Source organism: Artibeus jamaicensis, unplaced genomic scaffold (genome assembly GCF_021234435.1).
Source record: "Artibeus jamaicensis isolate MK-2021 breed Jamaican fruit bat unplaced genomic scaffold, CSHL_Jam_final contig_477, whole genome shotgun sequence".
Lineage (NCBI taxonomy): Eukaryota > Metazoa > Chordata > Mammalia > Chiroptera > Phyllostomidae > Artibeus > Artibeus jamaicensis.
In genome coordinates this window covers 9,146,317-9,218,405 of record NW_026521854.1, presented here as the reverse complement: position 1 = coordinate 9,218,405, position 72,089 = coordinate 9,146,317, and the positions used below count along the sequence as shown (strand labels likewise).

The 72,089-nt window shown below is 39.2% G+C and overlaps 2 protein-coding genes and 2 pseudogenes across 2 annotated transcripts; all 4 read left to right on the top strand.

The window, feature by feature from the left end:
• Positions 1-21,771: 21,771 nt before the first annotated feature.
• Positions 21,772-22,734, top strand: LOC119061803 (olfactory receptor 7A10-like). The gene has a single exon (XM_037162485.2). The coding sequence runs from the start codon at positions 21,787-21,789 to the stop codon at positions 22,732-22,734; it is 948 nt and encodes a 315-aa protein (XP_037018380.2). The 5' UTR covers positions 21,772-21,786.
• A 3,642-nt stretch (positions 22,735-26,376) lies between these two features.
• Positions 26,377-27,201, top strand: LOC119061762 (olfactory receptor 7A5-like; annotated as a pseudogene).
• Positions 27,202-43,202: 16,001 nt separating this feature from the next.
• On the top strand, positions 43,203-44,132 carry LOC119061794 (olfactory receptor 7A10-like). The gene has a single exon (XM_037162472.2). The coding sequence runs from the start codon at positions 43,203-43,205 to the stop codon at positions 44,130-44,132; it is 930 nt and encodes a 309-aa protein (XP_037018367.2).
• A 5,181-nt stretch (positions 44,133-49,313) lies between these two features.
• Positions 49,314-52,180, top strand: LOC119061753 (olfactory receptor 7A10-like; annotated as a pseudogene).
• The last annotated feature ends 19,909 nt before the right edge of the window (positions 52,181-72,089 follow it).

The window sequence follows — 72,089 nt, the reverse complement described above, 5'->3', positions numbered from 1 at the left end:
AATATCCATACTACCCAAAGCAATTTATAGATTCAATGCAATACCAATTAAAATACCAATGACATACTTCATAGACAGAAAACAAGCACTTCAAAAATTTATATGGAACCATAAACGACCGCGAATAGCAGCTGCAATTTTGAGAAAGAAGAACAAAGCAGGAGGGGTCACAATACCTGATACCAAACTGTATTACAAGGCCACTGTAATCAAAACAGCCTGGTACTGGCATAAAAACAGGCACATAGACCAATGGAACAGAACAGAGAGCCCAGAAATCAACCCTACTCTCTATAGTCAATTAGTATTCAACAAAGGAGGCAGCAACATAAAATGAACTAAAAATAGCCTCTTCAACAAATGGTTTTGGGAGAACTGGACAGCTACATGCAAAAAAATTAAACTTGAGAACCAACTTACACTATACACCAAAATAAATTCAAGGTGGATAAAAGACTTAAATATAAGCCATGACACCATTAAAGTCCTAGAGGAGAACATTGGCAGGAAAATCTCAGATATTTCACGCAGCAACATTTTTACTGCTGTGTCCCCTAGAGCAAGGGACATAAAGGAAAGAATAAACAGATGGGATCTCATCAAAATAAAAAGCTTCTGCATGGCTAAAGAAAACAGTATTAAAATAAAGAGTACCAAATGTATGGGAAAACGTATTTGCCAATGATACCTCAGACAAGGATTTAATCTCCAAAATATACAAAGAACTTACATGACTGCACTCTAAGAAGAAAAGCAACCCAATTAAAAAGTGAGCAAAGGACTTGAACAGACATTTCTCCAAGGAGGACATACAGAAGATCCAGGGACACATGAAAAGATGCTCAATATTGCTAGCTATCAGAGAGATGCAAATTAAAACCACAATGAGATACCACTTTACATTGGTCAGAATGGCCATCAGAAACAAAGCAACAAACAGTAAGTGTTGGAGAGGTTGTGGAGAAAAGGGGACCCTAATCCACTGTTGGTGGGACTGCAGACTGGTACAACCACTATGGAAAACAGTAAGAAAATTTTTTCAGAAAACTAAAAATGGAACTGCCTTCTGACATAGCAATTCCACTCCTAGGATTATATCCTAAGAACCATGAGACACCAATCCAAAAGAACCTATGCACCCCAATGTTCATAGCAGCACAATTTATAATAGCCAAGAATTGGAAGCAACCTAGGTCTCAATCAGCAAATGAATGGATCAAAAAATCATGGTACTTATACACAATGGAATTCTATGCAGCAGAAAGAAAGAAGGAGGTCCTACCCTTTGAAAGAGCATGGATGGAACTGAAAAGTATTATGCTGAGTGAAACAAGCCAGGCATTGAAAGACAAATACCATATGATCTCACCTTTGACAGGAAAATAAACAACAGTACAAACAAGGAAGCAAAATATAACCAAAGACACTGAAATAGAGAACAAGGGGACAGTGACCAGAGGGGAGAGGGGAGGGAATTTCAGGGGGAAAAGAGAAAAAAATTACAGGAACTAGTATGAAGGACACATGGACAACAACTAAGGAGGGTGGAAATGGAAGGGAGGTGGGTAGCACTGGGGGGGGGTGGGCTGAGATGGGAGTAAAAGACAGAAAACTGTACTTGACCAACAATTAAATTTTTTAAAATTAGGAGAGGCTTGGGAATTTCCAGGACAACTTTAAATGTTCCAACACCTGAATCACAGGAGTACGAAAAAAAGAAGTGAAAGAGCAAGAAATTGAAAAGTTATTTTAAAATGTAATGAAAGAGAACTTCCCCAATCTGGCAAAGGAAATAGACTTCCAGGAAGTCCAGGAAGCTCAGAGTCTCCAAAAATTGGGACCCAAGGAAGCACACACCAAAGCACATCGTAATTACATTACCCAGGTTTAAGGAGAAGGAGAGAGTCTCAAAAGCCACAAAAGAAATGAGACAGTTACTGACAGAGAAGTTCCCATAAGACTGTCAGCTGATTTCTCAAAAGAAACCTTGTAGGCAAGAAACCCTGCTGGAAAGAAGTATTCAAAGTAATTAAGGCAAGGGCATACATCCAAGGTTACTGTACCCAGCAAAGCTATCACTTACAATGGAAGAACAGATAAAACACTTCCCAGATAAGGTCAAGTTCAAAAAGTTCATCATCACCCAGCCCATATTATATAAAATGTTAAAGGAACTTATCTAAGAAAAAGAAGAAGATAAAAAATATGAACAGTAAAATGACAACAAACTCATAACTATCAACAACCAAACCTAAACCAACAGGAACAGCCCTGGCTGGTGTAGCTCAGTGGATTGAGTGCAGGCCTGCAAACCAAACAACAGTGGTTCGATTTCCATTCAGAGAACATGCCTGGGTTGCAGGCCAGTTCCCAGCGGGAGACTCAGGAGAAGCAACTATGCATTGATATTTCTCTCCCTCTCTCCTTTTCTTCCCTTCTAAAGATAAATAAAATCTTTTTTTTAAAGCAGAAACAAAAAGAAAAATGAACTAAGCAAATGACTAGAATAGGAACAGATTTATACAAATAGAGATCACACAGAGGGTTATCAGTGGGGAAGTTGTAGGGGGTGAGAATTGAAGAAAAGGTATAGAGAATAAGAAGCATAAATGTTAGGTACAAAATAGATGAGGGCAGAGGTTAACAATAGTATTGAAAATGGAGAAGCCAAAGGACTTATAAGTATGACCCACTGACATGAACCAAAATGGGGGAATGTTGGTGGGAGGTAGTACAGGACTGAGGGGAAGAAAAGGGAGAAAAATGGGACAAATATAATAGCACAATCAACAATATATATTTTTCAAAAAGAATCAATTCTACCTTCTCCACAAACTACCACACCCTGGGCTCCTGCAGTCACCCAGCTGAAAGTCCAGCCAGCCAGCAGCTCAGCCAGCATCTATGTAAGCTCAGGGTACTTAGGCTTCCTGATCTCCTGGTCTCACTCTACCAGCATCCAGGTCAGCTGTGGATCTGGGGTTCCTGGCTGTGGTAATGAACAGGGATCTGGCAGGCAGAGGGGACATCTAGAGCCAAAAGGAGTCTTCCCAACATCTGAATGACTGCCTGGCCTCCTACCAGGAGTGGGGGAGAAGCCTGAAGGCTGATAATCAGTAACAGAAGAGAAAAGTTCAGAAACACCTAGAAGAGAAGGGATCACAGAACAGAGACTGAAGACATAATTTCAAGACAATTGAGGACATGAGGGCTCAGATCTTTGCAAATTCTGTGGACAATGTCTGCATCACTCTGAAGATTGATAATGCCCGCCTTGCTGCTGAAGACTTCAGAGTTGAGCACAAGATGGAGCTGGACTGTGAAGAGAGATGTCACTGGGCCCAGAAAGTTCATTATGCCTGTTTTATGTGTTTACTAGAATTTCTATTTATTTTAATTCAAATTCTCTAAAAGTAGAATGACAGTTTATTATGCTTTCTACTATAAATTAATATACAGACATTTTATCTTTTGTCTGTTTTTTCACTCTCATAAAGTTTCCCCCAAATTTGAATAAAAAATGTTTGGAAATTTCATTTATTTCTTGGGGCTATATGGATTACCTAAGAATAATTTCTTCTCATCATGTCTCAAGAATTTTCCTTCATGTTACTGATAGAATATTCATGAGATGTATTACCCACATGAAATAAACTCCACTTTTAAATAGGTGTGTTCACATGATGTTTTCACAGGGAAATGTGAAATACAGTTTCCACTTTGGTCTGTCCTTGTAGTCTACTTTACTTCCTTGACTACTCTTACTGATAACATGGGCTTTCACATTCTGCTGATTTTTCAATGGACTCCTGCTTTTATTCCCTCATTCAATTTCTTGTCCTCAATACCTAGCATTGTCCCTGGCAAACACATTATCAAATTCAAAGCTCCAGGCAGAGTCTGCATGGAAAGACAAATTTGTTCAATACACTGGCCTATGTGAGCTTTAGTCAAAATTGACCTTAGAGTTTGGAATGCATTACTTATCTGAACACTCTACAGAATATATTTTGCATGCTATGATCTATTCCTGATGCATAGATGATGGAGTCTATGTACAAGAACCTGTTTTCATTGAGGTAAAGAATGGTTAGTGTATTTTAAAATGTATCACCAAATTATTTTCATTTGTTCTTCAAAATTATAGTGCTGTGTACAAATATGATTCCTCTATGGATCTAAACAAAATATCTCCACTTTTCTAAATTTTGTCCTAATTGCAAAACAGACAGTAAATGAACTATATTAATATCATTCATTCATCTCTCCTCATGTGCTGGAATCTCTTCCATCTCCCTGACCAGAGTATGATGCACAAGAAAGCTTAAATTCAACCAAGCCCTGTGATTCAGCATCACCAGTTTTATGCTAAACATGTGAATCCTTCTAACCTATCTTCCGTGCTTGGAAGGGAACTTTAAATAGAATCGCTTGTTAATCCAGTTATCTAAAATAAACTTCAATAGGCTTCTGGTCAAGATGGTGGAGTAGGTAAATGCTGTACTCCCTTTCTCCCACAACCACATCAGAAGTACAACAAGCTACACATAACAACTGTCATTTGGAACCACCAAAAACTAAGCTAAATGGAAGTCTCACAACTATAGAATTAAAGAAGAAATGACAGCAAGAGTGTTAGGAGAGGGAGAGACATGGAACCTGCTGGTCGCACACCCCTGTGTGGCATATATAAATCAGGAAGGTAATGGCTGAGGAATGAGGGGTCCTAGCCGCACCATTCCCCCCATCCCAGGGTTCCAGTGTCAGGGAGAGAAATTTCCATAACTTCTAGTTGTACAAAAAAGCAGGGATTGAGACTGAGGAAGATGAAAACTTCTGGAGTCTCTGGCAGTTACTCTTAAAGGACTCATGCATGGACTTACTCCGACTCACTCTCTTTGAGCTCTAGCACCATGTCAGCAACTTGAAAGGCACCAGAGACATACAGGGAGGAACTGAAACATTTGGCATCAGGGTGAGAGATGGAGGGGCAGCTTTTCCCCGGAAGGGTGTGCTACTATCAGAGGTACTTGTTCCTTTGATGAGCCCTCGCTGCAGAAAGCTTCCATGTGGGTGCCATATCTGAGACTCTTTCACTTGGCTCACTCTTTGCCCTACCCTGGTAATTGCCTCAAATGGTACCCCACCAAACATTCAGGTCCTCTCAAGATGTTTCCATTGGTTTTCCATACAAAAGTCTTGCCTTAGCCCTGGCTGGTGTAGCTCAGTGGATTGAGCACAGGCCTGCGAACCAGAGGATCACGGTTCAATTCCCAGTCAGGGCACATGCCTGGGTTGCAAGTGAGTTTCCTGCAGGCCAGTTCCCAGCAGGGGATGCACTAGAGGCAACCATACATTGATGTTTCTCTCCCTCTCTCCTTCCCCTCTAAAGATAAATAAATAAATAAATATTTTTTTAAAAAAAGTATTGCCTTGTCTCATGCTTCAGATTTTCCTAAGTTATCTCAAATAAGCTGCATCTGGTCTTAGTGAGCCCAGTACCACTTGCTAAGTGGCCCCAGGCCAAGCACTAGAAGTGGCCGACCTTGGTTCACAGCTTGGCCTCATATAAGCATCTCTAAGCCCAATACAAGTGGCAGCCATCTGCAGATAGCTTGTGCCGGATGACCCTGGGAAGCACACAGAGGGCAGCCAACCTTGGCCTGTACCTCCTGGGAGGCCCCAGAGTGAGCACACCCAGTGGACAGCTTCAAACCACATATAAGGAGATGTACATCCAGCCAAGGTGGAGGTGTAGGTAGACACATTGTGCCTCCTTGCACAACCAAAATAAGGACAACAACAATTTAAAAATAAAAAACAACCAATACTGACATAAAATTGAAATGTTTGGAAGTCTGACAACCAAGGAGTTAAAGTAGACACATTCATCCAAACCAGTAGGAGTGGAGACAGGCAGCCAGGGCAAGATGTGTGGAGGCAAAGTGCCAGCTGGTGGATCCAGCAAGGTGGCGGATTGTGGAGGGGTGAGGTGCACAAGGCAGCTGGTGGACTGGGCAGTGCCACATTTGTGCACAGATAAACCAGGCAAAAGTGGAGAGTGACACAGACTGAGCAACCCAGGGTCCCAGCCTGAGGAAATAAAGCCTCAAAACACCAATTGAAAATACCCAGCAGGGGTTGAGGTACTGGGAGAGACTCCCAGTCTCACAGAAGAGCTCAATGGAGAGACCCACAGGGTCCTAGAACATATGCAAACCCACCCACATAGCAATCAGTGCCATAAGGGCCCAATTTGCTTGGAGGAAGCAGCAGAAGAGACTGGGATCCAGCAAAGAGCAGAACAAGCACCATTGTTTTCTATCAGACCCCAGTGACTGGGTTGTCCTACCCTGGTGAACACCTAAGGCTCTACCCCTCACTGTGTTACAAGCATGTAAAGACCAAAAAAATGGCCCAAATTAAAGAACAGATCAAAGCTCCAGAACAAATACAACTAAGCAATGAAAAGGTAGCCAACCTATCAGATGCACTGTAGGGGACCAGTTTGTTTTGGTCTAGCAAATGTCACTCAGCTCTGTATGAAAAACCTACAGAAGTGAAGTGGTGGGCAAGAGCCAGACCTTCAAACAGAGTTTTCCCATGGGAATCAGGCCTAGAAAATGCATACAGATTGTTACGACTTGCTCTTGCTAAAACTTCATCACTCTGGTCTAAAATGACAAATGTGTATTGTCTATCTTCAGGGTAATATCCAAAGCCTGTATAAACTTTCCCAAAGACAGAGCTAATCAGCTCATCTCCATTACCCTCTGCATGTTATTTTCATTTCCTTGATTGTACCTAACATGTAGACAATAATCTTCTATGTATTAGATAACAAATCTTTCTCTGATGTAAGACTTGAGGAAAACAATAAAGCCTGTCAAGGCAAGAGCTGGCATGCCTTCCTCTTGAAGGAGTGGCAGAAGCATCCATAAGCACTCTCCCCTTGAGAGAGTAGCCATGCTGTTCCCTTTTTTGCCTCTGCATTTATTCTGGTCATCAGCCACAATGGGCAGACTTTTCTGGCCAAAGTCCATCACAATGCACAATTCAAAACACTGGTGATCAGGATGATCACAGAATTGGTTGAATATGGTTGCAAATTAGAGGAAAAAATGAAGGCTACACTAAGTGAAATGAAGGAAAATGTACAGGGAACCAACAGTGATGGGAAGGAAACTGGGACTCAAATCAATGGAGTGGACCAGAAGGAAGAAAAAGCATTCAAACAAAGAAGAGTGAAGAAACAAGAATTCAAAAAATGAGGACAGGCTTAGGAACCCACAGGACATCTTTAAATGTTCCAACATCTGAATTAGAGGGGTACCAGAAGAATGGGAAGAGTACCAAGCAGAAAATATATTTGAACAAATAATAAAGAAAAGCTTCCCCATTCTGGCAAAGAAAATAGACTTCCAGAAAGTCCAGGAAGCTCAGAGAGTCCCAAAGAAGATGGACCAAGGAGGAACACACCAAAGAACATCATGATTACATTACCCAAGATAAAAATGAAAGAGAGAATACTAGAAGCAGCAAGAGAAAATAAGACGGTCACCTACAAAGGAGCTCCCATGAGACTGTCAGATGATTTCTCAAAAGAGACCTTACAGGCAAGAAGGGGCTGGAAAGAAGTATTCCAAGTCATGAAAGGCAAGGACCTACATCCAACATTGCTCTACCCAGCAAAGCTTTCATTTAGAATGGAAGGGGAGATAAACTGCTACTCAGATAAGGTCAAGTTAAAGGAGTTCATAATCGCCCAGCCCTTATTCTATGAAATATTAAAGAAACATCTAGGAAAAAGAACATAAAAAACATGTACAGTAAAATGACAGCAAACTTACAATTATTAACAATCACACCTAGATCTGCCTTTTGACCCAGTAATTCCACAGCAAGGATTATATCCTAGGAACTGTAAAACACCAATTCAAAAGAACCTATGCACCCCAGTGTTCATAGCAGCACGATTTACAGTAGCCAAGTATTGGAAGCAACCTAGGTGCCCATCAGTAAATGAATGGATCCACAAATTATAGTACATTTACACAATGGAATTCTGTGCAGCAGGAAGAAAGAAGGAGCTCCTACCCTTTGCAACATCATGGATGAAACTGGAAAGCATCATGCTAAGTAAAATAAGCCAGGTGGAGAAAGACAAATACCATATGCTCTCACCTTTACCAGGAACCTAAATAACAAAACAAATAATGAAAATGTAACCAAAGATGCTGAAATAGAGAACCGACTGACCAGATGAAACATGGGAGGAAATTTTAGGTGAAAAGGAAAAGGGTCCACGGAAACAAGTATAAAGGATGCATGAACAAAAATTAGAGGAAGGGGGTGGAAATGGGAGAGAGGTGGGAAGGGGTGGGGGTTGGCTGGGATGGGAGTAAAAGACAGAAAACTGTACTTGAACAACAATTAAATTAAAAAACAACATCACCTAAAACAAAAACAAACTAAGCAAACAACTAGAACAGGAATAGAATCACAGAAATGGAGATCAAATGGAGGTTTAGCAACAGGGGAGTGGGAGGAGGAGAGAGGGGGAAAAGATACAGAGAATAAGTAGCATAGATGGTAGGTAGAAAATAGAGAGTGGGGGGGGGGGTAAGAATAGTATGGGAAATGTAGAAGCCAAAGAACTTTTAAGTATGACACATGTGGGTGGGAGAGGGTGTGCAGGGTGGAGGGGAGTGAAGGGGGAAAATGGGAAAACTGTAATAGCATAATCAATAAAACATATTTTAAAAAATAAATAAAAACACTTAAAAGGACCACCATCCCAACCACCTCCACACGGGGCACAGTTAAGGGGCAAATGTAGCAAGTACCAGAGCCGTGCTGAAGTAAGTCCTGCTCTGTGGAGTGGGCCCCTGCACAGCTGACCCTCCATGGTGATTGGAGTTTGGTACTCAGTGGTAACACCCAGTTGCTACAGCTGATTTGCCTCAGTAAATCACTCCTGTAGATGTACTAACAGCAATCACGGCTCAGCTATAAGTGGAGGGTGTATGCAGCCCACACGGTGGGCACACTTTGAGTACCCATCCTGAGTGATATGGGAAGCTATGCCCCTGGACCCCTCAAGACACCTACTATATTAGGCCACTCTGCTAAGCCTGGGAGATGTAGCAGCTCTATCAAATATGTAATAACAAACACAAGGAGGCTGCCAATATGAGGAGACAAGAAATGTGGCCCAGAAGAGAGAACAGAAACAAAACTCCAGAAAAAGGGCTAAACAAAATGGGGACAAGCAATCTACCAGGTGCACAGTTCAAACCAGTAGTTACAAAGATGCTCAGTGAACTTAATGAGGATGCCAGCAGCATTAAAAAAAAAAAAGACCCAGTCATAAATGAAGAATACAGTAATTAAAATAGTGGTTTACAGGAAATGAACAGTGGAGTGGCTGCAGCCGAGAATCAAATCAGCAATTTGAAATATAAGGAAAAAATACACCAAATCAGAACAGCGAGAAGAAAAAAGATTCTAAAAAAATGAGAACAGGTTAAGGAGCCTCTAGGACAAGTTCAAGCATACAAACATTTTCATCATGGGAGTGTTGTAAGAAGAAGAGAGAGCACAAGAAAGTGAAGACTTATTTGAAAAAAATAATGAAGAAAATTTGTAGGAACTAGATGTTGTAGGAACTAGATGTAAAAGTCCAGGATATGTTTCCATTAATTTGAGACAGAGTGAGAGAGAAAGAGAGAGAGGCAGGGAGACAGAGAGATGGAGAGAAAGAGAGAGAGAAACAGTCCTGTGAGAGAAAGATTGATCTGTCTCTATGTGCACAACTGAACCAAGAATCAAATTCCACACACCTGACTCTAACGCAGCCACCACAGCACTACAAGGCCACTGTAATCAAAACAGCCTGGTACTGACATAAAAACAGGCAAATAAACCAATGGAACAGAACAGAGAGCCCAGAAATCAACCCAACTCTCTACAGTCAATTAATATTTGACAAAGGGGACAGTAACATAAAATGGACTAAAAATAGCCTCTTTAGTAAATGGTGTTGGCAGAACTGGACAGCAATGTGCAAAAAAAAAAAATGAAACTTGAGTACCAACTTACATCATACACCAAATTAAATTCAAAGTGGATAAAAAAAACTTAAATATAAGCCATGAAACCATTACAATCCTAGAGGAGAACATTGGCAAGAAAATCTCAGGTATTTCACACAGCAACATTTTTACTGATATGTAAAAATCATGTCAGTAAAATATCGCCTAGAGCAAGGGACATAAAGGAAAAAATAAACAAATGGAATCTCATCAAAATAAAAAGCTTCTGCATGGCTAAAGAAAATAGTATTAAAATGAAAAGACAACCAACTGTATGGGAAAACATAATTGCCAACAATACCTCAGACAAGGGTTTAATCTCCAAAATACACAAAGAACTTACACAACTCCACTCTGAGAAGACAAGCAACCCAATTAAAAAATGGGAAAAGGACTTGAACAGACACTTCTCCAAGGAGGACATACAGAGGATCCAGAGACACATGAAAAGATACTCAATATCACTAGCTATTAGAGAGATGCAAATTAAAACCACAATGAGATACCACCTTACACCAGTCAGAATGGCTATCATAAAGCAACAAACAACAAATGTTAGAGAGGCTGTGGGGAAAAGGGGACCCTGGTTCACTGTTGGTGGTAATGCAGACTGGTACAACCATTATGGAAAACAGTATGGAATTTTCTCAGAAAAATAAAAATGGACCTGCCTTATGACCCAGCAATTCCATTGCTGGGACTATATCCTAAGAACCCTAAAACATCAATGTCAAAGAACCTATGCACCACAATGTTCATAGCAGCACAATTTACAATAGCCAAGAGCTGGAAGCAACCTAGGTGCCCATCAGTAAATGAATAGATCAAAAAATTATGGTACATATACACAATGGAATTCTATGCAGCAGAAAGAAAGAAGGAGCTCCTACCCTTTGCAACAGCATGGATGGAATTGGAAAGCATTATGCCTAGTGAAATAAAGCCAGACTGTGAAAGAAAAATACCATATGCACTCACCTTTAACAGGAAGCTAAACAACAAAACAAACAAGCAAGCAAAATAAATACAAGGATACTGAAATCGAAAACACGAGTACAGCAACCGAAGGGGATAGGGGAGGGAATTTCAGGAGGAAAAGGGGAAGGATTTACAGGAACTAGTATAAAGGACACATGGACAACAACTAAGGGGGGTGGAAATGGGAGGGAGATGGGGGGGTACGGGGCGGTGGGCTGAGATGGGGTAAAAGACAGAATACTATAATTGAAAAATAATTAAATAAAAAAGAATTATTTCTTCTCAAATGACATTCATTACTATAGTAATTTGTTCTTATTTTTTAAATAGTCATAAATATATTGTCATATGGAAAATTTTTTCACTTGGTTACTCACAGCATTTTATATACTTTCATTCCAGGAAAATCTGAAACCTTAGTTTTTACCATGTGTCCCTCATTCTGTGTACATCAGTATCTTAGCAGCTTTTCTTGAGGATGTAGACTTGATCATTGTTCCCTGTAAGTCTCATCCTGTTGACAGTGATGCTATAGGATAGGAAGACCTGGGCACTGGCCTTGGGCGCTTCTACTATTTGCTCAGACTCTGTTTAAGGTTGTGCCTGGACAGCCTCTTGTGGTCCTTATTATATTAGCAACAACCATCGTGAAACTATGAAAATATAAGGATGTTCTTCTCAGGTCCTGGATGGTAGACAGCAACCTGAGGGCCAAAGAAGGTCTTGAAATGGGGTTGGGGAGGTGAGGGGGGAGAGAGAGAGAGAGAGAGAGAGAGATTGAGTTTGGTGGGGAGGCTTGTGTGCTTCTCTAGCAGCCTTATCACACAGCTGGCTGTAGGGTTATTTGAGATAGATATCTTTGAAACAGATGCCTCATACATTAAAAGTGTAATGTCAGGCATTTACATTAGTCTCATCCTAATGGGCTTAATAACCAATTTTCCAGTTTTATTGTCTTATTAATCTCAGTGTTCAGAATACCTGCTATAGCACCTACCAAAAAATAATTTTTAAGTATATGTCTCCCAATAAGTTCTATGTGGATATGAGGCAGGATAGACTTAGGAAAAATTCATTAGGGAATGAAGACTTTGGAACAGACATCCTCTCACCAGATCCCACCCCCATTCAGTCATGAGCCAAAAGAAAACAGTTTATGGCAGGAAAACCTCTCTGGTGGGTGTGGAAGTCAACAACAAGGGCTGGCTACTCCAGATGATTCCAAAATGGAGGGAAAATGGACTGGAGACCCATCCCAAAGCTCATTATACCATCATTATAATGAAAATTGATACCAGAAGTAGAAGGGGGAGGGGAACAAAGGCCATGATCCTTCCAGAAGGACCATGTTTGAACAAGAGCCCCTCCAAATCAAAAGGCAGAGTCAGAATTTGGTGTCCTAAAGCTTGGAGAAACCCCTCCCCCCACATCGGACATGCATAAAATCCCAAGAACTAACTGGTGGGAAAACGCTCTCTCCTGCCAACTCTTATTCACTCAGATACGTACTTTTCTTTCCCAGGGGTACCCATGCCTGGACCTCTTTCTTTCTATCTACCTCAATAAAACCTACTTTACTGTCACCCTAGTGTGTTCTTGAAATATTTCCCGGGCAAGTCAAGGACCTGGAGGTCACCTAATATACAGAAGTTCACAGATGGAGCTTAGGCAGGGCTAGCCCAGGTGCAGAGATGGTCTGGTAACAGATACATAGGTGAGAGAAGCAGAGTCAAAGGGACAATGAGGTACATGTGACATTCTGAGCTAAAGGTGAGGTAAGGCACCTGGAGTGACAGAGGGGAGAAAAGTCATTAACAGGACAGTAAGATGAGCAGATGTTCAGTTATTAGAGTTTGTCCTGTCCTATACTTTGATCATAAAGAGTTAACTCCACTGATAACTTTTATTATGGGCAAGGCACCAAGTTAAAATTTTGTTTATATTGTAGTGGTGCTTTTTTAATGTTTTATTGCTTATGTTTTTACAGTTATTCCAATTTTTTCCTTTACCTCCCTCTACCCAACCCACCCCAGCTTGCATAGTCAATCCCCATACTATTGTCCACGTCCACAAGTCCTTCATATTTATTCTTTGACTAATCCCTCCACCTTCTTTCAACCGGTCCTTACCTCCCCTGTCCCACTTACTGCTGTCAGTCTATCACATGATTCTATACCTCTGGTTCTATTTTTCTCATTAGTTTATTTTGTTCATGACATTCCTCTTATAAATGAGATCATATGATATTTGTCTTTCAGCAATTGGCTTATTTCACTTAGCATAATACTCTCTAGTTCCATCCCTGATGTCACAAAATAGGAACTCCAGCTTCTTCCTCTTCCTCTTCCTCTTCCTCTTCCTCCTCCTCCTCCTCCTCCTCCTCCTCCTCCTCCTCCTCCTCCTCCTCCTCCTCCTTCTCCTTCTCCTTCTTCTCCTTCTTCTTCTCCTTCTTCTTCTTCTTCTTCTTCTTCTTCTTCTTCTTCTTCTTCTTCTTCTTCTTCTTCTTCTTCTTCTTCTTCTTCTTCTTCTTTTATGTTGCCCAGTATTTCATTGTGTAAATGTACCACAGTTTTTAATCCACTCATCTGCTGAGGGGCACTTAGGCTGCTTCCAGCACTTGGCTATTATAAACAGCGCTGCTATGAACATAGGGGTGCCTAAATTTTCTGAATTGGGATCTCAGGATTCTTAGGATATATTCCAGAAATAGAACCACTGGATCAAAAGGCAGTGCCATTTTTAGTGTTTTGAGGAAATTCCATACTGTTTTCCACAGTGGTTGCACCAGTCTGCATTCCCACCAACAGTTTACCAGGGCTCCCTTTCCTCCACAACCTCGCCAATACTTCTTTGTTGATTTGGTTATGATAGCCATCATGACTGGTGTAAAGTGGTATTTTATTGTGATTTTAATGTGCCTGTCTCCGATGGCTAGGGGTGCTGAGCATCCCTTCATATGTCTCTGAGCACTCTGTATGTACTCCTTGAAGAAGTGACTGATCAGGTCCTTTGCCAATGTTCTAGTTGGGTTGTTTGTCTTCCTGGAGTGGAGTGGTGTGAGTTCTTTATATATATTAGGAATCAAACCTATGTCTGAGATATCATTGGCAAATATATTTACCCATACAGTTGGTTCACTTTTCATTTTGCAGAAGTTTTCTTTTTTATTTTTTAAATATATTTTTAAATATATTTTATTGATTATGCTATTATACTTCTCCCATTTTCCCTTCTTCATCCCCCTCCACCCGGCACACCCCCTCCCACCCACATTGCCCCCTTTAGTTCATGTGCATATGTCATAAGTTCTTTAGCTTTGACATTTTCCATACTATTCCTGCCCTCCCTCTGTCCATTTTCTACTGACCATCTATGCTATTTATTCTATTTACCTTTTCTCCCTCTCTCCTCCTCCTGCTCCCCTGTTGCTAACACTCCATGTGATCTCCATATCTGTGGTTCTGTTTCTGTTCTAGTTGTTTTCTTAGTTTTGTTTTAGTTTAGGTGTGGTTGTTAGTAACTATGAATTTGCTGTCTTTTTATTGTTCATTTTTTATCTTCTTTTTCTTAAATAAATCCCTTTAACATTTCATATAATTAATAAGGGCTTATTGATAATGAACTCCTTGAACTTGACCTTATCTGAGAAGCACTTTATCTGCCCTTCCATTCTAAATAAAAGCTTTGCTGGACAAAGCAATCTTTGATGTAGGTCTTCTTCGGATTTCATGACTTAGAATACTTGTTTTCAGCCCCTTCTTGCCTGCAAGGTGTTTTTTGAGAAATCAGCTGACAGTCTGATGGGAATTCCTTTGTAGGTGACTGTACCCTTATCTCTTGCTGCTTCTAGAATTCTCTCCTTCATTTTAATCTTGAATAATGTAATTATGATGTGCTGTGGTGTATTCTTCCTTGGGATCAACTTCTTTGGGACACTCTGAGCTTCCTTAACTTCCTGGAAATCTATTTCCTTTGCCAGATTAGGGAAGTTCTTTATTATGTGTCCAGATAAATTTTCCACTTGTTGCTCTTCCTCTTCACCTTCTGGTACCCCAATAATTTGGATGTTGGAAAGTTTAAAGATGTCCTGGAGGTTCCTAAGCCTCTCCTCATTTTTTGAATTCTTGTTTCTTCATTCTTCTCTGTTTGGTTGTTTCTTTTTTCCTTCTGGTCTACTCCATTGATTTGAGTGCCAGTTTTCTTCCCATCACAGTTGGTTTTCTGCGCATTTTTTTTTCATTTCACTTAGCATAGCCTTCATTTGTTCATCTAATTTGCAACCAAAATCAACCAATTCTGTGAACATCCTGATCATGAGTGCTTTGAACTGTGCATCTGATAGGTTGGCTATCTATTGGTCATTTAAAAGTATTGGCTCTGTGGCTTTGATCTATTCTTCCATTTGAGCCTTTTTTTTTTTTTTTTGGTCTGGTCATGCCTGTTATGTAGTGAGGGGTGGAGTCTTATGTGTTCACCAGGGCAGGGCAACCCAGTTGCTGGGTTGTGACACTGTATGTGGGGAAGGTGTCAGAGAGGGAACAATGGTGCTTGTTTCACTCTCCCTCAGATTTCAGTCCCTTCTGACACTTTCCACAAGCAAATTGGGCTCTCTGGTTCTGGTTCCTGGGTGTGTGGGCTTGTGTACATTCTAGGACCCTCTGGGTCTCTCCCTAGAAATTTCCTGTGAGGCTGGGAGTCTCTCCTGGCACATCAACTCCCACAAGTGTTTTCAATCGGTGCTTTTAGGCTTTATTTCCTGTTGCTGGGTCCCTGGGTTGCTCAGTCTGTCTCGTTGCCCATTTTTTCCTAGTTTAACTGGTCATGAATGTGTGACCACGGTCAGCCAGCTAGCTGCCTCGTGCACCTCACTGGGTGTGCTCATTGCCACCTTGCACCCGAGGTGTGACTGCTGTCACCTGTGCACCTGGGTCCACCAGCCATCGCTTTTCCTGACTCAATCTCTCTCGCCTGGCCACTGACTCTGCTCCTACTCAGTAGCCTCCTACATTTACCAATTTTTTTCTTTCTGGGTCTGCCTCTGGGGATGTCAGATGCTGACCCCCATTTTCCTTAACCATCCTGTTTGATACTTCCAGGGATCTGCTGTCCCTGGCTATCTCCTTCAGTTGTTGATCTAACTTTTGTTCTTGGTCTGACTTATTCCCCTTAGCTTTATACCCACTAAGTCCATCCATGTTGTCACAATAGCAAGATCACATACTTTGGGAGACTAAGTAATATTCTATAGTATATATTTTCACGTCTTTTTACGCATCTGTCATATCATTGGAACATTAATCCATTTCCACGAAAAGTAATTGTTAATAGGTATGTAGTCATTGCCATTTAATTAATTGTTTTCAAGTTGTTTATTCAGGGCACATACCAAAAGCATCAAACGAATGCATCAAAAAGTGGGAAACCAGATCAGTATTTCTCTCTCTGTCTCACCACCCCTTCCTTTTGTTCTCTTTCTCTTTCCATCTTCCTCTTTACATCTAAATTAATAAATAAATTTTTAAATAAATATTTTAATTGGAACTTTGACTTTTGGCCTTTGTCCCTGAACCACATGAGCTTCAGAACCTGTTCCAAATTCTCCACAAACTACCAGACCCTGGGCTTCCTCAGTTGCACATCCACTACCAGCCAGGCCAGCCAGAAGCTCAACCAGCATCTCTTCAGGCTCTGGGGACTCAGGTTCCCAGATCTCCATCTCCCACACCACCAGTGTGTGGGTCAGCTATGAATCTGGAGGTCCTGGCTGCAGGGATGACTGGGAGTCTGGCAGGCATAGAGGGCATCCAGAGCCAGAAAGTAACTATGCAATGTCTGTATGACCATCTGCCCTTCTACCTGGAGACAGTGAGAAGCTTGGAGACTGGTAAGTGGAATCAGAAAAGAAAATTCCAGAAACACCTAGAGAAAAAGAGACCCCAATACAGAGACTGGGGACATCATTTTAAGACCACCAAGGGACCTGACAGCTCAGGTCTTTGCAGCTTCTGTGGACAGTGTTCATATCATTCTGCAGGTTGACAATGCCCATCTTGCTGCTGGAGACTTCAGAGTTAAGTACAAGATGGAGCACGTCCTGCACCAGTCTGTGGAGAGGAACATCAATGGGCTCAGAAATGTTAATGTGCCTCTTTTACTTATTTACTAGAATTTCCACTTATTTGAATTCAACTTCTCTAAAAATAGAAGTACTTCAGTTTATCATGCTTTTTGCTCTAATATACTTGACTTTTTCTCTTTGTCCATTATCTCACTTTCACAAAGTTTTTCCCAAGTTTCAGTAAAAAATATTTGGAAATTCCCATTTATTTCCCAGGGTCATATGGACTTCCTAAGAATAATTTCTTCTCAAATGGTGCATAGGATCTCAAGAAGTTTCTTTTGTGTTAATGAAAGAATATTCATGAGTTGTATTACCCACATGAAATAAATGCCACTTGGTAACTAGATCAGTTCCTGTGATGTTTCTGCAGGGAAATGTAAAGTACAGTTTCCACTTTGGTCTGTCCTTCTAGTCTACTTCACTCCTCTAACTATTCTTCCTGACAACGTGGGTTTTCACATTCTGCAGATTGTTTTTTTCTGGTCAAATAGATTTTTAATGATTTCCTTTTTTATTGTTGTTCAAGTACAGTTGTCTCCATTTGCACCCCCATCACTTTCTCCCAGCCCATCTACCCCCACCTCCCACCTCCAATTCTTCTCCGCTTTGGCTTTGTCATGGGTTGCTTATGTCATGGGTTCATTGATGACCTTCCCTTTTATATTTCCCCATTATCCTCCTCCCATCTCCTCTCTGGTTACTGTCAGTTTGTTCTTTTATTTTTGAAATTATTTTATTGTTGTTCAAGTACTGTTGTCTTCATTTACCCCTCACCACTTCCTCCACAACCCAGCTATCCCCACTTTCTTTCCTGTTTCCACCCTCCTCGGTTTTGTCCATGTGTCCTTTATAGTTGTCCCTGAAAACAACTATAAAGGACCTGTTCAGGACTTGCATCTGAACAGTAATCCTGGGTGACTCATATGTAACTTGAAGTTGGAGAAGTGCTTCTCTAGACAATTCTTTGTCAAGGTGCACTCCTCACTTAGTTCATAACTTTGAGCAAATCACTAAAGCCCTTCCAGCCCCATTTCTGCAAAAGGAAATGCAGTTCATGGTAGTAATAACTAATAAATGGACTTTTCAAAAATTATATCAGAAAAGTCTATAAGGTACTAAGTTCAGATTATATAGCATAAAGTAATCAAAGGGTATCTTTCAAAATTAACACGTATTTTATAATGAAACACTAAATGACAGCTCATAATCTATGATATTATTTAAAATTTTGTATTTATTTTGACAAATGCATAAGGAAATCAGGCCCTATGGTAGCCAGAATTGCATATCAAAGTAACACAGTGTTCCCCTCATTGAATAGGGGGTAGCAAAACTCTGGAGATATCAGGGCTGTATTGCTACCACAAATAAGTTTTTGTGTACCAAAGGAACTACCTGGTTCTGATGGGTTTCATAGTCTGACTTTTGAGAAAATGTTCACTCAGTGTTAGAACAAATTACTAGGAGGTGAGACCTCTGGGAAGCAGATGAGACCCAAGACAAGGAGTTATAAAATCTAAATCCTCCTGGCTTCTACCATGGTCTTTTGGGATCTGAGAATCATTAGGAAAAATTCTCTTCCTGTTAATTACAGAGGCCCTTGGGGAAATCATGTACTTAGATGTAGGAATAACCCGAGGGAAATGTGTCTGATGAGCCAATATACAGAGAGTTGTGAATGTCTCCCTATGCAGTACCTGACCTTGTACAATGATGGTGGACAGGACATGGTTGTTGCTGTTGATTCCTAAGTCTTGCTCAAGATCTAATGCTTCACTCCTTCCTACTGTCTTGTGTGGGACAGAGCTTCAGTCTCCATCATCAGCCCTACAGGGAACAATTCTCACTTACACATGGAAACCTTCCTTTCAGAAAACCCATCTAGGAAAGACTGACGGCCTGGTAGGTACATCAGGAAAGGGTCAGAGAGAATGGAACCTGAGAATTTTTACTGAGTCACTAGGACTTTAATCATCCCAGTCCTGAGACCAGATATCTCTGTTTGTATTCTTGGTTAAGGAACTAATTTATACTTAATTTACTTAATATGTTAACAAGAATTTGTCTGTTTGAATCTGCTCTCCAGGGCCAAGTAATGGGCCTGGGAGTCCAGTCAGAAAATGCTGTACAATGAATGAGATGCATAAAATGGCTACAGGAAAATGAAAACACTTGTGACTGAATTTCCTGTTCAGGGAGAATGAAATAGAACATTGGGAGTGGAGAACAGTGCAGTGAATTGAGACCATTTGTACTAAAATTCCAAGATGGGGTGTATTTCAGCATGTTTTGTATTCATTGAAAGATCCAGCCTGTAGAACTAGACAGCACCTTGCAGTAGCAGTTAAGGAGGCAGACTTTGCAGTATCTTCATGCTGCATATTCACATGAGAAAATATTTAATAAGTCTAAATGGAATCCTAAGTAGTTCTGCTTCATTACTGGTGAGGCTCATATATTTTAGGATTTTGTGTCCTTTTATGTCTCTATTGAAACAGTTAGTAGAAATTCCTATTCCATACTCAGCCTTTCCATGCAGTGCACATTTTTCTATGCATTGAGTGAAAGATTCTGTCGTGCTCTTAAGGACTCACCATAAATTGAGGACTCACCCTATTGTAGCCAAAGTAGCATGCTGACAAACAATAGTTTTGAAAATTCAGGAATGAAAAAATTAACGCCACACATTGTACCTTAAATCTTAATGACACCAAGACATCCTAGTTCACGTTTATATTTATGCCATGATAAATATAAACTGTTCCAGCTAACAAGGTGTATATCTCCAAATATTCTTAAACTTCTGTTCTATTTCCTGTGGATTTTCAGAGTAAAATGCCTACCCAAGGAAGCTAACAAATGCAGACACTTAAACTCAGCCCCTCCATCACATGTCACTGGATGACTGACTCTATTAGACTACTGAGACTACTGGGAAGCACTCCCACACCAGTCGTTCTCAGTGAGCACAGATACGGATGCACAGTTCTAGATGTCAGAGCCTGGCATGAGTCTTTCTGGCTAATCTCAAAGTGTCTGCAAGGCTGGGTCCATCCTTGAGGCTCAGGGAGAACCTAAGAAAGACAGGGGAGAACTGTCTTCTCCTTAATTCTAGTTTGGGTTCTGGCCACCTGCATTCCTTGGCCCACCTCCCTCCTTCATCAAAGCCAGCAGTGTCACATTTTCTCCTGGTCTCCCTCTATGCATCTATGGGGGCACTGTGCTGACTTTGTCCCCCTGGATGATCCTACTCATCTTCTACCTTCAAGTAGAAGGTAGAAGGCAAGTCAGCTGATTGCAGCCCTGTTCCTTCTCCTACCCTCATCCTCCAGTTGATATAAAAAACATCATATTCAAACATACTGCGGATTAGGACGTGAACATCTTACAGAAGTCAGAATTCTGCCTGCTACAAATTCTTTTCAAGAATACTATGATTACATGTCACTCAAGGGCTGTTATATAAAGAATACAAAGATTTAATCATACCCTCTGGAATGACTGAATACACTCTTCTGCCAAAACTCTACACAAAGATGATGTTTGAATCACAGGAACTGAAACAACTTATAATTGAATCTAACAAAGAACCAAAGCCTTTCCTCCCAGAAAGCAGTCCACCTGCAGAATCAACACCACCTGAGCACTTGTCAGATACACAACTTCTCTGAGCCTGAAAAGTCTCCTGAGTCAGATTCTGAATTTGGATTAAAATTTTGAGTATACTATATGCATTTGAAACTGAAGAAGTGCTTGTCTAATCTAGATTTTGTAACCTTTTACAATTTACATTTGGGGATGGATTATAAATACAGGGGTATTTATTTGTGTGAACATGAATTGTAGAGGTTTAGTGGTATCCCTTCAGGCATTGCTAGGTGTAAAGTCATTTCCAGTTGAGACCCACTGACTGCAAGAAACCAGAAAAAATCATAACCAAGGACTATTATATACTCTGATATCACCTTTGATCAAATTTCTAAACCCTTTCAGCTCCTCCCTAAGACCTTGGTATCAGCCATCCCCACTGTCAGGTACACACTTGCTCATACAACATTGATCTCCTTCCCTTTATCTCTTGAGTTGAGCATGCAAATGTCACTTGTTGGTAGGTGTTCCCTAAGAAACCATGAGAAATAGAACAGCCTGGATACTTTCCCTTTAGACCTGCTTTTGTTTTCTTCATAGGATTTGTCACCATGTGTAATGTTATATTTATTTCCATTTTTTTGCTCCTATATTCTTTCCCCAATATTGGCTTGAAGAAACTTGTGTTCTTCAGCACCATCTACTCATAGCTTTGACAGTGCAGAAAACACAGTCAACACTCAATTTGTATTCCTGAAAAACTTAAATAATTTCTCCTTAATACTCTAATTAGGCTAACACCTTAGAAAAAAACAGATTGGGACAAAAATTTATGCTCTGGTAAACACAAAAAAATTATAGAGGGAAAGAGATGTATCCCAAAATACTGAAATTAATATTTTAACTACAACATATAAACTGTAGCATTAAAGCTATGTGACTAATACTGCTTTTTGTGAAAATACTCTTGTTCTTTTTCTCTTTCTTGAAAGTCAGCTCTACCTCATGGCAGCAGGGAACCTTACAAGGGTGTCAGAATTTCTTCTCCTGGGACTATCAGAGGAACCAGAACTGCAGCCCGTCCTATTTGGGCTGTTCCTCTCCATGTACCTGACCACTGTGTTGGGAAACCTGCTCATCATCCTGGCGGTTAGCTCAGACTCCCACCTCCACACACCCATGTACTTTTTTCTCTCCAACCTCTCCTTGGTAGACATCTGTTTCACCTCCACCAGCATCCCAAAGATGCTGGTGAACATCCAGACACAGAGCAAAGCCATCACCTATGCAGGATGCATCACTCAGGTGTGTTTTTTCATACTTTTTGGAACATTGGATGATATCCTCCTGACTGTGATGGCCTATGACCGCTTTGTGGCCATCTGCCACCCCTTGCACTATATGGTCATCATGAACCCCCGGCTCTGTGGACTGCTGCTTCTTGTGTCCTGGATCATAAGTGCCCTGAATTCCCTGTTACAATGCTTGATGGTGTTGAGGCTGTCTTTCTGCCCAAGTTTGGAAATCCCCCACTTTTTCTGTGAACTCAATCAGGTAACCCAACTTGCCTGTTCTGACACATTTTTTAATAACATTGTGATATATTTTGTAACTCTGCTACTAGGTGTTGGTCCCCTTTCTGGGATCCTTTACTCTTACTCTAAGATTGTGTCCTCCATACAGGCAATCCCATCAGCTCAGGGGAAGTATAAAGCATTTTCCACCTGTGTGTCTCATCTCTCAGTTGTCTCCTTATTTTATGGTACAAGCTTAGGAGTGTATCTCAGCTCTGCTGTTACCCACAATTCACAGTCAAGTGCAATCGCCTCAGTATTGTACACTGTGGTCACACCCATGCTGAACCCCTTCATCTACAGTCTCAGGAACAAGGACATAAAGAGAGCTCTCAATAGATTTTTTGTGGTGTCAGGTACACAAGGGACAATCACCTGAGGCCAAAAAATTATACATACCTTCTTTGCCCTAAGATTCAAAACCAGGAACTCTGATTCTTTATTTAAGCATTTTTATTTAATTATTGTTCAAGTACAGTTTTGTCTTTTGCTCCCATCCCAACCCACCCCTAAGTGCTCCCCACCTCCCTTCAATTTCCACCCCCCTTAGATTTGTTCATATGTCCTTCATACTTGTTCCTATAAATCCTTCCCCCTTTTCCCTGAAATTCTCTCCTGTCTCCCCTCTGGTCCCTGTCAGACTGTTCTGTGTTTCATTGTCTTTGTTTATATTTTGCTTGCTTGTTTGTTTTGTTGTTTAGCTTCCTGTTAAAGATGAAATCATATGGTATTTGTCTTTCACAGCCTGGCTTATTTCACTCAGCATAATACTTTCCAGTTCCATCTAAGCTGTTACAAAAGGTAGTAGCTGCTTCTTAATTTCTGCTGCATAGAATTCCACTGTGTAAATGTACCATAGGTTTCGCTCCATTCATTTACTGATGGGGACCTAGGTTGTTTCCAAAGCTTGGCTATTGTAAATTGTGCTGCTATGAACATTGGCGTGCATAGGTTCTTTTGGATTGCTGTTTCAGGGTTCTTAGGATATAATCCTAGCAGTGGAATTTCTGGGTAAAAAGGCATATTCATTTTTAGTTTTCTTAGAAAAATCCATACCGTTTTCCATAATGGTTGTACCAGTCTGCAATCCCACCAGCAGTGAACTAGTGTTCCCCTTTCCCCACAACCTCTCCAACATGTGTTGTTTGTTGCTTTGTTTATAATGGCCATTCTGACCAGTGTAAAGTGGTATCTCATTGTGATTTTAATTTGCATCTCTCTGATAGCCAGTAATATTGAACATCTTTTCATGTGTCTCTGGATCCTCTGTATGTCCTCCTTGGAGAAGTGTCTGTTCAAGTCCTTTGCCCATTTTTTAATTGGGTTGCTTCTCTTCTTAGACTGGAGTTGCGTGAGTTCTTTTTATATTTTGGATATTAAACCCTTGTCAGAGGTATCATTGGCAAATATGTTTTCCCATACAGTTGGTTCTCTTTTCATTTTAATACTATATTTTTTAGCCATGTGAAAGCTTTTAATTTGATGAGATACCATTTGTTTATTCTTTCCTTTATGTCCCTTGCTCTAGGGGACATATCAGTAAAAATGATGCTGTGTGAAATATTGGAGATTTTCCTGCCTATGCTCTCCTTAGGACTTTAATGGTGTCACGGCTTATATTTAAGTCTTTTATCCACCTTGAATTTATTTTGTGTATAGTGTCAGTTGGTCCTCGGGTTTCACTTTTTTGCATGTAGCTGTCCAGTTCTCTCAACAACATTTGTTGAAGAGGCTATTTTTACTCCACTTTATGTTACTGCCCCCTTTGTTGAATATTAGTTGCCCATAGAGACATGGGTTTATTTCTGGGCTCTGTTCTGTTCCATTGGTCTATGTGCCTGTTTTTATGCCAGTACCAGGCTGTTTTGATTACAATGTTCTTGTAATACAGTTTGGTATCAGGTATTGTGATCCCCCCTACTTTGTTCTTCTTTCTCAAAATGGCAGCTGTTATTTGAGGTAGTTTATGGTTCCATATAAATTTTTGAAGTCTTTGTTCTATGTCTGTGAAGTATGTCATTAGTACTTTAATAGGTATTGCATTAAATCTGTGAATTGCTTTGGGTAGTATAGACATTTTGATGATGTTAATTCTTCCGATCCATGAACACAGTATATGTTTCCATTTGTTTGTATCTTCCTTGATTTCTTTCTTCAGTGTTGTGTAGTTTTTTGTATACAGGTCTTTTACCTCCTTGGTCAGGTTTATTCCCATATATATTTTTGTTTTTACCATATCAAATAGGATTCTTTTCTTGATTTCTGCTTCTGCTGCAAAAACATTGATTCTTATACAGATTTTGGATTTTGAACTTGCTCATTTCATTTCTGTCCTGGAATTTCCTTTGTTTCAACTTCTCTATACAATTTAAGCCACCATTTTATTAAGCTTTCTACTTTTTCTATTATATACACAGATTTTCCTTCATCCTTTTTTTTTAAATCAAGAAGATTTTTCCAACCTTGATCAGATATTTTTGGAAGTGTTTCTCTACTTCTGTGGCAACATTGATGTCTTTAGAATAATTTCTTCTCAAAGGACATACAGGGCCAGGAGAAGTAAGGCTTGCTTGAGTGTGCTTGGTACAGTACATGAATGCCTCATATGAGATGGACAGCAATTTCAACATTTCACTTAAAATGTCATATGGTGTGTTTCACTGTGATATTGTTATGATAAAGAATCACATGCTTATTACTTTGTAATAAAAAGGAGCTTTATTAGTGCCAGACCCTATATAGTATTGTAAGTAATTTCTTCTTTTTTTGTAGACACATGAGTAAAGGGTTTTCTAAAAGGGAATTTTATAACATGTTGATTCTTGTATAAAATTCACAAAAATTTTATGTATATTCCTGTGTGTAATTCCAAATAAATTTTGATCCCTGGATATATCCACGAATATATCTGTTGTCTAACTTAGTCCATTGGATCTTATTCAAATTGCTTCTAATTAAATATAAAAATGTATATCTTTCAAGTTCCAAAACAAAATAAAAACATTAAGTTAAAAATAGAGTTCCAAGAGAACTCCATGTTTGGGCACAATACAAGTGCTTATGCAGCAGCCATGACATGCATCTGGCACTGTGATTACAAAAAAGATCAGGAACAGGACAAGGCTGTTCACCTTCACCACTTCTATTCAGCATAGTATTGCAGATCCTAGCCACAACAATCAGACAAGAAAAAGAAATAAAAGACATCCAAATTGGAAAGGAAGAATCAAAACTGTAATTCTTTGCAGAATACATGATAGTGTACATAGAAAACCCTGTAAACTCCACCAATAAACTTTTTGACCTAATAAGTGAATGTGGAAAAAACGCAGAATACAAAGCCAATATTTAGAAATCAAAGGCATTTTTGTACACAAACAATAAAATATCAGAAACAAAAATCAGAAAAAAAATCTCACTTGATATAACAACAAGAAAACTAAAGTACCTAAAAATAAATCTTTCCAAAATAAAAGACCTATACTCAAAAAACTACACAACTCTGAAGAAAGAAATTAAGGAAGATACAAACAAATGTAAGCATGTACCGTGCTCATGGATTGGAAGAACTAACATCATCAAAATCTCCCTACTACCCAAAGTAATTTATAGATTTAAGGCAATCCCTATCGAAATACCAATGACATATTTCACAGATATAGAACAAACATTTTAAAAAATTATATAGAACCATAAACAACCCCATATAGCTGCAGCAATTTGAGAAAGAAAACAAAGTAAGAGGGATCACAATACCTGATATCAAAATGTATTACAAGGCCACTGTAATCCAAACAGCCTGATACTGGCACAAGAATAGACACATAGAAAAGTGGAACAGAATAGGGAGCAATGAAATAAACCCTAGTCTCTGTGGTCAATTAATACTTGACAAAGCAGACAGAAGCATAAAATGGAGTAAAAATAGCCTCTTCAACAAATGGTGTTGGCAGAATTTCTTCTCCTGGGACTATCAGAGGCACCAGAACTGCAGCCCATCCTCTTTGGGCTCTTCCTTTCCATGTACCTGATCACTGTCTTGGGAAACCTGCTCATCATCCTGGCTGTCAGCTCAGACTCCCATCTCCACACACCCATGTATTTCTTTCTCTCTAACCTGTCCTTGGTAGGCATCTGTATCACCTCCACCACAATCCAAAAGATGCTGGTGAACATCCAGACATGGAGCAAAGCCATCTCCTATGCAGGATGCATCACTCAGATATGTTTTTTACTATTCCTTGGTGTGTTGGACAGTTTCCTCCTTACTGTGATGGCCTATGACTGATTTGTGGCCATTTGTCACCCCCTGCAGAGCACAGTGATCATGAACCCCCAACTCTGTGGACTGCTGGTCCTGGTGTCTTAGGTAACAAATTCCCTGTATTCCTTGCTGCAAAGCTTAACGGTATTACAACTATCCTTCCATGCAGACTTGGAAATTCCCCACTATTTCTGTGAACTCAATTAGATGAGCCAACTTGCCAGTTCTGACCCCTTTCTTAATGACATGGTGATGTATTTTTCAGTTCCCTACCTGCTGGTGGTCCCCTGACTGGGATCCTTTACTCTTACTCTAAGATGAGACCTCCATATCTCATCAGCTCAGGGGAAGTATAAAGCATTTTCCATCTGTGCATCTCACCTCTCAGTTGTCTCCTCATTTTATGGTACAAGCCTAGGAGTGTATCTCAGCTCTGCTGGTACCCACACCTCAGAGCCCAGTGCAACAGCCTCAGTGACGTACACTGTGCTCACACCCATGCTGAACCCCTTCATCTACAGTCTCAGGAACAGTGGCATAAAGGAGGCTCTGAGAATATTAGTTGGGGTAGCAGCTTTATAAGGACCATTTGTCCTAGGGCTGAATAAATTCGCATGATTGCAGGGCTCAATGCCTCAGAGCCAGATGTTGCTGTTCTCTGATCAGGTTAGGAAAGTAGAAAGTACTCTCTTTCTATTTCCTAAAGTGAATGTTTCTGTGATTTCTATTTTTCTATAATATTTAAGTGGGTCATTATATTAACTTGTCAACTTTGTCATGTACAGCAGCTTATTCTTTGTCATTTTTCTCCTCTCCCAAATTGATTCCCAGGCTTGGATGAAATATTTGGATACTGCCATCCATCTCATGGAGACTGCATGAATTTCTTAGGACCAATTTCTTTTGAAATGAAATATATCGCACTGAATAATTTCTCTTTGTTTCACTGAAAGAAAAATCTTGAGTGGTACTACTCCTATGGAATTACACTGCACTTGGTAATGAAAGCCATTTATATCATCTCACAGGAAAGGAATCTAGAAAATCACAGTGTAACACTTCTTGTACATCATTTCTTCATATCTCACTACCATAACATAGTTTGACATAATATGTGCTTAGAGGCAAAGACAAACTTTAGTGTAAAGAAGCAAAATTTTAATTCATACATTTATTACTAGGTAAACTCTTTTTATGGTGTATGTTTACTTATCAATGAATATAAGGTTGGTGTCCCTGTGTAAAGGAATTTATGCTTGGTCTGAAGCATTGCTTTGTCTAATTAATTGTTTCCTTTGAATTATCTTTTGGCCTCCACTTGAAAACTTCCATTGCTGCTTAAAATTATGATTCCCTCTCTTGTTCTAAATGAAGCATCTCCCACTACTCTAAATATTGTGGTAACCACTGGAGAGGTAGGGAAAGAACTACATCAATCTCATGCGGTATATATATTATATATGTGATCAATAGATATGTCATATATGTACACAAATGGCCATACAGTGACTCACAAGAGAGCTTGAATTTCCATCAGTTCTGTGACTCAGAGTCATATGTGTTACCCAAACATATATGTACTTCCAACCTCTCCTGCTTACCTACAAGGGAATCTGATGGAGTCACTTTTCAATGCAGTTTTCTGAAATAAACTTCAGGAGGAATGATTATAAATGCCATCTTCAAATACTGGAACAAAGACTTGCAATGACAAGTGGCTGATTATGATATTTTCCTTCAGTTCTGTTCACTCTGATTATTGTTATCAGTTAGCTGTTGCTGCATAGTGTCATCCTAGAAGAGAATGATTTAATATAATGTACTTATTATCAGTGAGATTATGTGGTGGGAATTTGATCTGAGTTCTGACTGTCTCCTCACGTTCTGTAGTCAGCTGTCAGTCTCTCTATTGTGTCTCTAAGACTCATCCATGATGCTGTGTGTGGCTGTAGTGCTCTTCTCTGCTGAACCAAGTCATGTCAGTTTATTCCCTTTATACATGCAAGTGAGTCATTATGAGGAAAATGAATTTACTCAGTTATACCTGATATATAACCAACTCTCCTAGAAACAGAGTCAGCAACAACATTTTCCTTTCTACCCACTCCTGTCTGTGTCCCACAGGGAAACCACTTCTGCAGACATTGGAGTAACAACAAAACTACATAATGGGAAGATAAAGGGAGCTGTCCATACTGCCTCTGCTGCAGTATGATTAGCCTGTAGAACCTTTTTTTAAAAAATTGTAGTAATTTAATTAATTAATTTATTTGTTTGTTTGTTTGTTTTTAGAGAGAGGAGAGGGAAGCAGAAAGAGTGGGAGAGAAACATTAATGTGTGAGTGCCACTCATGTGTCTTCTACTGGGGACCTGGCCTGTAACTCAGTCATGTGCCCTGACTAGGAATCAAACCGGCAACCCTTTGCTTCACAGACCAGTGCTCAATCCACTGAGCTACACCAGCCAGGGTGTAATTTTATTTTTTAAAAAGATTTTATTTCTTTCTATCTAGATAGAAGGGAAAGAACAGACAGAGGGAGAGAGACACCAATGTGTGGTTATCTCTTGTGCACCACCCACAGGGACCTAGCCCCCCACCCAGGCATGAGCCTCGACTGAAAAATTGAACCCACAACCCTTTGGTTCTCAGGCCTGTGCTTAATCCACTGAGATACAACAGTAGGGGCTCAGTCTGTACAACCTTGGACTCTGCAGGGCATAACATTTCCTTCAGAGACTGAGTCTGTCTGGCTGACCATTGTTTCACTCCTTCCAGCTCTCTGGTGTAGACACAGCTTTACTCACCATAGTCAACCATCCAGGAGGAAGTTGGACTTGCAGACAGAGAACCTCCTCTCAGTGTTTTTGTCCAGGTGAGTATGAGAACCCAGCAGACATGACAGAGAAAAATCAGAGAGACCAAAAGCCTAGAATGTTTATCTGAGGCCACCTGAGAGCCATTTCGATATAGTCCAGAGTACAGGGATCCTGGGGGGCTGTTTGCCGGTTTGATTCGTGAATCAGTGTAGTTATTTATGAAGCAAACAAGCAAAGTAGACACTGACTTCAGTGACACAAGAGTCAGTGTCGCAGATTGAATAATACTGGAAGTGCAAGTAAAAGCAGAAATGAGAGGCATCAGTGCCTCCAATAGAAGTAGAGCATTAGCCAAAGTCTTACCAGTTAACCAGCAGAGAGACCTAGGGTGCTGCTGCGGAGGGATACAAAGGGATGTGAGAGCGTTTCTTTTTATTTTTAAAAGGTGGCATATTTGTTTCCATAACAATGAAGAAGATTCAGAGCAAGAAATGCTTTAAATTACAGCCTTGCCATGGTATTTCATGAAGCAAACATCTCACAGTATCTCCTCTCACTGTGGGTCTCACATTAAGAAGTGGTTTTACTATGTAAAGTGGAGAACGCTAATGGGCTTCACTTTGCAGTGGTTTTGTTACTTGTGAGGATATATGTGCATTTGCTATTTATTTCCTTTTTTGATCATAGATTGTTTGAGAGACCTTTGTTTCTGTGTGGTGAGGTTGAAGTGTTCTTGTTCCTGTCTCTGATCACATTCATGCAAAAAAACAATTGAAGATTTTCTTTTTTTCTCACAAAATGACTGTTGGTCATTCAGTCCTTTCAAGTATGTATAGCTATATGGTGGGAATGTATGAGACTTTATAAATTCTGTGTGGTCAGTTCCATGAGGAATTATCAGGAATCTTTCATCATGATGACCAAGATAATTGCTGGTACAGATGTGGAGAAAAGGGAGTACTTGTGCACCGTGGGTAGAAATGTAATTGAAATAAAGCTACTCTGTGATCCAGAATGTCACTTCCATGTATAAATTCTAAAGAAATGAATCACTGTCACAAAAATATGTTCGTGCCCTCTCAATGTTCATTGCGGCATTATTCACAATAGCCAAGACATGGAAGAACCTAAGGTGCCACCAATGGATGAATAAAGAAAACATGGCCCTGGCTGATGTGGTCAGTGGATTGAGTACCTGCCTGCGAACCTAGAGGTTGCTGGTTTGATTCCCAATCAGGGGAAGTGCCTGGGTTGTGGGCCAGGTCCTCAGTTGGGGAGGTGAAAGAGTATATATCTCTTGCACATTGATGCTTCTCTTCCTGTCTTTCTCTCTCCTTTCTTCTCTCTCTTAAAGTAAATAAATAAAATATTTTTAAAAGAAAATATTACATATAATACATAGGATAAAATATTATTCAGCTTTTAAAAATTGAGAAAATCATGTCACTTGCAACCACAGGGATGGACTTTTAAGGCATTATAATAAATGAAATAATGGGCTGGGTTGGGAGTAAAAGACAGAAAACTGTACATGAACAACAATTAAAATAAAATTTAAATAAATAAATATAAGAAAATAAATTAAATAAGACAGAGAAAGACAAAATTTGGTGTGATCTGTTACAAGTGGGATCAATAAAGCCAAATTCATAGAAACAAAGAGTGCATATGCGGTTGCCAGAAAGAGGGGGGTAAGGAAGATGTGGAAATATTGGTCAAAGGGTAAAGACTGGTATATGATGCATAAGATCACGGGAATCTAAAGACCAAGGTGACTTTAGTTAGTAATACTGGATTATACACCTAAAAATTGCTAAGAAAGTACATCTTAAATGTTTTAGCCACAAAGAGGGTAATTATATCATGTGCTGGATGTGTTAACTAATCACACTGTGGTAAAAATGTTACAACATATGTGTAATGCATCATCATGGTGTGCAATTTAAAGTTACACAAAGTTATATAACAATTCTTTCTCAGTAAAGCAGGAAAATGTTTATTTAACATCTCAAAGCAATGGGTGAGGCTGTACAGTCCACAAAAGAGAATGATGGAGTGAATCTCTCAGAAATATGAATTAATTCTACTTGGGCAAACAACACAGAAGGCTTTCACACTATTTTTGGACAACAAACACTTACAATTTTTACACTACAGCCTTGAAACAAGGAAGAAGCAAAAAGTTGGTGGAATAATTTAATCCCTGAAGAAATATCAGCTTGGCACAAATTCCCAGGTGTGAAACACAGAACTTAGTAAAACAGCTTGAAGAGTCTACAAAGTCTTACTGTGGCCATGTGAAGCAGTGTGAGAGGGTCAGAGGTCATACCACTGAGTTCAGCAGAGCACAGATCCGTGGCCACTCTACTCCTTGTGAGGGGCCCCATGAGCAGATCTACCTTCAAGATCACAGCTCTCTCTCATCCAGGGGGAGGGCAGTGCTGGACTCCCTTCCTGTCCCTACAGATTTCCTGTATCACAGTGAGCTTAGTAAATGCAGAACTGGGACATAGTCACATTGCTGCCATAAATTGAGCACCTGCTCTGTGCCATATTTAGCTCTAAAATATGACTAACTTCTCAGGCCATCTCCATAACATAGCTGGAAGTTCTCTATTTGTGTGGATAAGGAACCAAATGCCCGAAAGTATCATTTTCTGTCATTGGGAGAAATACTGAATAGGCATGTGTGAGCTTGAAGCTGAGCTACTGAGTCCAACATAGGACAGCCTAAGGCCAGACCTGAGGTGTGTGTAGGGGAGAAGGTTCTTGTTGAAGGAGGTGAAAAACTACTTACTCCAGAATCTAACACTGGACATCAGCCTTGGTACTCAGAGTGGTCACAGACTGGGACCTGCAGTATCAGTATTAAGTAGGAGCTGGTTACAAGTGCAGAATCTCTGGGTCACCATAGACCTGCCCATCAAAATCTACATCTGAACAAGATCCCAAATTCATATACCCATTGATTCTGGAGAGGTTCTGGTCTTGAATAGTATTTCTCATCTCTGCACTATTGACATGTCTGCTGGGTACCTCTTTGTGGTAAGACATACAGAAGCAGCCCTACCCTCAATCCATTAGGTACTACTGGTAGCTACATAGTCCTCCAGACTTTGTTAGGTGTTCTGTAGAGGCAAAATCACCCCTGGTTGTGGTTGCCAACCATGTGACTAAAGCAAGAGAACTGGAAACATGTTTTTTTCCCTTAAATATTTTATTTATTTATTTTTAGAGAGGGAGAAAGGAAGGAAAAAGAGAGGGAGAGAAACACCAGTGTGTGGCTGCCTCTCATGTGCCTGGCACCAGGACCCTATCCACACCCCAGGCATGTGCCGTGACCGGAAATCAAACTAGTGACCCCTTGGTTCACAGGCTCATGCTCAATCCACTGAATCACACCAGCCAGTCCTTGAACTGGAAACATCTTAATGGGTTCCCATCAAAGTTCACTCTTTACTCAGTTCATATTGAGCAGGTTGCTGCACCCTGTAAGTCCCATTTCTGCAAACGTAATGTGAAGTTCATAGTGGTATTATTTTAAAGAATGGAGTTTGGTAGAACTGAAATAAGACAATTTATATAAGAATCTAAGTTCAAAACATAGTGCATAGAGGGGAGAAGATGGCGACAGGGTAGGATGGTGAGAATTCTATTTCCCTGTACACATGGGAAAAAATCCTGGCCAATCTATGGAGGAACAGAGCAAACAGGCAATAGTTCCCCAGCATATATGAAAATGAGAGACCAGAAATTGTAGCGGACACTAAAAAATCAGACACTAAGGAGATGGCTGGAGGACAGTAGGCTCTCAGGGACTGAAGCAAAGACAAGAGCGGCTGCAGTCTCAGCCTGTGACCAGCACCCAGTGGGTCTACTGCTGACTTTTTGGGAGCCCCGGGCCTGTGGAAGGGTCCTTGGAAGAGAGGCGGGTCATCAGCTCCCTCCCTCCCCGGTCAAGCAAGGTTGGGCAACACCACCAGGAGAGACCTTTTTGCTTGAGATCGCAGAGAGGGTGATAAGGACAAAGGGCCATGACCAACCACGGAGTCTGTGGTCACCAGTTTGGGACAATTGAGAGGCACAGTGTTGGGCTCTGACTCTGATAGTCGCCAGTCTAGCTGGGGAATTGGGCTGTGCTGAGAGGCAGGCTTTCTTAAGGAGAGATTTTGTGGAAAGTAAACTGAAGGATTCTCCTGCAACAGCCGCTTGGCCTGCTCCCCACCCAGTGTGCAGCAATCCCAAAGTAGGGCAGAAGGCCTAGAGTTCCTCCACAGAACTGGGAAGGGTCTGTGCCCAAACCTGCAGGACCCAAGCAGCCTGACAGGTGCACTTGCACCCACACCCCAGCCCAGGGCGATGACCCCAGGAAAAAGAGTGCTCTGAAGAGGACCTAGATCCCCTTCATGGGGTGGTGGGGAGAGGCACCAGGTTAGCTCTTGGAAGAGCGCTCACAGAAAGAACTCACCAAACGCCTCTCAGCCTGCTACAGCCAGCAAGACCAGAAAAACCATTTTGGCCAGTTTGAAACCAACAAGAGATTATTATTTTTTAAGTAATCTTTTATCTTTTTAATTTTATTATTGTTTTATCTTTCAATACTTTTTTCCTCTCTTTTCTTTTCAGTTTTATTCCTTCTTCCTTTCTTTCCAAACTTAACCACTTTTTCCTCCCTTCTCCTGCCTTTTTTTTTCTTTTACCCACAGTGACACAAACCACTTGGAACTGTGAAAAGACCAGAGTTGAACCCAAAGAGGGGGCATCCCTACAGTAGAGACAGAGAGACAAATTTCACTTTGCTATAACAGAGAAGGCACAATTTCCTGCATACTTGTGTATTATTATTTTTTCATTATTCTCACATCTTTTATATTTTAATAGAATCTTTGTATTCCTCATCTTTCTGCATAGGCTTCTTTGCCTTGGCTGGTTATATTGTATCAATTGACAGGTTTCTCCTGTTCTCTCTTCCACAGTGTATTGCTAATTTTCCATACTTCACATCACTTGTGTTCTTTTAGCATACTACCCAAAGTTCTATACCCCCTATTTATGTTACCCAGATCACATAGAGTCTGTCATATGACTGTTGCTCTAATATTATTGTAAATAATAGTTGTACTATACAACTATAAATACTTCACAACACACCTCCTGGAACTTAACCCACTTCACAGTTTCCTGAACTCTATTACTGTAGTGGTTAACTCTATTTCCTCACAAACTACACCTATTTACTATCCTTTACTCTCACTTTACCTCCGAATCTCACAACCTCACTGCTGTCTAGATCCAACTCACAGGGCTTCCCTCAATAAGACTCTTATCTTCTATCCATTCATTCTTAAAAGTGGCTAGTGGGGTTGATTATTATAGTTAACACTATACATAGCCTAAAGATCTCCTATCTCTTCTCTACAAGCTATGACTGTAAATATCATAAAATACTCTCCTGCTGTAATAAACCATTTTCCCTCCCCCTCCAACTGATCACAAAAAAAAGTACGTGGAAGCGGTGAACACCAGAATACCCACTGGAAAAGGAAACCCAACAACAAAGGAACCACCAACAGATAACAACAGAAGAAGGTGAAGGAGGGAGTATAAACCACACAAACCTCAATCCAAGACCTATCTGGAAATAATAATAAATAGTGGAGAAACCTGCCCAGTACAAACACCTGAACAAGAGCAAAAGAGAATCCTCAAAACCTTGTACTCATGGAAGAACTAACTTCAACACAACCTGCCCTCACCAGTAAATTAAATTAAAACAAGTTGTGAACAGAGTGACCATCAGTTAACCAGCTGGTGGGAAGGACCCACAAAAGAAACAACCAAGACCCAAAGACAAACACAGAACTAACTTAAACGACAGCCCGAGACAAGTGAGCTTGGCAGATCAAGGAGACTACACCACAAAATCTCACAAGTATTATACCACAGAAGTTCACATCATGAACCCAGGAAGCCAGAACAAATCAATTTAAGAAGCTGAATCTAACATGTGAACTCTCACAAACAATGTAAAGACAAAGAAACAATCCCCAAACAAAAGGAAAGAAGAAAACCTCAGAAAATGTGTTAGATGAAATACACACAAGTCAACTAACAGATAATGAATTCAAACCACTGGTTATCAGGAAGTTCAAAAAGCTCACTATAAGATACCAGAAACTACAGGGGAACTGGAATGAACTCACTGCAAACTATATCAGCATGAAAAAGGAAATAGAAACTATCAACAAGGGCCAAGAGGAAATGAAGAATACAATTACTGAACTGAAGAACACAGTGGAAGAAATCAAAAGCAGATCAGTGAAGCAGAAGATCAAATCAGTGAGTTGGAGGACAGAGTAGAAAGAAACACCCAGACAGAGCAAGGAAAAAAAAAGAGGCTCAGAAAAAAATGAAGACGGATTAGGAGAAATGCAAGACAATATGAAACGTAATAATATTCAAATAATAAACATACCAGAAGGAGAAGAAGAAGAACAAGGGATAGAAAACCTATTTGAAAAAGTAATAATGGAAAACTTCCCCAATTTGATGAGAGAAAAAGTCACACAAATTCAGGAATCACACAGAGTCCCAATAAAGAGGAACACAAATAGGCACACTTTAAGACACATCATCACTACAATGGCAAAATTCCAAGATAAACAGAGAATCTTAAAGGCAGCAAGAAAGAAACAGGAAGCAACATACAAGGGAGCCCCAATAAGGTTAGCTGCTGACTTCTCAATGGAATCGCTCCAAGCAAAAAGTGAATGGCGAGAATGGCAGAAAATATTCCAAGTAATGAGAACCAGAGGCCTACAACCAAGGCTACTTTACCCAGCAAGGCTCTCAATCAAGAGAGAAGGCCAAATAAAGAGCTTCCAAGACAAAAGAAGTCTAAAAACAATTGCCTCTACCAAACCAGCTCTACAAGAAATACTAAAAGGACCGCTTTAAGGAAAGGAAGGAAAAGAAGGAGACAGAGAGGAATGCAGGTACAAAAATGGCAATGGATAAATACCTATCAATAATAATCTTAAACGTAAAAGGATTAAATGCTCCAATCAAAAGACACAGAATAGCTGAATGGATAAGAAAGCATGACTCACACATATGCTGCCTACAAGAGAACCACCTCAGAACAAAAGACCATCACAGACTAAAAGTGAAAGGCTGGAAACAAGTTTTCCAAGCAAACGGACATGAAAAAAAAGCTGGGGTAGCAATTCTCATATCAGACAAAATAGACTTCAAAAAAAGGGCCATAAAGAGAGACCCAGAAGGTCATTTCATAATACTCAAGGGAAGAATCCACCAAGAAGACATTAACATGATAAATATATATGCACCCAACATAGAAGCACCCAAATATATAAAGAAAATCTTAGAGGACTCCAAAAAAGATATTGACAGCAACACAATTATAGCAGGAAATTTTAATACCCCACTGTCAAAAATGGATAAATCTTCCAAACAAAATATCAACAAAGATATTGTGGCATTGAACAGTGTCCTAGATGAAATGGACATATCTGATATATAGAGAGCCCTTCATCCCAAAGAAGCTAAATACACATTCTTTTCTTATGCACATGGAACATTTTCAAAGATAGAACATGTGATAGGACACAAAAAAAATTCAAGAAAATTAAAATCATACCAAGCATTTTCTCTGACCATAAGGGACTGAAACTGGAAACCAACCCCAAAGGAAAAAAACACCCAAAATTATGGAGGTTAAATAGCATGCTATTAAACAATTAACAGGTCAGAATGAAATTAGGGAAGAAATCAAAAAGTTTCTATACACAATGGAATTCTATGCAGCAGAGAGAAAGAAGGAGCTACTGCCCTTTGCTACAACATGGATGGAACTGGAAAGCATTATGCTGAGTGAAATAGGCCAGGCATTGAAGGACAAATACCATATGATCTCACCTTTGACAGGAAGCTAAACAATAAAACAAACAAGCAAACAGAATAAAAACAAAGACACTGAAATAGAGAACAAGTGGGCAGTGACCAGAGGGGAGAGGGAAGGGAATTTAAGGGGAAAAATGGGGAGGGATTTTGAGGAACAAGTATGAAAGACACAGGGATGAGGACTGGGGGGGGGGGGGGGGAATGGGAGGGAGGTGGGGAGACGGGGCGGGGGGGGGGCTGGGATGGGAGAAATAGACAAAAAAATGTACTTGAAAAATAATTAAATAAAAATTTAAAAAAAGTTTCTAGAAACAAATGAAAATGAACTCAGAACAATCCAAAACTTATGGGACGCAAAGAAGGCAGTCCTGAGAGGGAACTTCATAGCAATACAGGCCTACCTAAAGAAGATAGAAACGTTTCAAACAAACAACCTAACCCTACCCATATAAGAACTTGACGAACAACAACAATGACAGCCCAGAGCAAGAAGAAGGAATGAAATAACCAAGATCAGAACAGAACTAAATGACATAGAGACTAAAAGCACAATTCTAAGGATCAATGAATACAGGAGCTGGTTTTTTTGAAAATATAAACAAAATAGACTAGCCTTTAAGTAGGCTCATCAAGAAAAGAAGAGAGAGAACCCAAATAAACACAATCAGAAATGAAACAGGAGAGATTACAACTGATACCACAGAAATAGAAGGGAATGTAAGAAATTACTATGAAGAACTGTATGCCAAGAAATTTGAGAACCTAGGGGAAATGGACACATTTCTACAAAAATATAATCTTCCAAAGCTCAATGAAGAAGAAGCAGAAAGCCTGCACAGACCAATAACAGCAAGTGAAATTGAAGCAGTAATCAAAAACTCCCATCACACAAAAGCGCTGGACCAGATGGTTTCACAGGAGAATTCTACAAAGCATTTAAAAAAGAGCTAACTCCTATTCTTCATAGGCCATTCCCAAAAATCCAAAATGATGGAAGACTCCCAAACTCTTTTTATGAAGCCAGAATCATCCTAATTCCAAAACCAGATACAGACACAACAGAGAAGGAAAACTTTAGGCTCATATCACTAATGAACATAGATGCTAAAATCCTCAATGAAATATTGGCAAATCACATCCTACACCAGGACCAAGTGGGATACATGCCAGGTATGCAAGGATGGTTCAATATTCACAAATCAATACATATAATACATCACATAAACAAAAGCAAATACAAAAAACACATGATCATATCAATAGGTGCAGAAAAAGCTTTTGATAAGCTCCAACACTCATTTATGATAAAAAACACTCAGCAAAGTGGGAATAGAGGGAGCATTCCTCAACATAATAAAGGTGATATAGAAGAGACCTACAGCCAACATTATACTCAATGTGCAAAAACAAGTATCTTTTCCACTAAGATCAGGAAAAAAGACAAGGTTGTCTACTTTCACCACTTCTATTCAATATAGTATTGGAAGTTTTAGCCACAGCAATCAGACAAGAAAAGGGAATAAAAAGCATCCAAATCAGAAAAAAAAACCTGTCATTGTTTACAGATGACATGATAGTGTACATAGAAAATACTTTAGACTCTACCCAAAAACTGCTCAACTGAATAAATGAATTTGGCAAAAGAGCTTGATACAAAGTCAATATCCAGAAATCAAAGGCATTTTTGTGTACTAACAATAAAACAGCAGAAGCAGAAATCAAGAAAAAAAATCCCACTCAGTATAGCAAAAACAAAAATAAAATATCTGGGAATAAACCTAACCAAGGAGGTAAAAGACCTGTATGCAGAAAACTACATAACACTGGAGAAAGAAATCAAGGAAGACACAAACAAATGGAAACATATACCGTGTTCATGGATTAGAAGAATTAACGTCATCAAAATGTCCATACTACCCAAAGCAATTTACAAATTCAATGCAATACCTATTAAAGTACCAATGGCATACTTCACAGACATAGAACAAACACTTCAAAAATTTATATGGAACCATAAAAGACCCCAAATAGCAGTTGCTCTTTTGAGAAAGAAGAACAAAGTAGGAGGGGTCACAATACCTGATACCAAACCCTATTACAAGGCCACTGTAATACAGCCTGGTACTGGCACGAAAACAGGCACACAGACCAATGGAACAAAACAGAAAGTACAGAAATAAACCCAAGTATCTACAGTCAATTAATATTTGACAAAGGGGACAGAACATAAAATGGAGTAAAAATAGCCTCTTCAACAAATGGTATTGGGAGAACTGGACAGCTATGTGCAAAAAAATGAAACTCGAGCAAAAACTTACATCATACACCAAAATAAATTCAAGATCGATAAAAGACTTAAATATAAGCGGTGACACAATTAAAGTCCTAAAGAAGAACACTGGCAGGAAAATCTCAGATATTTCACACACCTGTATTTTTACTGATATGTCCCCTAGAGCAAGAGAGATAAAGGAAAGAATAAACAAAAGGTATCTCATCAAAATAAAAAGCTCTGCATGGCCAAAGAAAACAGTATTAAAATAAAGAGATAACCTACTGTATGGGAAAACATATTTGCCAATGATACCTCCAACAAGGTTTTAATCTCCAAAATATACAAAGAACTTATGTGACTACACTCTAAGAAGACAAGCAACCCAATTAAAAAATGGGCAAAGGACTTGAACACTTCTCTAAGACACTTCTCCAAGAAGGACATACAGAGGACCCAGAGATGCATGAAAAGATGCTCAATATCACTACCTATCAAAGAGATGCAAATTAAAACCCCAATAAAATACCACTTTATAGCGGTCAGAATGACCATCATAAACAAAGCAACAAACAACAAGCATTGGAGAGGTTGTAAGGAAAAGGGGACCCTAGTTCACTGTTGGTGGAATTGCAGATTGGTACAACCACTATGGAAAACAGTATGAAATTTTCTAAGAAAACTAAAAATGGATCTGCCTTTTGACCCAGCAATTCCACTGCTAGGATTATATCCTAAGAACCCTGAAACAGCAATCCAAAAGAACCTATGCACCCCAATGTTCGTAGCAGCACAATTTACAATAGCCAAGAGTTGGAAGCAACCTAGGTGCCCAACAGTAAATGAATGGATCCAAAAACTATGGTACATTCACACAATAAAATTCTATGCAGCAATAAGAAAGGAGCTCCTACCCTTTCAAGCAGAATGGATGGAATTGGAAAGCATTATACTGAGTGAAATAAACCAGGTGTTGAAAGACAACTACCATATGATTTCGCCTCTAACAGGAAGCTAAACAACAAAACAAACAAGCAAGCAAAATATAACCAAAGACACTGAAATAGAGAACAGGCTGACAGGGACCCGACAGGAGAGGGGAGGGAATTTCAGGGTAAAACAGGAAAGATTCACAGGAACAAGCATAAAGGACATATGGACAAAAACTAACAGGGGTGGAAATGGGAGGGAGGTGGGGAGTACTGGGGGGTGTGGACTGGGATGGGAGTAAACAACAGAAAATTGTACTTGAACAATAATTAAATAAATAAATTTCAAAAATATGTAAAAGAAAACATAGTGCATAAAAACATCAAAGTATATCTTACAATTATGAAACTTTATTTTTTGCAAGTTTGCATATATTAGTGTATTTAAATCAAACTCACATATGCAAATGTAGTGTGATGGACATAGAGTTGCCATGGAGATTGAATCTAAGCTTTTCTTTTCTCAGGGACTCAGTGATCCTGACATAAAATCAGAGTAATAGAAATACCAGAAAGAAGGTTTAAGAAAGGAAGCAACCTAAGAAGTGTAATAAAGTATTTGAATAATCATAATTAAATCCACAAACATAGATACAAATAAATTCTGCATTTCTCAAAAACTGTATTGAATACTTGATTACTTCCATTCTCGATTACCTTTAATTTGGGTTCCCCTGAGGCTATTCATACAGCCTCAGCATGGTGACCTAGTTTATTGATCTATTTGTTCTGCATTGTTTAAGCATTTGTTGAGCACCTGTAATTAAAGTAAGCATTGCCTGTCACCATCTCTGGGGAAAGAAGAGATGCTTTTACTTTCCCCCAAAGTTTTTGTTTTGTTTTTTAGGAGAGGCAGTGAAATATAGCAGTTTATAGTGTTTTTCCTTCTTGTTTTGATTTTGAACCAGAATGTGGTCTTTATGGTCAATGGGCCGCATGTTCTTGAAAATATGTGTTCTGCTATTGTTGGTTGGAGAGTATTTTAGAAATATTAGTTAGATCAAGGTAGTGGATAGTGTTATTCAGGTGCTCTATACTTTTACTGATCTTTTTGTTATTGTCTGGTTCTGCAAATGCTTTCTTAAAATATATTTTATCGATCATGCTATTACAGTTGTCCCATTCTTTTTCTCCTTTATTTCCCTCTGCCATGTAGCCTCTTCCCCCACCTTACATAGTTCATGTCCATGGGTCATACATGTAAATTCTTTGGCTTCTCATTTCCCATACTATTCTTAACCTCCCCGTCTATTTTGTACCCACCATTTATGATTCTTTCTCCCTGTACCTTTTTGCAAATATTTTTACATGAAGCACTACATATCAGCTCTTAATTCATGTTCCAAGCATGATTCTGCCAACTGACTTGTCAAATGCTTCATGTGGCCAAGGATCAGAGTACTGTGGTTTTACAGCAAAGAAACACACCAGTCCTACTTTTTCAAGAGAGGAACAGCAATTTCTAGAGATAGGAGCTGCTGCTCACCACCTGTCAGTACTCTAGGAGTCCATGAGACCTAGTCAAGGCAGGGCCCTCAGTCTTTGATTTGGAGAAAATGATGACACAAGATTGGGATGAGGTGCAAGGAGGTAAGACTTCTGGAAGGCAGGTGAATTCATGGAAAAGCAATAATGAAAGCTGGATTCACCTGACTTCTAATATGGTCTATAGGGACACAGACTTGGCAAAAAAAATTTCCCTTCTGTCCACATCAGTGTCCTAAGGGACATGATGTACTCAGAAGTGGGAGTAACAATGAAGATAATATCTAATGAGCAGATATAGGCTGCTGAAAATATTGCTTCTGCTGCATGTACAACCTTGGACTGGCCAGAACAGGGTTGTTTTTGGAGACCCAAGTCTGGTTGGGGACCAATGCTTCACTCCTTCCTGCTCTCTTGTCTGGTGACAGAGTTTCAGTCTCCATCATCAGCCATCCACAGACCAATTCAGACTTGCACACAGAGACCTTCTCAGAGCCTCATCCCCAGGTGAGTCTGAGACCTTTGGAGGTACTGAAGCAGGGGTATGTGAGAAAATAAACTCCAAAATGTGACCCTTAAAACAGAGATGCAGGAGATGACCAACACATGAAAATAAGAAGGTGGAATCATTCATGTCCACAATATTACATGGAATCAAAATTATAAAGTGCGAGGCAAAACTGTGGACAAGAGATTCTCCGTGACTTGAAGTTTCAGTAGCAGCAGAAACATCACTTCATTCCCCTCATTCTCTGATCATCTCTCATTTCTCTGCTCTTGCTCATTTGCCTCACCATGTGACTCAATTTTTAGTCTTGAATGTCTGGAACAAATGTCACCTATGGGTCTTTGCACTGGCTCTTTCCCTGCAGGGTATACTCTTTGCAAACGAACTAGCGTTTCCTGCTTTCTCTCCTTTGAGGTCCCTGTTCTAATGAAATCTGGTTCTGAGGTCTCTCTGAATTCTCCATAAACAAATCCCACATCCACTGTCTTTTGTGCATGCTTTTTTCCACATAGCATTGTAATCGCAGCATCTCCAATTTGTTAGTTATACCCATTTATGTAATTTTTGTCCTAGTAGTGACCATCACCCCATGGTCCAAGGCAATGATACCCCAACTTCAGAATTTCTTCTCCTGGGACTATCAGAGGAACCAGAACTGCAGCCCGTCCTATTTGGCCTATTCCTCTGCATGTACCTGATCACTGTGTTGGGAAACCTGCTCATCATCCTGGCTGTTAGCTCAGACTCCCATCTCCACACACCCATGTACTTCTTCCTTTCCAACCTGTCCTTGGTAGACATCGGTTTCACCTCCACCACCATCCCAAAGATGCTGGTGAATATCCAGACAGAGAACAAAGCCATCACCTATGCAGGCTGCATCACACAGATATATTTTTTTCTATTGTTTGGTGTGTTGGACAACTTCCTCCTCACTGTGATGGCCTATGACCGATTTGTGGCCATCTGTCATCCCCTACACTACACGGTCATCATGAACCCCCGACTCTGTGGACTGCTGGTCCTGGTGTCTTGGGTAACAAGTTCCCTCTATTCCTTGCTGCAAAGCTTAATGGTATTACAACTAACCTTCCATGCAGACTTGGAAATCCCCCATTTCTTCTGTGAACTCAATCAGTTGAACCAACTTGCCAGTTCTGACACCTTTCTTAATGACGTGGTGATGTATTTTTCAGTACTCTTACTTGTAGGTGTTCCCCTGGCTGGAATCCTTTACTCTTACTCTAAGATAGTGTCCTCCATATGTGCAATCTCATCAGCTCAGGGGAAGTATAAAGCATTTTCCACATGTGCATCTCACCTCTCAGTTGTCTCCTTATTTTACGGTACAAGCCTAGGAGTTTATCTCAGCTCTCCTGGTACTCACAGCTCTCAGTCAAGTGCAACAGCGTCAGTGGTGTACACTGTGGTCACACCCATGCTGAACCCCTTCATCTACAGTCTCAAGAACGGAGACATAAAGGGGGCCTTGAGAAGATTAGTTGGGATAGCCTTATAAGGACCATTTGTCCTAGGGCTGAATAAACGCCCATGACTGCAGGGCTTAAAACCTCACAGCCAGACGTTGTTGTTCTTTGATCAGGTTGTGAAAGTAGAATGTACTCTCTCTGTTTATTTCCTTGAGTTTGTGTTTCTGTGATTTCTATTTCTCTATAATATTTAAGTGGATCACTTTGTTAACTTGTCAACTTTGTCATGTACAGCAGCTTATTTTTTTTTCATTTTTCTCCTCTCCCAAATTGATTCCCAGGCTTGGATGAGATATTTGGATACTGCCATCTATCTCATGGAGACTACGTGGATTTCTTAGGAACAATTTCTTTTGAAATGAAATATATCACACTGAATAATTTCTCTTTTGTTTCACTAAAAAAATATTTTTGAGTGCCACTACTCCTATGAAATTACACTGCACTTGATAACCAGAACCATTTATATATTTTCACAGGAAAGGAAACTAGAAGATTATAGTGTAACACTTCTTGTACATCATTTCTTCATATCTCACTACCATAACATAGTTTGATATAATATGTGCTTAGAGGCAAAGACAACCTTAAGTGTAAAGAAGCAAAATTTTAATTCATACATTTATTACTAGGTAAACTCTTTTTATGGCATATGTTTACTTATCGATGTATATAAGGTTGGTGTCCATGTGTAAAGAAATTTATGCTTGGTCTGAAGCATTGCTTGGTGTAATTATGTTTCCTTTGAATTATCTTTTGGCCTCCACTTGAAAACTTCCATTGCTGCTTAAAATTATGATTCCCTCTCTTGTTCTAAATGAAGCATCTCCCACTACTCTAAATATTGTGGTAACCACTGGAGAGGTAGGGAAAGAACTACATCAATCTCATGCAGTATATATATTATATATGTGATTGATAGATATGTCATATATGTACACAAATGGCCATACAGTGACTCACAAGAGAGCTTGAATTCCTATCAGTTCTGTGACTCAGAGTCATATGTGTTACCCAAACATATATGTACTTCCAACCTCTCCTGCTTACCTACAAGGGAATCTGATGGAGTCACTTTTCAATGCAGTTTTCTGAAATAAACTTCAGCAGGAATGATTATGAATGCCATCTTCAGATATTGGAACAAAGACCTACAATGACAATTGGCTGATAATGCTATTTTTATTTAGTTCTGTTCACTCTGATTATTGTTATCAGTTAGCTGTTGCTGCATACTGTCATCCTAGAAGCAAATGGTTTAATATGATGCATTTATTACCAATGGGATTATGTGGTGGGAATTTGATCTGAGTTCTGACTGTCTCCTCATGGTCTGTAGTCAGCTGTCAGTCTCTCTATTTTATCTCTAAGGCTCATCCATGATGCTGTGTGTGGCTATAGTGCTCTTCTCTGCTGAACCAAGTCATGTCAGTTTATTCCCTTTATACATGCAGTGAGTCATTAATTTATGGGGAAAATGAATTTATTAAATGATAATTGATTTATTTTAATTCTTATATTGACATATAACATTTACTTTTTTCTTGTTAGAAGAGATTCTCCCAGCATTTCTGTGGGTGACTTGGCTATCTGTGCTCTAGATGTGACCCTAAGCCATGTTCTACTAGAAAGTTTAATTCCTAACTAATTCATTGGAGCATAATTACATACAGCACATACAACATGCTAAATTAAGTGAGCCATACAAAAATTAAGAATTTATATTACACAACCCCATTTGTGTATAATTTACAAAGGTGTACAAGGGTTAACTTCTTTGTTATGTTATTGTTAAAAATGTAATTGCCCTGAACTGTTTTTTTCATTTCTGATAGTTATGAGATAATAAATTCTAATTACAGATAAATATTGTGCAGAAGAAATGAAATGTATTGAAATACTCTGTTGAATTCAAAGACAATGTTCAAGTTTAAGACTGTATGTGTGTACAATTGTGTTCACTTGTCTCTCAAATAAGCACATTCACACACTATATGTACATGCACACATAATCACATATATTCCTACTTATTATGCTAAAGAGATCTTGAGAGAAAGTTGGAGGGAATAAAAATAAAAAGAATGAATGTTTGAGTGAACACAAAATGGAGAGAATGTAGAAATTTTGACACAAAGATTTAAAGGAGGACTATAATTTTAATAAGAAATTATTTTTCCTATCTTAGATCCTCAAAGGCTTCAAGGTCAGAACATTTACACTTACACAATGGGGAATTCTCTGTACATTCAGTGGGGCAGAATATCTCCACATGGAGATATTTAATTTTCATCATTTATTTGGGGGAGGGATTTCTACATGAAATGGCTGTACATAAGCAATGCTCACTGAATGGATTGAGAGGCTTAATAGTAATGTTAAGTACAGCATACGGAATATAGTCAGTAATATTTTAACAACTATATATAATATCAGATGGTACTATATTTATGAGGGTGATCACTTTGTAAGTTATACAAATGCCTAATCACCATGTTGTACACCTGAAACTAATGTAATATTGTATGTCAACTCAAAATGAAAAATAAAAGATTTAAAATGAGAATCTTAAAATTAGTTGTTGCAAACAATTTTTTCTTCATCTGTTTTCTTTTTCAATTACAGCTGACAGTCAACATTTAAAAAATTTATTTAATGGGGGAAAAGGTGGGGGGTTTTCAAGAACAACTATAGAGGATACATGGACAAAATTAAGGTGGGGTGGGATCAGGGGAGGGAGGTGGAGATGACTGGAGTGGCAGGAGAGGAGAGAAAAATGCAGACAACTGTACCTGAACAACAATTTAAAAAATAGAAAATAAATTCCAGATGAATTAAAGGTATATATGTGAAAATCAGAATTTTTAAAAAACAAACAGAAAAACAAAGCTGAGTATCACAGTTTTGATACTCACATCAGGACTCAAAACTATTTGGCCAAGCTAGAGAACTGTAGAGACTCAAGTTGAAATTCACTAGGGACTAAGGCAGTCTTGTGTTTAGGTCTCAACTAAAAATTGCATTTTCATCTAATGAAAAAAAACCAACTTGGAATGTGTTCATGTATAAAAGGGACAAAAAGAGGATCTGGAACAATTGTTTTGAGCGCAAGATAAATATAATCAGCAGTTTAAAGAAACTGACCAAAAATTGTATTTTTTATTACATTTATCCATCTTCAATGCCAGCAACAGTGTATCTACAAATGCCTTTCTGACACAAATTCTTCTGCACTCTTCTACATTAGAGGACCATTGTGATGACATTTCACCAGCCTGAATAATCCAAGTCAGTCTCCTTATCATATGACAAATGATTAATAACTTTATTTCATCTCTCATCATAGCTATTCTGCTGGGTAAACTAACATATTCCAAAATTCTCTTAATTAGGTTGTTGACATCTTTTGAGGCCCTTATTCTGCCTACTACAAAGTCTTTCCCATATACAAATTATTACCTGTCTCTCTGGAGCTCTAATATAAAAGAATCAAACACAGAATTTACCTTCCTCTATGGAATGAGTGGAAAATTTGTCTTTCAAGATTACATACACAGAAGATTTCTGGTGCAGAAGACCTAAGTTGCCCACACTTAACTCTAAGATAGGGCCATAGCCAGCTACTCAAACTGTGGTCCTCAGAACAAGAGGACCTGCAGCTTCAACATCACCTGGGAGTTTGTCAGAAATGCAGTTTCTGGGCCCACTGGAGACCAGAATTTGCATTTGAACTCCCAAGTGTAGTGACTTGTATGCACAGTGAAGTGGACAAGTACTGGTCTACAATAGGTGTTTTCACCTTGTCACTGTTGACACTTTGGGCTGGGCAGTTCTCTGTGTTGGGTGCTGTCCTGTGCATTGCAGATGTTTAGCAGCCAACCTTCAAAAATTCCAAACATACCCAGGGGCAAAGTCATTTCTGTTTGAGAACTTCCAAACTGGAAGTGACCTGACTGATTGCAATTAAAACTCCATCCCTTTCTTGGTTTATACCTTTGAGCACAACAATAAACCCCTCTGTGCCTCTTTTGTGCATTGCAGAAGGTAGTTTCTCAATGCACTACCTCATAAAATGCATTTCTGTGAAACATACATTTGACAATTGTTACAAAGTGCTAAGCTGGGCTATGGTGCCTGAAATCTAAATGTATCTCTTATATTTAATAAACATTTTATGATGAGGGACCAAATGGCAGCTCTTGACTTGTGATATCACTATGAAATCCCTAATTGTTTTGGCTAAACAATCATAAAATTTAGGAGTATAGTGCCCAAGGTTTTATAGCAGAGTAACAAATATCTCCCCTGTCCTATAAAGGAAAACAGTAATTTTCTAGGGATAATAGGGGTGCATCCCACTGTATATTAATGCTTTGAAGACCCAAAGACCAGTCACACAAATTTCTCGGAATAAGAATTTTTGTTTTCAATTACAGTTTACTTTTAATATCTTTCTGCATTGGTTACAGGTATTCAGCACAGTAGTCAGACAATCATAAACTTTACATAGTGTTCTGCCCTCCACCCCCGCCATGTCCTGCCTGGTATTTCCAGTACCGAATTTGCCTCACACACAGTTAATACAGTATTATGGACTATATTCCATATGCTCTGCTTTACATCCCTGAGACTATTCTGTGACTGCCAATTTGTACTTCTAACTCTCTTTACCTTTTTCTCCCAATCCCTCAACCCACTTCCCCTCTGGCAAGCACAAGTCCATTCACTGTGTCTATAAGACTGTGCCCATTTTGTTTCTTCGTTTATTTTGATCTTTATATTCCACACACAAGTAAAATTACATGGTATTTGTCTCTTTCTGACTGGCTTATTTCACTGAACACAATACCCTCCCAGTCCATCCATTCAGAAACTTCAACACAGAATTGGGATGAGGTGCTGGGAGTTGTAGACAGACATCAAGAAACAGGGCAGTTAACGGAGAAGGACTCATCAAAACTGTACTCAGATGGTTTATTACGTAGCCTCCTAGGAACAGAGGATTAGCAGGGAAACTCTCCATTCTGTGCAGACCAGTGTCCCCAGGGGGAATTCTGTGCTTAGAGGTTAGAGTACGGAGAAATAAATGTGCCTAATGAGCAGACCTGGAGAGCTGTAAGTACCCCTGTACTGCAGCATCTCAGCATGTGCAATCTTTGGATAGAGAAAGGTGGCTGTTGCTCTTGGAGTCCTGAATGTGGCAGGGAGACCAATGCTTGACCCCTCCTTGCTGTCTTGTCTGGGACAGAGTTTCAGTGTCCATCATCAACCACCCAGGGAAGGTTTTGGACTCCCGCAGGGAAACCTTGTCAGAGTTCTCATGCAGGTGAGTCTGAGAGCCCAGCAGACATGGCAAAAGAGGGCAGAGAAACTAGAAACCAAGAACGTGTACCTAAAATCACCTGAGAACCATTCCAACATAGCCCAGATAGATACTAGTGATCACTGTGGTTGCTGGCTGGCTCTACTAATAAATGAATGTTTATTCATGATGTGGAAAGGAAAGTGAACAACATACTCAGAAATGCAGGTGTCATTGTTGATAACTAAGTGGTTTTAATTGAAGAAATATTAAGAGAGGGAATTGGAAGTGTGGTCCTCCCAGTAGAAGTAGAATATAAGTTCAATGAACAGGAATAGACATATTGTCAGCTGTGGAGGAACAGACAGTGATGTGAGGGCATTTACAAATTTTATGATGGAGCCTATTAGACTATGTGTCCCTATGGATGAGAAAGATCCAAATCAAGGAAGGCTAGCAAATACACTATTGTAGTAGCAGTGCATGAGAAATGTATTTCATAGCATCTTCTCTCACTCTGACTACTCACATGAAAAAACATCTATTTGGTAGGTGAAAATGAATATGCTGATGACATTCTCTTTATAATTATTTCATTGCCTGTGAGGCTGAGTAAGGAAATGTGTGGGTTTGTTAGCCATTTAGAGTTTCTGTTAAAATTTCTCGGTTTATGTTTTTTGCTTTACATGTGTGTTAATTTATTTTAAATTATAGTTGAACTACAGTATTATAACTTTCACTATATTGTAAACCAGAAAGTTTCTTGCTCTTGGATAGTGTTATCAGAGTATTTTTATTCCTTTTTTAGTTTGTTTAAGTGTAGTTTGTATACAGTATTATATTAATTTCAGGTGTACAACATAGTGTTTCAACATCTATATGCAGTGCAATGCAATCACTTCACAAAGCCTAGTGATCATCTGTCAGTGTGCAAGTTATCAAAATATTATTGACTATATTCCCCTAGTTTATTTTTATTGTGTTCTTTCTAACAAAGAATTGGAGTTTTTTACACAATCTGACTGTTTTCCATTTAGTTTTTTATGTATGTGTACATGCATTTGTAAAGAATGCACAAAGTTGATCAATTTTGTGTGGTCCAATCTATCATTCAGTAATACAGTTTTCTCTCCATTGCTTTTTCAAAAATGCTTTTTATTGAAGTATAATTTTTTAGTTTAAGTAAATAACTTATTAAATATTATTTTGACCACATGAAAAATTTCAGATATAAAGGTTTTGCAGCTCTTGGGCCAAAAAATGGAAGCAAAAACATCATATAACCTTAAAAATTATAAACACCTATTTGAAAACTCTTACCCATAACAAGCAATTAACATGCAATGTTTTCAAATGAAAATAGACATAAAACATTATATTAGTTTCATATGCACAACATAATGATTTCATATTTGTATATATTATAAAGTGACCTCCACACTAAGTGTAGTTAACATTAGTCACCATACACAGTGAAAGAATTTTTTCTTGTGAAAGGATTTTTAATCTCTCCTCTACAGCAACTTTTGAATACATGATACAGTATTATTAGCTTGAGTCATCATGATATGCGTTACATAAAATTCATTGACTTTTTACTTTTATTTTTCATACTGAAAATATTGAGTAAGACAAAAGAATTCTTCATGTGTCTTTACACAGAAAAACAGTTCTAATGAGAAACAACACTAAGGTTGTCCTAAAAAATACCAGACCACACACCAATATGGAATTAATTTCTTGGTTCTAAAATATAAATAGTAGTGCTTAAGCTAGGTTACTAATGTTTGCATGTGTGAAAATTTATCATGTACTCTTCCTATATCCTGGTAGTCAACTGCACCACATGGAAGCAGTGAATCTTACACAAATGTCAGAATTTCTTCTGTTGGGATTATCAGAGGAACCAGAACTGCAACCCCTCCTATTTGGCCTGTTCCTCTCCATGTACCTGATCACTGTGTTGGGAAACCTGCTCATCATAGTGGCTGTCAGCTCAGACTCCCACCTCCACACACCCATGTACTTCTTCCTCTCCAACCTGTCCTTGGTAGACATCTGTTTCACCTCCACCACCATCCCAAAGATGCTGCTGAACATCCAGACAGAGAACAAAGCTATCACCTATGCAGGCTGCATCACCCAGATGTATTTCTTCCTATGCTTTGCAGGATTGGATGACTTTCTCCTGACTGTGATGGCCTATGACCGATTTGTGGCCATCTGTCACCCTCTGCACTACACAGTCATCATGACCCCCCAGCTCTGTAAACTCCTAGTTCTGGTGTCCTGGGTCATGAGTGCCCTGAATTCCTTGCTACAATGCTTGATGGTGTTGCAATTGTCCTTCTGTCCAGGGTTGGGAATCCCTCACTTTTTTTGTGAAATCAAACAGATAGTCCAACTAGCCTGTTCTGACACCTTTCTTAATGACATAGTGATATATTTTTCAGCTGGGCTACTGGCTAGTGTTCCCCTCAGTGGGATCCTTTACTCTTACTCTAAGATAGTGTCCTCCATACAAGCAATCCCATCAGCTCAGGGGAAATATAAAGCATTTTCCACGTGTGCATCCCACCTCTCAGTTGTCTCCTTATTTTATGGTACAAGCCTAGGTGTGTACCTCAGCTCTGCTGGTTCACACAGCTCACATTCAAGTGCAACAGCCTCAGTGATGTACACTGTGGTCACACCCATGCTGAACCCCTTTATCTACAGTCTCAGGAACAGAGACATAAAGGGGGCTCTGAGAAGATTATTTTGGGTGGCAGCTCTAAAAGGACCAATTGTCCTTGGGCTGAGGAAATGCACATGATTATAGGGCTAAAAGCCCCAGCGCTGAATATTATGACTCTGATCGAACTTGAAAGTAGAAAGTACTCTGTATGTTTATTTCCTCAGGCTTGTGTTTCTGTGATTTCAACTTCTCTATAATATTTAAGTAAATCACTGTTAACTTTTCTACTTTTTAATATATAGCAGCTTTATGTTCATCATTTTTCTCCTCTCCCAAATTAATTCCCAGCCTTGGATGAAATATTTGGATGCTCCCATTTATCTTATGGACACTACGTGGGATTCTTTTAACCAATTTTTTAAATGAAATATAGCATACTGAGCAATTTTTCTTTTGTTTCACTAAAAGAAACATCTTGAGTTGTAATTCTCTTATGGAATTACACTCCACTTGGTAACCAAAGCCATTTATATCATTTCATAGGAGAGGAAACTAGAAGATCACAGTTTAACACTTCTTGTACATCATTGCTTCATATCTTACTACTGTAACAGCTCTTTCTGAAAATGTAGACTTCAACATATAGTGTATTTAGTAACAGGCCATTGGCTTGTCTTCCCTCATTAAGATCCTGATTCTTATTGAGCTTGATGTCCACATTCTTACCATAGTCACAGGCAAAAATGACCTCGAATGACATCAAATCATGTCTCCAATTCTAACTGATGTGGAAACACAAATTTCATAACATAGTTTAACATAATATTTGCTTAGAGTCAAAGATGACCGTAAGTGTGAAGAATCAAAACTTTAAGTTATACATTTATTACTATGTAAGCTATTTTTATGGCATATCTTTACTTATTGATGTATATAAGATCTGTGTCTGTATGTAAAGGAATTTATGTTTGGGGTGAAGTATTACTTGGAGTAGTTATGTTTTCTATTGAATTGTCTTCCTGCCTCCACTTGAAAACTTTCATTGCTGCCTAAAAGTATGATTCACTCTTTGTTCCAAATGAAGCATTTCCCCCTACTGTAAATATTGTGTAACCACTGAGGGGTATGGAAAGAACTATATCAACCTCATCCATTATCTATTATATATGTTATCTATAGGTATGCCATATATATACATAAATGACCAAACGATGAGTAACTAGAGAGCTTGAATTCCTGTCAGTTCTGTGACTGTCATAAGTGTTGCACAAACATACATGTTCTTTTGATCTCTTTTGCTTACCTACAAGGGAATCAAAATGAAGTCACTTTTTAACACAGTAACTTGAAATAAAATTCAGTAGGAACAATCATGATGTCATCTTCAAGTATCAGAACAAAGACCTACAATCACAAGTGGCCAATTATGATATTTTTGTTCAGTTCTGTTCAGTATGATTATTGCTATCAATTAGTTGTCAGTGCATATGTCATCCTAGAAGCAAATGGTTTAATATGATGCATTTATTACCAGTGGGATTACATGGTGGGAATTTGTTCTGAGTTCTGACTGTCTCCTCATGGTATGTAGTCAGCTGTCAGTGTCTCTATTGTGTCTCTAAGGCTCATCCATGAGGCTGAGTGTGGCTATAGCGCTCTTCTCTGCTGAATCAATTCTTGTCATTTTATTCCCTTTATACATGCAAGTGAGTCATTAATTTATGTGGAAAAAATAGATTTATTAAATGATAGTTGCTTTATTTTAATTCTTATATTGATATATAACATTTACTTTTTTCTTGGTTAGAAGCAATTTTCCCAGCACTTCTGAAGGTGACTTGGCTACCTGTGCTCTAGATGTGACCATGAGCCACGCTCTACTAGAAAGTTTAATTTCTAACTAATTCATTGGAGCATAATTACATACAATATACAGCACATAAAACATCCTGAATTAAGTTAGCCATACAAAAATTAAGAATTTACTTCCAACTCTTGGCTATTGTAAATTATGCTGCTATGAACATTGTGATGCATAGGTTCTTTGAAATCGATGTTTTGGGGTTCTTAGGATATAATCCTAGCAGTGGAATTTCTGGGTCAAAGGCAGGTCAATTTTTATTTTTCTGAGAAAATTCCATACTGTTTTCCATAATGCCCATCAGTAAATGAATGGATCAAAAAATTGTGGTACGTATACACAATGGAATTCTATGCAGCAGAGAGAAGGAAGGAACTACTACCCTTTGCAACAACATGGATGAAACTGGAAAGCATTTTGCTGAGTGAAATAGGCCAGGTGTTGAAAGACAAATACCATATGATCTCACCTTTAACAGTAAGCTAAACAACAAAACAAACAAGCAAGCAAAATAAAAACAAAGACACTGAAATAGAGAACAAGGGGACAGTGACCAGAGGGGAGAGGGGAGGGAATTTAAGGGGAAAAACTGGGAGGGATTTAGAGGAACAAGTATAACGGACACTGGGACAAGAACTAAGGGGGGTGGAAATGGGAGGGAGGTGGGGAGCATGGGGCGGGGTGGGCTGGGATGGGAGAAATAAAAGAAAAAAAGAATTTATATTATACAAACCCATTTGTGTATACTTTGCAAAGGCGCACAAGGGTTAACTCCTTTGTTATGTTATTGTTAAAAATGTAATTGCCCTGAACTGGTTTCTTCATTTCTGATGGTAATATGAGATAATAAATTCTAATCACAGATAAATATTGTGCAGAAGAAATGAAATGTATTGAAATACTCAAAGACAATGTTCAAGTTTAGGATTGTATGTGTGTACAATTGTGTGCACTTATCCTCAAATAAGCACATTCACACATATATGTACATGCACACAGAATCACATATATTCCTATTTACTATGCTAAAGAAATCTTGGAAAAAAGTTTGAGGGAATAAAAATAAAAAGAATGAATGAGTGAACACAAAATGGAGAGAACATAGAACTTTTGACGCAAAAATTAAAAGGAGGACTATAATTTTAATAAGAAATTATTTTTCCTATCTAAGATCTTCAAAGGCTTCAAGGTGTAAATTGCACATTTACACTTACACAATGAGGAAATCTCTGTACCACCCAGTGGGGTAGAATATCTTCACATGGACTCTAATTTTCACCTTCTATCTGAAGGTGGGATTTACCAGGAAATGGCTGTACATAAGCAATGCTTACTGAATGGATTGAGAGGCTTAATAGTCATGGAAATGCAAAGGACAGCATAAGAAATATACCCAATAACATTTTAATGACTATATCTGATGTCAGATGGTACTGGATTTATCAGAGTGATCACTCTTTATGTCATATAAAGGTCTATTATGCTAGGTGAAATAAGCCAGTCAGATAAATATAAATACCATATGATTTCACTTATATGTAGAACCTAACTAACAAACTGAACTAACAAGCAAAACTACCACCGAGTCATAGATAGAGAACAAAGGACAACTCTTGGGGGGAGGTTAGATGGTGAGAGATTGAGTAATAAAGAAAAAGGACTCATGGACGTGGATGGTGATTGTGGGGGTAAGGGGACACAAGGGGACTAAATGGTAATGAAAAATATAATAAAGATTATATATTAGAAATACATGTCTAATGTTGTGTATCAAGTGTAACTGAAAAATAAATTTAAGAAATGAGCAGCTTAGGGAAATAAGCCAGGAAGAAAAAGACAAATACCATAACATCTCACCTTTAACAGGAACCTAATCAACAAAACAAACAAGCAAAATATAACCAAAGACACTGAAATTGACAACAGGCTGACAAGGACCAGAGGGGAGAGGGGAGGGTATTTCAGGGAAAAAGGGGAAGGATTTACAGGAACAAGTATAAAGAACAAATGGACAAAAACTAAGGGGGGTGGAAATAGGAAGGAGGTGGGGAGCATCTGGGGGTGGGCTGAGATGGAAGTAAAAGACAGAAAACTGTACTTGAACAATACATACATACATACATACATACATACATACATACATAAAATTGTTTCATTGTTGTTCAGTTACAGTTGTTTGCATTTTCCCCCAATCACTCCCCACCTACACCTGCCAAACCCACCTCCTTCCCCTTGGTTTTCTCCATATGTCCTTTATGGTAGTTTTTGAAAACCCTTCCCTTCATTATGCTCTCCCACATCCCCTCTGGTTACTGTCAAATTGTTCTTAATTTCTAAATCTTTGGTTATATTTTGCTTGCTTTTTTCTTTTCTTGATTATGTGTCAGTTAAAGGTGACATTATATTGGTATTTTTACCTCACACCCGGGCTTATTTCACTTACCACAATGCTCTCTGGTTCCATCCATGCTGTTGCAAAGGGTAGGAGCTCCTTCTTTCTCTCTGTGGCATAGTATTCCATTGTGTAAATGTATGACAGTTTTTGATTCACCCATTTACTGATGGGCACTTAGGTTGCTTCCAGCACTTAGGTATTGTAAATTGCGCTTCTATGGCCACTAGGGTGCATAGGTTCTTTTGGATTGGTGTTTCAGGGTTCTTAGGATATAATCCCAGCAGTGGAATTGCTGGGTCAAAAGGAAATTCCATTTTTAGTTTCTGAGGAAATTTCATAATGTTTCCCACAATGGCTGTATCAGTCTGCATTCCCACCAACAGTGCAGTAGGGTTCCTTTTTTCTCCACATTCTCTCCAACACTTGTTTTATAATGGCTATTCTGATGGGTGTGAAGTGGCATCTCATTGTGGTTTTAATTTCCATCTCTCTGATGGCTAGTGATGTTGAGCATCTTTTCATATGTCTCTGGCTCCTCTGTATGTCCTCCTTGGAGAAGTATCTTTTCAAGTCTCTTGCCCACTTTTTAATTGCGTTCTTTGTCTTCTTAGAGCGAAGTTGTGTGAGATCTGTATATATTTTGGAGATCAAACCTTTGTCCAAGGTATCATTGGCAAATATGTTTTCCCACACAGTTGGTTCTCTTTTTATTTTAATTCTGTTTTCTTTGGCCATGCCAGAGCTTTTTAATTTGATGACATCCCATTCACTTATTCTTTTCTTTAAGTCCCTCGTTTTAGGGAACATATCAGTCCCCTAAAGGGGGAGATGTTGCTGCATGGATTGTCTGAGATTTTTTTGCCAACGTTTTTCTCTAGAACTTTTATGGTTTCACACCTTTTTTAAAATAATATATTTTATTGATTATGCCTTTACAGTTATCCCATTTCCCCCTCTTCTTTCCTCTCCTCCCACCCACATTCCTTCACTTTAGTTCATGTCCATGTGTCATAAGCTCTTTAGCTTCTACATTTCTCATACTATTCTTGTCCCCCTATTCTCTACCTACCATCTATGCTACTTATTCCCTGTACCTTCTCCCCACTTCTCCATCTCCCGCTCCCCTGTTGCTGACCCTCCATGTGGCTCCACTCCTGCTCTAGCTCTCTGCTTAGTTTGCTTTTGTTTTAGGTGTGCTTGTTAATAACTGTGAGTTTGGTGTCATTTTAGTCTACATGTTTTTTATCTTCTTCTTAGATAAGTCCCTTTAACATTTCATATACTAAGGGCTTGGTGATGATGAACTACTTTAACTTGACCTTATCTGAGAAGCACTTTATCTGCCTTTCCAATCTAAATAAAAGCTTTGCTGGACAGAGTCATATTGGATGTTGGTCCTTGACTTTCATGACTTGGAATACTTCTTTGAAGCCCCTTCTTTCCTGCAAGATCTCTTTTGAGAAATCAGCTGACAGTCTGATGAGAACTCCTTTGTAGGTAACTGTCTCCTTTTTTCTTGCAGCTTCTAGAATTCTCTCCTTCATTTTAATCTTGAGTAATGTAATGATGATGTGTCTTGGTGTGTCTCTCCTTGGGTCCATCTTCTTTGGGAAGCTCCGAGCTCCCTAGTCTTCCTGGAAGTCTATTTTCTTCACCAGATTGGGGAAGTTCTCCTTTATTATTTGTTCAAATAAGTTTTCCACTAGTTGCTCTTCCTCTTCCACTTCTGATACCCCTATAATTCAGATGTTGGAATGTTTAAAGATGTCTTGGATGTTTGTAAGCCTCTCCTCATTTTTTTCATTCTTGTTTCTTCATTCTTTTCTTTTTTTTTTTCTTTCTTCTGGAAGAAAATAAACTCCTGTCCATTCCATTGATTGATTGCCTGTTTTCTTCCCATCACTATTTGTTCCCTGTGTATTTTCCTTCATTTTGCTTAGTGTAGCCTTCATTTTTCATCTAATTTGTGACCATAATCAACCAGTTCTATGAGCGTCCTGATCACCAGTGTTTTGAACTGTGCATCTGATAAATTAGCTCTCTTGGTCTCTTAGAAGTATTGGCTCTGGGGCTTTGATCTGTTCTTCTGTTTGAGCCATAATTCTTTGGTCTGGTCACACCTGTTACATATGAGGGGTGGAGCCTTACGTGTTCACCAAGGTGAGTCAACCCAGTTTCTGGGTTGTGATGATGTATGTGCAGGCGGGGTACGAGAGAAAGCAATGACACTTATTCTGCTCTACCTTGGATCTCAGTCCCTTCTGCCACTTCCAACAAGCCAACTGGGCTTTTCAGATGCTGGTTCCTGGTTGAGTGGACTTGTGTACATTCTAAGACCCTGTGGGTCTTTCCAACCAACTCTCCTGTAAGGCTTGGAGCCTCTCCCGGCACCTCAACCTCCAAAAGTTTTTTTCAATCATTCCTTTTAGGCTTTATTTCCCATCACTAGGGCCCTGGGTTGCACAGTCTGTCTCACTGCCCCGCTTTTGTTGTTGTTGTTGGTTTATGTGGGCTTGAATGTGTTACTGTGGTCAGGCAGCCGCCTTGCATGCTCTGCTCATTGCCTCCCTGTGCCCAGGGTCTGCTAGCCCCACACCACCTGCACTCCCGGGTCACCAGCCACTTCTTTTTTCTGCCAGGACCCCTCTTTGCAGGTTGCCGACTCCACCCCTTTTACCAGTCTGGATGAATGATTTGCTGTCAGACTTCCTGGTTGTGTTTTTGTTTCTAAATCTTTGTTGCCCTTAAATTTGGTTATGCAAGGAGGCACAGTATTTCCACCTATGCCTCCATTTTGGCCAGAAGTCACAACTTATATTTGTCTTTTATCCACCTTGAATTTATTTCTGTGTATGGTGTAAGTCGGTAATTGAGTTTCTTTCTTTTTTTTTTCATGTAGCTTTCCAAATCTTCCAACACAATTTGTTGAAAAAGCCATTTTTACCTCATTTTATACTTCTTCCCCTTTGTCAATTATTAATTGACCATAGAGACTTGGGTTTATTTCTGGGTGCTCTATCCTGTTCCCTTGATCTGTGTGTCTGTTCTCATGCCAGAACCAGGCTGCTTTGATTAGAGTGGCCTTGTAATACAGTTTGATGTCAGATACTGTGATCCCTCCTACTTTGTTCTTCTTTCTCAAAATTGCTGCATCTATTTGGGGTCATTTATATTTCAGGGTCATTTATGATCATTTATGGCCATTTATAGATTTTTGAAATATTTGTTCTACATCTGTGAAATATGTCATTGGCACTTTAATAGAAATTGCATTGAATGTATAAATTGCTTTGGGTAGTATGCATATGCTGATAATGTTAATTCTTCCAATCCATGAGCATGGTACATGCTTCTATTTCTTTGTGGCTTTCTTATTTCTTTCTTCAGTGTTGTGTAGTTTTCTGAGTATAGGTCTTTAACCTCCTTGGTTAGGTTTATTCCTAGGTACTTTATTTTTCTTGTTGCCATATCCACTGAAATTCTTTTCCTGATTTTTGTTTCTCATACTTTATTATTGGTGTACAAAAAAGCCTTTGATTTCTGAGTATTGACTTTGTATCCTGCTGTTTTTCCAAATTCACTTATTAGGTCAAGTAGTTTTTGGTGGAGTCTATAGAATTTCCTATGTACACTATCATGTTGTCTGAAAACTATGGCAGTTTTCCTTCTTCCTTTCTAATTTGGATGCCTTTTACTTCTTTTTTCTCTTTTTTTTTTTTTGGTCTGACTGCTGTGGCTAGGACTTCCAGTAGTATGTTGAATACCAGTGGTGAAAGCAGGCATCCTTGTCTTATTCCTTATCTTAGTGGGAAAGCTTTAAGTTTGTACATTGAGTATTATGTTAGGTCTCTCATATACAGACTTTATTATGTTGAGGAACACTCCCTCTATTCCCACTTTGCTGAGTGTTTTTATCATAAATAGGTACTGTACCTCATCAATGCATTTTTCTCATCTATTGATATGATCATGTGAGTTTTGTCTTTCATTTTTTATGTGGTATATTATGTTTACTGATTTGTGAATATTGTATCATCCTTGCATTTCTGGGGTGAATCCCACTTAATCATGGTGTATGATCTTTTTAAGATCATACATGTACTGCTGGATGCAATTTGCCAATATTTTGTTGAGGATTTTAGAATCTATGTTCATCAGAGATGTTGACTTGAAGTTTTCTTTCCTTGTTGTGTCTTTATCTGGTTTTGGGATTAGAATGATGCTGCCTTCATAAAAAAGAGTTTGGGAGTCTTCCATTTTCTTGAATTTCTTGAAATAATCCGTGGGGCATAGGTGTTAGCTCTTTCTTAAATGTATTGTAAAATTCTCCTGTTTAACTGTCTTCTCCGGGGATTTTTTTCTGTCTGAGCTTTTTGATGGTTGTTTAAATTTTATCACCTGTTATCGGTCTGTTCAAGCATTTTGCTTTTTCTTCATTGAGTTTTGGAAGATTATATGTTTTTAGAATTTGTCCATTCACCTAGGTTTTCAATTTTCTTGACGTACAGTTTTCCATAGTAGTTTTCTTTTTTTTTAATATTAAATTTTATTTAGTTACTTTTCAAGTACATTTTTTTAAATCTATTTCTCCCATCCCACCCCCACCCCCCCGCGCGGTCTCCCCCCTCCCTCCCATTCCCCCCCCAGTCCTCATCTCTGTGTCTTTCATACTTGTTCCTCAAAATCCCTCCCCCTTTTTCCCCTTAAGTTCCCTTCCCTCTCCCCTCTGGTCGCTGCCCACTTGTTCTCTATTTCAGCGTCTCTGTTTTTATTCTGTTTGCTTATTTGTTTTATTCTTTAGCTTCCTGTCAAAGGTGAGATCATATGGTATTTGTCCTTCAATGTCTGGCCTATTTCACTCAGCATAATGCTTTCCAGTTCCATCCATGCTGTTGCAAAAGGTAGTAGCTCCTTCTTTCTCTCTGCTGCATAGAATTCCATGGTGTATATGTACCACAATTTTTGGATCCATTCATTTACTGATGGGCACCTAGGTTGCTTCCAACTCTTGGCTATTGTAAATTGTGCTGCTATGAACATTGTGGTGCATAGGTTCTTTGAAATTGATGTTTTAGGATTCTTGGGGTATAATCCTATCAGTGGAATTGCTGGGTCAAAAGGCAGGTCAATTTTTATTTTTCTGAGAAAATTCCATACTGTTTTCCATAATGGTTGTACCAGTCTGCAATCCCACCAACAGTGAACTAAGGACCCCTTTTCCCCACACCCTCTCCAACATTTGTTGTTTGTTGCTTTGTCTATTATAGCCATCTTGACTGGTGTAAGTGGTATCTCATTGTGGTTTTAATTTGCATCTCTCTGATAGCTAACGATATTGAGCATCTCTTCATCTGTCTCTGGATATTCTGTATGTCCTCCTTGTAGAAGTGTCTGTTCAAGTCCTTTTCCCATTTTTTAATTGGGTTCGATGTCTTCCTACAGTGGAGTCGTGTAAGTTCTTTGTATATTTTGAAGATTAAACCTTTGTCTGAGGTATCATTGGCAAATATGTTTTCCCATACAGTTGGTTGTCTTTTTAATTTAATACTGTTTTCTTTAGCCATGCAGAAGCTCTTTATTTTGATAAGATCCCATTTGTTTATTCTTTCCTTTATATTCCTTGCTCTAGGGGACATATCCGTAAAAATGTTGCTGCGTGGAATATCTGAGATTTTCTTGCCAATGTTCTCCTCTAGGACTTTAATGGTGTCACGACTTACATTTAAGTCTGTTATCCACCTTGAATTTATTTTGGTGTATGGTGTAAGTCTGTGCTCAAGTTTCATTTTTTTGCACGTAGCTGTCCAGTTCTCCCAACACCATTTGTTGAAGAGGCTATCTTTACTCCATTTTATGTTACTGCCCCCTTTGTCGAATATTAATTGACTGTAGAGGGTTGGGTTGATTTCTGGGCTCTCTGTTCTGTTCCATTGGTCTATGTGCCTGTTTTTATGCCAGTACCAGGCTGTTTTGATTACAGTGGCTTTGTAATACAGTTTGATATCAGGTATTGTGATCCCTCCTACTTTGTTCTTCTTTCTCAAAAGAGCAGCTGCTATTCGGGCTCGTTTATGATTCCATATAAATTTTTGAAGTGTTTGTTCTATGTCTGTGAAATACGCCATTGGTACTTTAATAGGTATTGCATTGAATCTGTATATTGCTTTGGGTAGTATGGACATTTTGATGATGTTAATTCTTCCAATCCATGAACACGGTATATGTTTCCATTTGTTTGTGTCTTCCTTGATTTCTTTCTTCAGTGCTGTGTAGTTTTCTGCATACAGGTCTTTTACCTCTTTGGTTAGGTTTATTCCCAGATATTTTATTTTTCTTTTTGCTATATCGAATGGGATTTTTTTCCCTCATTTCTGCTTCTGCTGATTCATTGTTTGTATACAAAAATGCCTTTGATTTCTGGATATTGACTTTTTATCCTGCTGTTTTGCCAAATTCATTAATTAGTTTGAGCAGTTTTGGGGTAGAGTCTATAGGATTTTCCATGTACACTATCATGTCATCTGCAAACAGTGACAATTTTGTTTCCTCCTTTCCTATTTGGATGCCTTTTATTTCCTTTTCCTGCCTGATTGCTGTGGCCAAAACTTCTAATACTATATTGAATAGAAGTGGTGAAAGTGGACATCCTTGTCTTGTTCCTGATCTTAGTGGAAAAGCTTTTAGTTTTTGTCCATTGAGTATGATATTGGCTGTAGGTCTCTCATAAATGGCCTTTATTATATTGAGGAATGTTCCCTCTATTCCCATTTTGCTGAGTGTTTTTATCATAAATGGGTGTTGTACCTTATCGAAAGCTTTTTCTGCGTCTATTGATATGATCATGTGGTTTTTGTCTTTGCTTTTGTTTATGTGATGAATTACATTTACTGTTTTGCAAATATTGAACCATCCTTGCATCCCTGGGATGAATCCCACTTGGTCATGGTGCATAATCTTTTGGATATATTGTTGGATGCGATTTGCTAATATTTTGTTGAGGATTTTAGCGTCTATGTTCATCAGCGATATTGGCCTGAAGTTTTCTTTCTTTGTTGTATCTCTATCTGGTTTTGGAATTAGGATGATGCTGGCTTCATAAAAAGAATTTGGGAGTTTTCCATCCTTTTGGATTTTTTGGAATAGTCTGTGAAGAATGGGGGTTAGCTCTTCCTTAAATGCTTTGTAGAATTCTCCTGTGAATCCATCTGGTCCAGGGCTTTTGTGTGATGGGAGTTTTTTGATTACTGCTTCAATTTCTTTTGCTGTTATTGGTCTATTCAGCTGTTCTACTTTTTCATTGAGTTTTGGGAGATTATATTTTTCTAGAAATGTGTCCATTTCCCCTAGGTTCTCAAATTTCTTGGCATACAGTTCTTCATAGTAATTTCTTACAATCCTCTCTATTTCTGTGGTATCAGTTGTAATCTCTCCTCTTTCATTTCTGATTTTGTTTATTTGTGTCCGTTCTCTTCTTTTCTTGACGAGCCTACTTAAAGGCTTGTCGATTTTGTTCATCTTTTTAAAAAACCAGCTCCTGGATTCATTGATCCTTAGAATTGTGCTTTTAGTCTCTATGTCATTTAATTCTGCCCTGATCTTGGTTATTTCCTTCCTTCTGCTTGCTCTGGGCTGTCTTTGTTGTTGTACCTTGAGTTCTTGTAGGCATAGGGTTAGGTTGTTTGTTTGTAATGTTTCCATTTCTTTCAGGTAGGCCTGTATTGGTATGAACTTCCCTCTCAGGACTGCCCTTGCTGTGTCCCGTAAGTTTTGGATTGTTGTGAGTTTATTTTCATTTGTTTCCAGGAACATTTTGATTTCCCCCCTAATCTCACTCTTGACCCATTTGTTGACCCATTTGTAGCATGCTATTCAATCTCCATGATTTTGAGTGTTTTCAGTTTTTTCCTTTGGGGTTGGTTTCCAGTTTCAGTCCTTGTGGTCAGAGAAAATGCTTAGTATGATTTCAATATTTTTGAATTTGTTGAGGCTTGTTTTGTGTCCTACCATGTGGTCTATCTTTTAAAATGTTCCATGTGCATTTGAAAAGAATGTGTATTTAGCTTCTTTGGGATGAAGGGCTCTCTTCTATATATATCAGTTAGGTCCATTTTCTCTAGGGCATTATTCAATGCCACAATATCTTTGTTGAAATTTTGTTTGGAAGATCTGTCCATTTTTGATAGTGGGGTGTTAAAATTCCCTACTATAATTGTGTTGCTGTCAATATCTTTCTTGAAGTCCCCTAAGATTTACTTTATATATTTGGGTCCTCCTAATTTGGTTGCATATATATTTACGATGTTTATTTCTTCTTGGTAAATTCTTTCATTGAGTATTATGATGTGACCTTCTGGGTCTCTCTTTATGACCCTTTTTTTGAAGTCTGTTTTGTCTGATATGGGTATTGCTACCCCTGCTTTTTTTTTCCTGCCTGTTTGCTTAAAAGATTTGTTTCCAGCCCTTCACTTTTAGTCTCTGTAGGTCTTTTGTCCTGAGGTGCGTCTCTTATAGGCAGCATATGGGTGGGTCATGCTTTCTTATCAATTCAGCTATTCTATGTCTTTTGATTGGAGCATTTAATTGATTTGTGTTTAAGGTTATTATTAATAGGTACTTATTCATTGCCATTTTTGTGCCTGTGTTCATCTCTGTATCTGTCTTTTCCTTCCTTTCTTTAAAGCAGTCCTTTTAGCATCTCTTGCAGAGCTGGTTTGGTGACAGCGTATTCTTTTAGACTTCTTTTGTCTTGGAAGCTCTTTATTTGGCCTTCTATCTTGATTGAGAGCCTTGCTGGGTAAAGTAGCCTTGGTTGCAGGACTCTGATTCTCATTACTTGGAATATTTCTTGCTATTCTCTTGTTGCTTGGGGCTTTCCATTGAGAAGTCAGCAGCTAACTTTATTGGGGCTCCCTTATAGGTTACCTTCTTTTTCTCCCTTGCTGCCTTTAAGATTCTCTGTTTATCTTGGAATTTTGCCATTTTAATGATGATTTGTCTTGAAATGGGCCTCTTTGGGTTCCTCTTGATTGGGACTCTGTGTGTTTCCTGGATTTGTATGACTTTCTCTCATCAAATTAGGAAAGTTTTACCTCATTACTTTTTAAAATATCTTTTCTATTCCTTGTTCTTCTTCTTCTCCTTCTGGTATCCCTATTATTTTAATATTATTATGTTTCATATTGTGTTGCATTTCTCTTAATCTCTCTTCATTCTTTCTGAGTTTCTTTTCCTTTTCTTGCTCTTTCTGGGTGTTTTTTCCTACTTTGTTCTCCAACTCACTGATCCATTCTTCTGCTTCATAGATCCTGCTTTTGAGTCCTTCCACTGTCTTCTTCAGTTCAGAAAATGTATTCTTTATTTCCTCTTGGCCCTTGCTGATAGTTTCTATTTCTTTTTTCATATTGATATAGTTTTCAGTGAGTTCATTATAGTTCCCCTGTAGATTTTGGTAGCTCCTTGTTAGCTCTTTGAATGTCCTGACAACCAGTGCTTTGAATTCAGTATCTGATAGGTGACTTGCCTCTATTTTATCTAACATTATTTCTGAGGCTTCCTCCTTTCCTTTCATTTGGGGATTGTTTCTTCTCTTTCCACTATTTGTGAGACTCCTCTTGTTAGCTTTAGCTTCTTACGTTGATTTGTTCTGGCTTTCCGGGTTTATAATGTGAACTTCTGTGGTATAATACCTGTGAGATTCAGTGATGTAGTCTCCTTGATCTCCCTAGCTCACTGGTCTTGCACTGTCCTTTGAGTTGGCTGTGTGTTTGTCTTTGGGTTTTGGTTGTTTTGGGGTGTTTCTTTTGTGGGTACTTCCCACCAGCTCCTTAACTGATGGTCTCTGTCCACCACCTCTTTTTATTTGTTGTGCTGGTAAGGGCAGGTTGTGTTGAACCTAGTTCTTCTGTGTGTACAAGGTTTTGAGAATTCTCTTCTGCTCTTGTTCAGTTGTTTTTACTGGGTAGTTTCTCCACTATTTAGTTGTATTTCTGGGTAGGTCTTGGATTGAGGTTTGTGTTCTTTCTACTTCTTCCTTCACCTTCTTTTGTTGTTATCTGTTGGTGGTTCCTTTGTTGTTGGGTTTCCTTTTCCAGTGGGTATGCTTAAGGTGAGAGTAAAGGATAGTAAATAGATGTAGTATGTGAGAGAATAGAGTTAACCACTACAGTAATAGAATTCAGAAAACTGTGAAGTGGGCTAAGATCCAGGAGGAGTGTTGTGAAGTATTTACAGTTGTATAGAACAGCTATTATTTACAACAATATTAGAGCAACAATCCTATGACAGACTCTGTGTGATCTGGATAACATGCATAGGGCATATAGAACTTTGAGTAGTGTATTAAAGGAACACAAGTGACATGAAGTATAGAAAATTAGCAATACACTGTGGAGAAGAGAACAGGGGAAACCTGTCAAATGGTACAATATAACCAGCCAAGGCAAAGAAGCCTATAAAGAAAGAGGAGAAATACAAAGATACTATTAAAATAAAAAAGATGTGAGAATAATGAAAAATAATAATATGAAGATGCAGCAACTTGTGGCTTCTATGCTATAGCAAAGTGAAATTTGTCTCTCTGTCTCTACTGTTGGGATGCCTCCCTCTTTGGGTCCAACTGTGGTCTTTTTGCAGTTCCAAGTTGTTTGTCCCTTAGTGGGTAAAGGGGAAAAAAGGCAGGAGAATTAAGGAACAAGTGATAAGTTTGGAAAGAAAGCAAGAAGGAATAAAACAAGAAAGCAGGAAAGGAGGGAAAAGGCATTGAAAGATAAAACAATAATAAAATTAAAAAATAAAAGATTACTTAAAAAAAAATCTCTTGTTGGTTTCAAACTGGCCAGACTGGTTTTTCTGGTCTTGCTGGGCTGCTGCAGGTTGAGGGATGATTGGTGTGGCCTTTCTGTGAACACTCTCCCAAGAGCTAACCTGGCGCCTCACCCCACCGCCCCACAAAGGGGATCTAGGTCCTCTTCAGAGCACTCTTTCCCTGGGGATCATCACTGCCATGGGCTGGGGTGTGGGCTAGCATGTCTGGCCAGGCTGCCTAGGTGGTACAGGTTCAGGCACGGACCCTTCCCAGTTCTGTGGAGTAATGCAAGGCCTTCTGCCCAACCTTGGGATCACTGCCAGGCTGGGTAGGGAGCAGGCCAAGCAGTGGTCGCAAGAGAATCCTTCAGTTTTCTTTCCAAGAAATTTCTCCTTAAGAAAGCCTGCAGCTCAGCACAGCCCAATCCTCCAGCCAGACCAGCGACTATTGGAGTCAGAGACTGACAATGAGCCTCTCAATTCTCCAAAGTTGGCAACTGCAGACTCCGCAGCTGATTACTGCCCTTTGTCCTTATTCCCGCTCTGAAACCTCAAGCAAACAGATCTCTATCAGTGTTCCCCAAACCTTGCTTGGCCCGGGAGAGAAGCAGCTGATAACTTGGCTCTCTACCAAGGATCCTGCAGCAGGCTGGTGGGCCCGGGGCTCCCAAAGAGTTCGAGGTAGACCCCCAGGCGCCAGGAGCCAGGCACCGGGCTCAGGCTGAGACTGCCACTGCTCCTGTCTCTACTCCAGTCCCTGAGACCCTACTGTCCTGCAGTAGGGTCTCCTTACCATCTGGTTTTTTAGTGTCCGCTACAATTTCTGGTCTCTTATTTTCATATGTACTGAGGAACTGTTGGCTGTTTGCTCTGCTCCTCCATAGATGGTCCAGGTTTTTCTCCCGTGTGTAGGGGGAGATGCAATCTGCTCTGTACTACTACGTCACTATCTTACCCTCTGAATTTGTTGAGGCTTGTTTTGTGTCCTACCAGGTGGTCTATCTGTGAAAATATTTCATGTGCATTTGAAAACAATGTTTATTTTGTTTCTTTGGAATGAAAGGCTCTGTATTAGTCAGTCCACTTCATCTACGGCATTGCTCAATGCCACAATATCTTTGGTGGTATTTTGTTTGGAAGACTGTTAATTTTTGACAGTGGGGTGTTAAAATCTTCTGCTATAACTGTGTTGCTGTCCATATCTTTCTTGAAGTCCTCCAAAAAAATTTTAAATATATATTACACTATTATGCTATATATTATGCTATTACACTAATATATATTATGCTATTACACTTGTCCCATTTCCCCCCTTCATTCCCCTTTATCCTGCACACCCTCTCCCACCCACATTTCCTTCCTTTAGTTCATCTTCATTTGTCTTAAGTTCTTTAGCTTTTACATTTCCCATACCATTCTTACCCTCCCCCTGTCTATTTTCTACCTACCATTTATGCTACTTATTCTCTGTACCTTTTCACCCTCTCTCCTCCTCCCACTTCCCTGTTGCTATCCCTCCATGTGATCTACATTTCTGTGGTTTCATTCCTGTTCTAGTTGTTTGCTTAGTTTGTATTTGTTTTACATATGGTTGTTAATAATTATGAGTTTGCTGACATTTTACTATACACATTTTTTATCTTCTTTTTTTTTAGATAAGTCCCTTTAACATTTCATAAAATAAAGGCTTGGTGATAATGAACTCTCTGAACTTGACCTTATCTGAGAAGCACTTTATCTGTCCTTCCATTCTAAATGATAGCTTTGCTGGATAGAGCAATTTTAGATGTAGGTGCTTGTCTTTCATGAATTGGAATGCCTCTTTCCAGCTCCTTCTTGCCTGCAAGGTCTCTTTTGAGAAATCTGCTGACAGTCTGATGGGAACTCCTTTGTAGGTAACTGTCTCCTTATCTCTTGCTGCTTCTAGAATTCCCTCCTTCATTTTAATCTTGGGTAATGTAATTATGATGTGCCTTGATGTGTTCCTCCTTGGATCCACCTCCTTTGGGACTCTCTGAGCTTCCTGAACTTTCTGGAAGTCCATTTCCTTTGCCAGATTTGGGAAGTTCCCCTTTATTATTTGCTCAGATAACTTTTCCACTTGTTGCTCTTCTTCTTCCCCTTCTGGTACCCCTATAATTTGGATGTTGGAATGTTTAAAGATATCCTGGAGGTTCCTAAGTCTCTCCTCATTTTTTTTTTGAATTCTTGTATCTTTATTCTTTTCTGGTTGGATTTTTCTTTCTTCCTTCTGGTCCACTCCCTTGATTTGAGTCCCAGTTTTCTTCCCATCACTATTGGTTTCCTGTTCATTTTCCTTCATTTCACTTAGCATAGCCTTCATTTTTTTCATCTAACCTGTGACCAAATTCAACCAATTCTGTGAGTATTCTGATCACTAGTATTTTGAACTGTGAATCTGACAGGTTGGCTATCCATTTGTCACTTAGTTGTACTTGTTCTGGAACTTTGATCTGTTCTTGTGTTTTTGGCCATTTTTTGGTCTGGTGGCACCTGTTACATATGAGGGGCAGAGCCTTAGGTGTTCACCAGGGTGGGTCAACCCTGTTGCTGGGTTGTGATTGCTTTATGTGGGGGCAGGGTCCAAAAGGGAGCAATGGCACTTTGTCTGCTCTTTTTTGGATCTTAGTTTCTACTGCCACTTTCCCCAAGCAAACTGGGCCTTTCTGGTGCTGATTCCCATGTGGGTGGGCTTGTGTGCATTCTAGGACCCTGTGGGTCTCCAGTGAACACTCCTGTGAGGCTGGGAGTCTCTCCCTGTGCCTCAACCCCCATAGGTGTTTTCAATCAGTGTTTTGAGGCTTTATTTCCTGGCTCTGGGACCCTGGGTTGTGTGGTCTGTTTCACTCTTGAGTTATCTGCACGCAACTGTGGGACTGTTGACCAGTCAGCCAGCCATCTACTGTGCAGTGCCTTGCTTTACAATTGCTGTTTCACTGGTTCTGCTTGTTGCCACTCCATGCTCAGTGTCTGCCCTCTGCTTTCTTGTCCTTGTGTGCCTAGGGTGCCTTGTGCACCTGGTGTCACTGCTTCTTGTGCCATGACACCTCTCTGCTTGGCTGCCCAACTCCCCCCACCTACCAATTTGGATGAATGTGTCTGTTTCAGCTCCTTGGCTGTCCAACTTCTATACAGTATAATTTTCTGTCAGTTCTGGTTGTAATTTTGTTTCTAAATTTTGTTGTCCTTATTTTGGTTGTGTGAGGAGGCACAGTGTTTCTACCTATGCTTCCATCTTGGCCAGAAGTCCCAAGATTTTCTTTATCTATTTGGGTGCTTCTATATTGGGTGCATATATATTTAAAATGTTTATGTACTCTTGATGGATTTCTTCCTTGAGTATTATGAAGTGACCTTCTGGGTCTCTTTTTACGGCTCTTTTTTTGAACTCTATTTTGTCCAATATGAATATTGCTACCATGGCTTTTATTCCCTGTCCATATGCTTGGAATATTTGTTTCCAGCTTTTTTCTTTCAGTCTATGTAGGTCTTTTGTTCTGAGATGGGTCTCCTGTAGGCAGAATATGTGTGGGTCATGTTTTCTTATCCATTCTGCTATCTGTGTCTTTTGATTGGGATATTTGATCCATTTACATTTAAGGTTATTATTGATAGGTATTTAATCATTGCCGTTTTTTAATACCTGTGTTGCTCTCTCTTTTGCTGTTTTTCTTCTCTTTCTTAAAGCAACCCCTTTAGCATCCCTTGCAGAGCTGGTTTGGAGGAGGTATATTCTTTGAGATTTCTTTTGTCTGGGAAGCTCCTTATTTGGCCTTCCATTTTAATTGAGAGCCTTGTTAGATAAAGTAGTATTGGTTGCTATCTTGTAGTTTTCATTACTTGGAATATTTCTTGCCATTCCCTTCTAGCTTGAAGCGTTTCCACTGAGAAGTCAGTAGCTAACCTTATTGGGGTTCCCTTGTATGTTACTTCTTTTTTCTCCCTTGCTGCCTTTAAGATTCTCTCTTTATCTTGGAATTTTGCCATTTTAATGATGCTGTGTCTTGGAGTGGGCCTCTTTGGGTTCCTCTTGATTGGGACTCTGTGTGTTTCCTGGATTTCTGTGACTTTTTCTCTCATCAAATTAGGGAATTTTTTCATCATTACTTTTTCAAACAGGTTTTCTATCCCTTGCTCTTCTTCTTCTCCTTCTGGTATCCCTATCATATAAATATTATCATGGTTCATGCTGTCCTGCATTTTCCTTAAGCTCCCTTCATTCTTTCTGATTCTATTTTCCTTTTTTGCCCATTCTGGGTGCTTTTTTTTCCCTACTTTGTCCTCCAGCTTGCTGATCCAATCCTCTGCTCATCAAGCCTCATTTTGATTGCTTCTACTGTGTTCTTCAATTCAAAAAGTATATTCTTCATTTCTTCTTGACCCTTGTTAATAGTTTCTATTTCCTTTTTCATGTTGATATGGTTTGCAGTGAGTTCATTGTACTTTCCCTGTAGTTTTAAGTAATTCCTTGTGTGCTCATTGAGCTTCCTTATAACCACTGCTTTGAACTCAATACCTGATAGTTCAGTTTTCCTGTTTCATTTAGCATTCTTTCTGAGGCTTCCTCTTTTTCTTTCATTTGGGATTGTTTCTTTGTCTTTCCATTTTTTGTGAGACTCTTTTTGTTAGATTCTGCTTCTTAAATTGATCTGTTCTGGCTCCCTGCATTTATGGTGTGAACTTCTATGGTAGAATACCTGTGAAATTCAGTGCTGCACTCTCCTTGTTTTTCGGAGCTCACTGGTCTTGTACTATCATGTATGTTGGCTCTGTGTATGTTTTGGGGTTTGATTTTTGTTGGGCCTTTCTTTGGTGTGTCCTTCCTTCCAGCTGGTTAACTGAGTGTCACACTCTGACTTCTACCTCTTGTAATCTGTTGTGCAGGTATGGGCAAGTTGTGTTGCAGCTGGTTCTTCTGTATGTACAGGG

What these genes read in the sequence shown, in the direction of transcription:
- LOC119061803 (XM_037162485.2), top strand. Translation starts at nt 21,787, where the DNA reads ATGGCAGCAGGGAACCTTACAAGGGTGTCAGAATTTCTTCTCCTGGGA.
- LOC119061794 (XM_037162472.2), top strand. Translation starts at nt 43,203, where the DNA reads ATGGTCCAAGGCAATGATACCCCAACTTCAGAATTTCTTCTCCTGGGA.